This window comes from Eulemur rufifrons, chromosome 21, assembly GCF_041146395.1.
Source record: "Eulemur rufifrons isolate Redbay chromosome 21, OSU_ERuf_1, whole genome shotgun sequence".
NCBI lineage: Eukaryota > Metazoa > Chordata > Mammalia > Primates > Lemuridae > Eulemur > Eulemur rufifrons.
Window position 1 is genome coordinate 5277407 of NC_091003.1, and position 67932 is coordinate 5345338.

The following is a 67932-nucleotide window of genomic DNA, read 5'->3' on the forward strand; positions in this document are numbered from 1 at the left end:
AACAAACCAAAGAAACATTTTTCTTTATTATTAAAAATATTTTTTATTGGCTGAAGCTCATCGATTCTCTTAGAAGGGGCACAGAGGCACATAGTAGTATATTCTTTAAAAAATTAAATTACAAATTAAAACAGAAGTGTTTTATTCTTTAATGATAAAATAAAATGCGTATAAAACTTGATCTTCCAGCAAGCTTTGTGTAAGTAGACGGGACTTCTACAGACCCAGATGAGGTGGGGCTCTGCTCAGCTTGGGACAAAAGGACCTCGATTGTCAATTTAAAGAGCTATTTTCCAGGTGGAAATATTTTATAGTATATCATTTCATGTTTATTTACACAGCAAAGTCCAGACCTAAAACCGTAAGAGAATACTATTATATTTTGAGCTGACTCTGATCAGCTATTGGTTATAATTTAAATGTATGCATAGATTTTTTTTTTAATCAGATAGTTAAAACAGCATTTGATAGGCAGGGGTTCTCTATTTGATGTTCACACCTTAAAAGAGCTTCTCTAGTGTTTAACTGTGGTCTGTACCTTTGAAGAGAAATCTTTGTCTTTCTTAACATAATTCCAAGTTTGTATATATATGATAAGGTCTAATTTCTTACACATGAAAATATTTCTTACACACAAAAATGGTTAATTTGAAAATAAAATATAGATGTTTAAAAAAAATTAACGTTCAGGTCCTGCTCCCCTTTGATGTTGAATGTGGCTCAGGGAGAATTACAATCCTCTTTTTGTTTTAGGGCTGAGTGTTTGGTATTGCTGTCTGCTTTCCGCCTTCCACTTAGATGAGAAATCTGCTTCTGGAGGAAGGAAAACAACAGAGTGGATAAAATAAAAATCAATTAGCATTGGACAGTGTGCTGTCAGCTCCCAGTGTCTGAGATATTAACTATGCATCCTGATTTTCATCAACAGCAGGTCATACAAAATATTACAGATATGACGACTCAGCAGAAAGAGGGAGAGAAGAAGAGAGAGGGAGGGAGGAGGGGGGGGCTTTGCTGCTTCCCCAGCGTCTTCCAAATGCTCTGTGCTTACCTTGGAACCCCCGGAAATGACCACACCCTTTACCTTATCAAACTAGATTCTGGGAAGGCTTTGCATATGACATGAAGGTTTGACAGACAGAAACATAAATCAAGAAAGTGCTTACTGGGTCAGTAAACCTTGCTATGAAACTTGGAACCCCATGTCCAGACTTCCTTCCCGCCAGACACCCAGGTGAAATGCTGAAAGGTGCATTTAGATCCTGACTGTTAAAGCCGTGTCTTTGTACTCACTTCCTTAGATTCAAAACTCTAGGTATTGAGAAGGAGAACTTTCGGATCTGCATTTCCACCTGCAGTTGACATTGTGCTCTGATTAAATTTAGAAGGTGTGTGTAAATAGGTCAGGCAAAAGAGAAAGTATTACAGGTCAAACAAACGCGTGCGTGGCCTTGACTCTGCATTATCAATGTCCCCAAGTTACTTATTAAATATCAATGGAGATATCAGGTGAGATAAGCAAAGGTGACCTACCCAGCATCGCGGCGAATGCTGAAGTTGACTTTTGTTTTCTTCAGTAACTGCCAAAGGTGTTTTTTTGAGCTGACTCTTCTGAGACTTCTGAGTTCTAGAAAACAACTCTCAAATTAGTACCTGGAGTAGAGACACTAGAAAATACTTAAGATTAGACACAGATATAGCAGAAGTGCCTTTAAAAGACCTCAGGCAAAGAGATAGCTGCATTCCTATGTTCACCGCGGCATTAGGACAGCCAAGATGCGGAGTATATGCTCAGTGGAACACTCTTTAGCCACAAAAACGAGTGAAATTCTGTCACTTGCAGCAACGTAGATGAACCTGGAGGACACTGTGCCGAGTGAACTAAGCCAGGCACAGGACAAATCCTGCACGAGCTCACTGATGTGTGGAATCTAAAAGGCTGAAGTCACAGACACAGAGAGTGGAAGGGTGGTCACGGGGGTTGGGGGGGTGGCTGGGGAACGGGGAGTTGTTGGTCAAAGGGGCCGTTTCAGTTACGCAGGAGGAACGTGTTTTACTGATCAACCGCGCAGCATGGTGACTGCAGTTAATAATAATGTTTTGTATGTTTCAAAATTGCCACAAGGCAATACAAAAAGATTCTAAATCTTTTTACCGCAAAGAAATGGTAAGTATGTGAGGTGATAGATATGTTAATTAGCTTGATTTAATTATTCCACAATGTTATACACATGTCAAAACATTACATTGTACCCTATAAACATATACAATTATTATTCAATTCTTGTCCATTTTAAAAAGACCTTAGAGAATTAACAAAATACAACAAAGTGATTCCATCAACTACCATCCATGCATCCCACAAAGATTTCTTTTCTTTTCTTTTTTGAGAGACAGGGTCTTCTTCTTCTTCTTTTTTTTTGTTTTGAGGCAGAGTTTTGCAATGTCGCCCTGCAGAGAGTGCAGTGGGGTCACCAGTCCCAAAGTCCTGGGCTCTTGCCTCAGCCTCCCAAGTAGCTGGGACTACAGGTGCATGCTACCACGCCCGGCTTATTTTCCTATGTTTAGTAGAGACGGGGTCTCTCTCTTGCTCAGGGTGGCCTCGAACTCCTGACCTCAAGCCATCCTCCTGCCTCAGCCTCCCAGAGTGCTAGGACTGCAGGTGTGAGCCACCATACCCGGGCAAGAGACAGCGTCTTGCTCTGTCGCCCAGGCTGGAGTACAGTGGTGCAATCATAGCTCACTGCAGCCTTAAACTCCTGGGCTTAAGTGATCCTCTTGCTTCAGCCTCCCAGAGTGCTGGGATCACTGAGCCCGGCCAAGATTTCTTGATTTCCCATTCATGTGTGGGGCCCCTTGTTTCTGATCTCCTGGTAGGGCTGTTCTGTTTGCTTCACTTTATGTGTTAGGGCCAAACTCTGGCAGCCAGCGAATGCCCACATACAACTGGCTCAGCCTCAGCCTCAAGACAGACTGCGTGGTGAGCCCTTAATGAAGACAATGGTCAGGAACAGGCATCAACCACTCTAAGTGCTCTAAGTGCCTGCTGAGCACTTGGTTCGCCTTGGTGGGCGTTTTGGTAGGGGGTGCGGGACGGGGGAGGGGAGGAGGGGAAGGAAGGGGAGGATGACACCTGGAAAGACCACAGCACATGTGGGTGGTGAACTCCAGCTTGCAGGCAGGCTGGGTCCTCAGCCTCCCCCTCCTCCCCATGGGGCCTGCATTCCAGTCACCCGGGACCACACGCAGCTCCTCAGGGCACCCAGGAAGCTTCCAGCCCTCTGTGCTTTCACTCATGCTGCTCCCCTCTGCTCAACTGCCTGCCTCTGCATTTTACAACCCATTGTATTTTATCGCTGCCCTTTACAAACTTCATTCTAAAAGAGATCCACAAGAAAGGGTAAGAACCAATCGGAACGCGGAATGCCCCGGCCAGTGTACTGGCCACAACTCCAAGCTCAGTTTAAGGTTGAGTCCAGGCGCCATTCCCAGCCCTGAAGCCAGCAGGAAGCCACGTGGGCAAGGTGATGCGCTGCATTTGTCTTCCCTTTTTCCTCCTTTATCTACTTTTCAATTATTGGGGCTTGGGGGGGAATCATTTGCAAATCACAATAACACAAACAGGTATAAATGGAGAAGTCGTGCACCTCCTACTGGTAACAATGCACCTCATCCTTCCACTGTGTCCTTGTGCACGTGTAGATTCTTATTCCAGTCGCGCTCTTACGTAGGCACAAGGCATAGGAACTTTCCAGTGTCTGCATGTTTTCACTTGACAATGTATCTGGGAACAGTTCCACACCCAGAGCCCCTCGATCTGTCTGTGGCCGGGAAGGACTCCGCCGTGGGGACGCACCGGGGTTTGCTCATTCGGCTCCCTCGTGCTGGACGCGTGGATCGACGACTCTGCTGCTGCTGTAACGCAGCAATGCTGCGATGAAAGCCTCGTGCGGTGCCATTTCATAGCGTCTCTAGGCGAGGTGCCCAAAGCCACACTGCTGCGTCTCCTCGGGGATTTCGAGAAGACGTTGCCATTTCCCACCGGAAGGACCGAACCCTTGTGTGCTCCCCGGCAACGCGGTGGAGTGCCTGTCCCGCAGTCTCTGAACTACCGTCCTCGTCCCTAGCAACAGACGGCAAAGCCCTGGCCAGGCAGACAGGCTGCTCAGAACTCCACCCTACCTCCTTGTTACCGAAATTCAGAATTTTGCACAAAATTATGTGCTTTTCCCGCATCTAGCTGTACTCAGTATGAAGGCTCGAGGGGAGGATTTGTGAGTCTAAAGCACGTTGCCAAGTAGATTTGATGATGAATCAGCTCATCGGTCTGCTGGAAAATATGCTGTATCTGGAGCCAATAGTTTTCCAATTAAATGATTTTCTGCTTCTAGCTGTGCGATGTGGAGCAAGAGATTCAGTCATTGTTCCTCCCTTGTGAAATGAAAGGCTCTTCTGGTTCTTTCTGGCTCAAAAGCTCTCTTAAACCAAGTCTTCTCCGTCCTCAAGCAGCTTTCCCATTTTTTCAGGTGACACCTGAGCTCACAGTTTAGCCTTTTTCTCCTGCGCTTTTCTTACCAGTTCCAGTCAAGAGGGGTCCCGAGCACTCCGTGTAGCAGGGGCTGTTGTGCCACAGCCAGGGCGCCGCGATGACCACGGCTCCTAAGGCCCCTGCGGTGCCGTGGGAGGACGTGTAATCAGAGACAGCAGCCGGGGATGTGCGCGCTGATGGAGGTGAAGTCACACACACACACACACACACACACACACACAGAGCCACACTAGGAGGACAGAAATGAAGGTTGCAGTGAGCTACGAGGACGGCACTCCACCCTAGCCCAGGAAACAGAGGCAGAGCCCGTCCTGATAATAAATAAGTAAATAAATAATAAAATAAAAAGCTTCCTCTGCCCCAATGTAAATGAACTGCTTCACTAATGCTTCAGAGAGAATTTGTGAAGAAGAAATCTTCCTAGGAAACACCAAAGTCCATCACAGTTCCTAGTTCGAAAAGCTTATATGACACGCGTAGTACAACACATGGCATGCTCTAAAAAATTGCTATTTGGGGAGCCTATTATTTTATTTTATTTTTTTTTAAAGACACAGGGTCTTGCTCTGTTGGCCCAGGCTGGAGTGATCACAGCTCACTGCAGCTGCGAACTCCTGGGCTCAAGCGATCCTCCTGCCTCGGCCTCCCCAATAGCTGGGACTACGGGCACGTGCCACCATGCCTGGCTAATCTTTTTTAGAGATGGGGTCTTGCTTTGTTGCCCAGGCTGACTCCTGCCTCAGTCTCCCAAAATGTTGGGATCACAGGCATGAGCCACTGCGCCCAGCCGTGGAGCCTCTTCTTCCAGGTAATCTTTGCAACTTCTTATTAAGGCTCGTGGCAATGATCGATTGCTTGAGAACACTGATTCTAAAATAGCTAATGTTCTAGTTTTGGGTCATCTGTGTCACATGGAAACTTGCTCCATGGAACTCCGAATCTCACAAAATACGAATGTGAAGAATAACCAAGCAAGAAATCTCACTAGGGAGCGTTTCTTGGAACGAGGAGAGGATATCAGTTCTCACTGTTTCTACTCAACACTGATCTGGACGTCCCAGCCAGAACAATGTGGGGAAAAAAATAAATAAAACTGTCTTTACTCACAAATGACACGACTGTGTAAAAAATCCTAAGGAAGTTACAGAAAACCTACTAGAATAGGTGAATTCCACGAAGTTGCAATTTACAAAAACCAGTTGTAGTTATTTGTATCAATAGACAATTTTAGAATGAAATGTAAAATATCATGTATAATGGTATCAAGAGCATACAGGTTAGTATCCCTAGTCCAAAAATCTGAAATCCACAATGTTTCAAAATCTGAAACTTTTTGAGTGCCAACATGATCCTAAAAGGAAATGCTTATTGGAACATTTTAGATTTCAGATTTTCGGATTTGGGATGATCAAGGGGTAAGTATATAATCAATAACAATTCAAATATTCAAAAATCTGAAATCCAAAACATTTCTTCTCCCAAGCATTTCAGATATGGGATACTCAACCTGTATTAGGGATAAATTTAAGAAAAGATGTTCAAGATCTCTACAATGATGAAAACTACAAAATATGCTTAAAAGAAATGAAGAGAGACCTAAACAGATGGAGATATACTCTGTTCATGGTTGCCAATCCTCCCTAAAGTGATCTGTAGATTCAAGGAAACCACAATACTAAAGTGCATTTTTGTAAAAATTGACGAGTTGATTCTAAAATTGATATGGCCTGCAAAGGACCTAGAATACTCAAAGCAATTTTGAAAAAGAAGAACAAAGTGGAGAACTAATACTTGATTTCAAGACTTTTTACGGAGCTATCGTAATCAATACAGTGTGCTATTGGTGTAAGGAGAGACAAACAGATCAATGGAATGACCAGCAAGTCCAGAAGTAGATACTTCCTTGTGAGGTCAGCCAATAGTCAACAAAGGTGCCAGAACTAATTCAATGGGAAAGAACGGTCTTTTCAATAAATCGTGTTGGGACTAAATATGTGTAGAGGAAAAAAATGAACCTTGAGGAAGTTTGGAGGCAGTGACATTTGAGCATGACTGTTTCCTCCTTAAAACCAGCATGCTCCCTCCCTCCCTCCGAGACACAGACACGTCCATTCCAACCGCTCCACTGGCCGCCCTCCCAGTGATATGTGCAGTTCAGCTGTGTATTCAGACGCTGCAAACGCAGTCGGGATGAAGCGGAACACGTACGTTTTTGGCGCTGCTGTTGACATTCTCGCAGGTGATGGGCAGCAGCGTGCTCAGTTCCAGGTCTGTCACCATCTGACGAGACTCGGCCAGCAGGCGCTGGAGCTTACTCGTGGGGGAAAAGTCATCCTGCAGAGACAACACATTTGAGCATTCGTGAAATTAACAAGCATTTTTTACATGTTTATGTTTACAAACACGTTACAAACGCAAGTGTTAACTACCTGCTAATATTGCCTCCACTTTAGGTATTACAAAGCAAAGCACGACATCAGACAGCAGAACAACCAAATTAGTTTTATTTCTTAGAGCTGCCTCAGTTAAATAATTTGACTTACGCAGAACTTATGACAACTAATTAAGTAACATCCGTATGACAAAACAATCCCAAGGCACTGTTTAGCTCTCCTAAGTCAACTTTTCAAGGCCATACCTAGCACGGCAAAATACTTGCCACGTGGAGCTTTAACACTAAAGGGTTGTGAGCTTATAGTTAATCTTCAACTGGGGATCGAATTTTTAGCATGAAAATGAGTCAGTGCCTAGACTAAGTTTTTTGTTAAGCGAAGTTAATTTCTAATTTTCCACAAACAAGATCACTACTGACCTGGCATGTCGGAAGATGTCTAACAAACGTGCTAAGTGAATATGTCTGTGTATATACATGGATAATATAGGCATGCAATGTTATGTACTGTTTGAGAAAAAATAGGTACAAACATTGAAAAAGGATCTCTAAGAGCTAAAAAAAAAAAAGTTATAGCTAATATTTTCTCTCATATTTATTGCTTTAACAAATTAATGGCTTTAATGTGGTATAACTGACATACAACTACCTGTACAATTAAAGTCTACAATCTGATGAGTTTCTACACAAGTATGTACCCATGAAACCACGCCCACAAAGAACATTGAATCCATTCATCGAACCCAAGGCCCTGTGTTCTTCCTCCATTCCCAGACAACCCCCGACCTGCTTTCTATAACTAGAGATTAGTTTGCACTTTCTAGAATTTTCTATGAATGCATTGACACTTTTATCCATTTGGCTTCTTTCACTTGGTGTAATTATTTTGAGAGATCCACCCATAATGTTGTTCGTGTAAATAATTAATTCTTTTTCATTGCTGAGTATTTCATTTATGGATGTATCATAGTTGTCTGTCCATTCACTTGTTAATGGACATTTGGGCTGTTTCCGGTTTTTCTGCTACTATAAATAAAGCTGCTTGAATATTCGTGTGTACACATATGTTTTCATTTCTTTAGGAATAGAGTGGCTAGGAAGGTGTATTTTTAACTTTTTAAGAAACTGCCAAAGTATTTTCCAAAGTGGTTGTACCAGTCCCAGTCTAGTCAACACTTGGTATGGTCAATTTTTATTTATTTATTTTTAAATTTTTTTTTTTTTTTTTTTTTGAGACAGAGTCTCACTCTGTTGCCTGGGCTAGAGTGCCATGGCATCAGCCTAGCTCACAGCAACCTCAAACTCCTGGACTCAAACAATCCTCCTGCCTCAGCCTCCCAAGTAGCTGAGACTACCAGTGTGCACCACCACGCCGGGCTAATTTTTTCTACTTTTAGTAGAGACGGGGTCTCACTCTTGCTCAGGCTGGCCTTGAACTCCTGACCTCAAGTGATCCTCCTGCCTCGGCCTCCCAGAGTGCTAGGATTACAGGTGTGAGCCACCGCACCCGGCCTGGTCAATTTTTAAATTTCAGACTGGAACTTGTTTTGTTTGTAAAAGAGCTGCAACAAAGATCCTACTTATGATGCAGACACTGGCTGTCGGAGACTGCCTCAGAGAAACCCTCGTCTGTAAGGACAGTGCTCACGGAAGCCCCAGTGCGGAAACACCTTCCTGCCCCGCAGCAGGGCTTGGATAAACCGTGTTTTATTCCTCCAACAGACCACACATCGGTCAACAATAAAACCAACAGGCTGGGTCTACTATGTCTACAAGTGCCAGCACGGATAAATGTCACTAAATATCGACAGAGTTGGAAAAACCATATTGCAAAAGGATATATACAATATTTTACCATTTATGTACATTTAAAAAAATTTTTTTTTATTTCAGCATATTACAGGGGTACAAATGTTTAGGTTACGTATATTGCCTTTGCCCCACCTGAGTCAGAGCTTCAAGTGTGTCCATCCCCCAGATGGTGCACACCGCACCCACTAGGTGTGAATGTACCCATCCCCTCCTCCCCCCCAGCTGCCTGACAGCCGATGAATGTTATTACTATATGTACACTTAAGTGTTGATCAGTTAATACCAATTTGATGGTGAGTACATGTGGTGCTTGTTTTTCCATTCTTGTGATCATTCACTTAGTAGAATGGGCTCCAGCTCTATCCAGGATAATACAAGAGGTGTTGGATCAACATTGTTTTTTGTGGCTGAGTAGAACTCCATGGTGTACATATACCACATTTTAGTAATCCACTGGGCCCTTGGGCTGTTTCCACCACTTTGCAATTGTGAATTGTGCTGCTATAAACATTCGAGTGCAGGTATCTTTTTTATAGAATCTCTTTTGTTCTTTTGTGTAGATGCCCAGTAATGGGATTGCTGGATCAAATGGTAATTCTACCTGTAGCTCTTTGAGGTATCTCCATATTACTTTCCACAGAGGCTGGACATTTTAAAAACACACAAAAACACTATGTAAAGTTTACGTATATACGTTTATGTGCTAGAAGCATAAAAACAAGCATGGAACCAACTTCAGGACGGTGGTTAAGTGGTGGAGGGGGGCTGGGCAGGGGGAGAAGGCTTGTGGGCCTTAGACTTCATCTCCAACAATGTATTTCTTTAAAAAGAAAAATAAAGCATATATGACCAAATGTAAACATCTGTTAAATCTGAATGTAGGTACACAATTGCTTGTTATATTACTCTTTTTTTGTATCCTTAAAACATTTATTAATTGAAAATAAATATACCAATCACCTGGAAGGCCTAAGGGACGCCCCCCTAGCGCTGGCCAGCAGGGTACTGAGAGGAACAGAAGGGGCAACTCGGACTCCGGTTATAACAGAGTCCAGAGGACAAAGCCCGGCCCCCCATGGAGCGGGCACTGCACAAATGACTGAGCGTGAAGACTGGGTCACAATCCTCCCAGTGTGTACACCAGGGGCTGGGACGTCGCTGACCGAGCTCAGGCCTCCTTTCCCCAACCCGAGCATGCATCCGAATCCCCTGGCGGGATCGGGCAAACACGGACTGGGCCCCTCTCCCAGCTTCTGATTCAAGAGGGCCTGGGTGGGCCTGGGCAACTGCGTTTCTAGCAAGTTCCCAGGTGACGCTGCTGCAGCTGGTCCCCAGAACACACTGTGGGAGAGAACCCTGCTCTGAACACTTCCGTCCTCCTTGTCTTTCCTTCCTCCAGGCTGTCAGTGAAAAACCATAATACGGAAATGAGACTTTTTTAAAAAATTAAATTGGTTGAATTCAAGCTCATTCCTCCCATGCCTCACTTGAAATCAGATGGTACGCCCATTTTAATTTCTCTTTTAAAAAAGGAAGGAAGAAAAGATTTTTTACTTAAAGCCTTTAATTGAGGAAAAAACACCTGCTCCTGCTGTAGTTTCTGAAGGTTTACAGAAAAGACGCCGGGGGACAATCTACACTTAAGGGGCAGTGTCCGAGAGGCCTCGTTCCTGGGCGCTGGCACAGCCCACAGCCTGGCACTAGCTCTCTCACTGGCAGCGTGAAGATTTAAATTTGCTATCCTGGCAGATCATAAATGTTAGACGTTTTCTTATATAATAAAATTCCATTTATCATGCATCCACCAGCATGCACCTCTCCGCACAGAGGTGTCTGTAAGCCAACTCCCCAGCACGCCAGCTGGGACTGGCTGCAGACTCAGCTGTCGCCAGGGCGTGTGTTTGGACGAAGGGGTGGCTGAGCCCAGGCAATTGGGAGACATCTTCTGGGTATACATTTCTGGGGTTTTTTTTTTTTTTTTTTTTACAATGAACATATATCAAATTGCAAAAAACAAAAAATACAGTTTTTCTTGGAAGAAAAAAAATAAGAGGACTGCTTACAGAGCACGTGAAAGTCCTATACTTTAAAAGAACTGGCTGTGCATGGTGGCTCACGCCTGTAATCCTAGCAGTCTGAGAAGCCAAGGCGGGAGGATCACTTGAGCTCAGAAGTTCGAGACCAGCCTGAGCAAGAGTGAGACCCCCGTCTCTACTAAAAATAGAAAAAACAATTAGCCTCTACTAAAAATAGAAAAATATTAGCCAGGTGTGGTGGTGCGTGCCTGTTGTCCCAGCTACTCAGGAGGCTGAGGCAGGAGGATCACCTGAGGCCAAGAGTTGGAGGCTCTAGTGAGCTAGGCTGATGCCACTGCACTCTAGCCCAGGTGACAGAGTGAGACTGTCTCAAAAAAAAAGAAAAAGAAAAATTAGCTGGACATGGCAATGCACACCTGTAGCCCCAGCTACTCAGGAGGCTGAGGCAGGAGGATCGCCTGAGCCCTGGAGTTGGAGGCTGCAGTGTGCGATGATCGCACCACCTCCTCCAGCCTGGGAGACAGAGCGAGACCCTGGACCCTGTCTCTAGAAACAAACATACACACACCCGAGGAACGGCCAAAACGAAGCAAGCAAACCACAGTGCCAGAGAGGCATTGAAAGCACGCTGGTGAGAGGTCCCGCTTGAATCGGTGGCGGATTTCTAAGCAAAATACGAACCTTTTCACTGGACGTCGCTTCATCTTTGCTGACTAACAAACTCCTAGGTGAGTTCTTTTTATCAGAAAACGACTCTGTCTCATCCTCTCTTAAGGCAGATTTTGAAGAACCCAAACAGTGGGAATGCTGGACGGCAATTAGTTCACTACGAACAATAAAACCAAACAAAAACATGTCTAAAAACAACATCAGATATATATATCACTAATACTCATACTTAAACATATCTAAAGAAGACAAAAACATAAGTGTTTTTGTTAATGAAGCAGCTTGGGTTTGAGTAGCATATTATGGACTGGGGTATAGAACATTATAAATTAATGCATACCTTTTGCAAATAAGAATTAAAATTCTTAGTTAAGGGTAACTATAGAATAGGGAAGTTCCATCTCCCAAAAAATACAGAGAGAAGAAGGTTCTAGGGACAGGATCATCCAAAAGGGAGGAAAAAAAAATTAACATAGAATAAATTTACACTTTTGAAAATTTCAGGGTTTTGGTTTGTGAGACTGATTTCTGTTAACGGTTTTTAAAGTCCTTTTATAAAAGTATTATGGCCCCACGGAGCCTCCCTCACTGATCCTCCTACAGGCAGACAGTGCTGGGAACAAACATGGAGCTAAGCTTCTAAGTATGTTATTAAGGTTTGGGCTCAACGCAGAGTTTAACAGCAAAAGCCATTCTGGAACAGACCAGAAGCAACGGAACCTACAGCTAGGTGGGAACAGGCTGCCCGGGGTTCCTCCCTCGACAGGGAAACCCCGGTTTGTCAACTGGAACGGTGGCACACACGCGAACATTTTAGTTAGATAATGAGGTAGGCACACCGGTTCTTATAATCTAAGGAAAAATACGATTATCTTTCTACTTAAGCACATGTTTGTCATGTGATGCCTTGGCATGCCTCCCTGCTGGCAGAACAAGCCGTCACTTCAATTATTTCAAGTCAGCGAGGTCAAGGGGGCCTTGAAAGAAACTCTGAATGTAAATTTGAATTTATTTCACACGTTAAATTTAATCCATTATGCTCTTCAAACTATCTGACATAAGCTTTTCCCTTAATATATAAGTGCTCTTGTTTACTGGTGAAAAATGGGCAGCTGCACCCTGCTGACGCTTGCAATTATCCAGAGATCTTTAAAAACCAAATAAGAATGTATGACATTTAGTGTCACAACCGACTTTAAAAAAAATTTTTTTAATTGGCAGAATAGCTATCTGTATGACTTTTAAATGACTCAAGCCTTTAAAGGGGCCAAAGGGGAAAAAAAAAAAATGAACAAATAAATTAAAATAATCACATAAATATAAGGGCCTGGAATACTCCAAATAATGAAGTACTAGAAAGAAATTTTAATCATCAAGTCCTGTGAAAGTCAATGTAAGGATTGAAATACGGCTCTCAATATAGAAACCTCGTCTTTTCTGTAGTGTAAGATTGAAGAGCTTTGCTTTATTTAAAAATAGCAGACACCATCACAGTGCTACTCAACCGTGGGACTCAGCAGTCCCGACAATAAGACAGGCCTGGAGGATGAAGGACAGGCTAATGCCTAATCCATTTTCTTCTCAAAAAAAAAAAAAAAAAAAAAAAACAAAACCCAGTAACTTTTACCAGTTTGTTAAATACAAATATGCTTTCTCTCAAGTCTCTCCAGTGAAAGTTGGGGAAATGTAAAGTCCAAAACAGACGAGAACCAAACTCAAAGGCTGATGCGGCTGGGTATGGAACTATCCCAAGGGACCCTGGACAAGGGCCAAGAGAAATTTTTCTGTGGGGTCCAGGCCATGCACCCTGGCCCCGGAAGGGTCAGCCTGCCAACTCAGAGTGGCTCACGGGGCGAGGAATGCTCTGGAACAGCATTCCACTCTGCATGGGGACCCACCCGTTTGTTTTTTAATAAAACATATTTGCCCAACTCATAATAACTGGTTTTGTTTTTAAACAAAACCTTTGCCTCAGAAGCCATCGTTGGGACAAACTCTGCACTGGAATCTAATGCGGGCTCTGGACGAAGGCTGGGCGGTCTACGCCGCGATGGAAAGAGTGAACAGTTTGTCTTAAGCAAGGTTTCTGTTTGCAAACCCCGCTTGCTGGGTATCAGTGGGCATGAGGTGGCTGCTGCCGCCCTCTGCACACGTCGGGACGGACACTCCCTGGGTGTCTACGGTGGTGAACGTCACTAACCTTGCCGAGGAGCTGTATTTTGTCCTGCTGAGGCCTTCTGAACAAGTGCACGCAGACTGGTGGCGAACGAGTCTTTGCAATTTGGAAGGCTTGAAAATACTCATCCACTCCCCGTCGGACACGTGGCCGGGGGCCTCGACGAGGACGTTCCCCGGGTGGCAGCACCCGGAACATTCACACTCATTTTCACCCAGGCAGGCTTCGCTTTTCCGGCAACGGGAGGTTTCAGACCTTTCCATCTGATCTCGACATTCCACATCCAGCTTTTCCGGTTGTTTTGAACCTAGACAGTTGGCCAGGCCCAGGTAAACACTGACGTCGTGCCACTGCTTGTCGTCGGATAAAGCTGATATTTCTGAGAGTTGTTTCTCCTCATTCTCAACCCCAACTCCATTACTTTTCGGTGATTTTCCATGGATCTTGCACAATGTAATTTTGTTTTCAGGTTCGACCTGGATTTTTGCTCCCAGAGACCAAGCTTTTTGTTTCTCTGTTAAGTCTTTTGTAAATACAGATGACAGGGCAATGACACTTTTGTCCCCAAATGCAGAGTTGATCTGTAGTTTCTTCTCTTTGCATACGTCACAAGAGCTCTTGTCTGATCTATTTTGCTGAACCAACGTGGCCTCAAATTTTTGGTCCTTAACCAGTGACTTCTGATTTTTTTCCCGCTTAACATTGACTTTTGGGTGATTATTTTCAAGGTCTGATAAACACATGTCTCTGCTAAGGTGGCATTACAAAAAATGGAGGTTATGAGATATACTTGATGCTCTCACTCTAAGTATTTCACCCAAACTTCACTAGCGGAGCTGAAGTGCAGTAAGACCCACTTGTCTGACCTTCAGAGCCCAGTTCCAGCCTGGCCTCCCACTGGAAGCCTCTAACCACCAAGCCCACATTCACCTCCCTTCCCACCCTTAGCTCCTGTTGTACTTACTGTCTATATAACAACGACAACAACAACAAAAATCAAGAATACTACATAAATGTAACAAAACCTTTACAGTGTTTCATGTCACATGTATTTGGGTACTTCAGGTATTCTAATTGTATCATTGTGATATTGCGATAGCTTAGAAAACACAACTCTCTCCTATAATGGCATAAACCATTGCATGCTTTTTTTTTTTTTTTTTTTTTAAAGAAATGAGGGCTCGATCTGTCACCCAGGCTGCAGTGGCCGGATAATAGTTCACTGCAGCCTCCAACTCCTAGGCTATATGTGTGAGCCACCACACCTGGCTAATTTTAGGCTTTTAAGGAATAACTTCAAGTCATCTAGTGCCTCCCAGTGGCAATGAAATTCAAAAAGGAAAAAGAGCTGATATGTCGAGGGCTTTTGCCTGCAAGAGAAGCGGCTGGGATACACAGCGACAGGGTGCGACCCCACCTGAAGCCTCGGTGACACCCCTGGAGTCACAATGCTCCCTGCTCCCTACACCCCATTCCTGCTGCCAACTACCACCACTCTGAACTGCCCTCTCCCAGGGGAAGGACCCCATGCCAACCCCGCCCAGCCTGTGGGCATGCTCAGCCCTGGGGAACTGCCCTGATCCCTCTGCCTTTTAACCATGCCTTGTAACATTCCTGCTTGCAAAACTAGACTAAATTTAACTGTGGTACAGATATATGCCTGTTAAATGAAACCACACTTTATACATTTATATTTTAATTTGACAGAAACCAATTTAATTCCTACACTGATTATAGGTAAGGGAAGATGTTTCCTATTACCAAGGAAAACAGGAAAATCGAGTTGAGAGCACAGATCGCCCTCAGCTAGCCGAGCATCAGCTGCAGCTGCCAATGCCGTCCTTTGGCGTTATTTCTTTCAGACAAGTACTACGTCCAACGCGGCTTTACATTCCGCATTCCTAACCCTGCGAGTGCTGAGCGAATGAATGATTCATCTCTGCGGTTTCCACTCTGGCCAAAGCCTCCCACCCAACAGACGCAAGTCAGGCTTAATGAAGTTACTTTTATCAAGTGGCTACAGTAGGATCATGCCCAAAATTCTTAGATCAGGTCTTCCTGTAATCCAGGATTACAATGATAATTATTCACTCCCTGACATTTATTTCCTACTATATGGTGAACAGTACTACGGGCAGGCCCACGGTGAGTAAGCAAGAAATACTGATCAAATGACGGGATAAAATACAAGATCATATTGATGGCATCGTGCTAAGATTACCTGGATTCCAGGGCCTTTGATTCCTCCATCTTTGAGTCATATATTTGTATGAATTCCTGAGAGTTTTCCATATTGAAATTAAGAAACTGCAGATCACTCTGTTGTTTTACATAAATCTGCCGTGGATATTGATAAATTAGTATGAAATGTCGTAACAAAACTAAACTGAACCAACAATTGGGCGCTTTCAAACCCTACAACAGATCAGATAGTTACAAGGGAAATATGCCAAATATGTCTGCTTTTATTTTTCCTATGTCAGCACAAAGATTTATGTGGATAGCCAGTCTCCTAACCTTGAACTACCATGAGCAAGACCCTACCTGGTATGCTAAATATGACATACGTCTAATGCAGTTAGGATTCCAAAAGCACCATAGAAAGAATCAACTGGCATACATTTTTCCTAATTTGTTATTTGTTTATAAATATCTCCCACCTGAAAGAAGGATAAGTGAGGACATACCTGTCTCAGGTTATGCAGTTCTGAATTTGTACGTGCTTGCTTTGACTTTGCAATATCAAGCAGCTCATCTTTCCTCCTTTCTCTCTCTACTATTTGAGAACAAATATTATTAAAACATTCTTCATCAGCCAGATCAACACAAACCTCTCCCTTTCCAACAATTTAATGCTCAACTAACAGGTTTTTGTTGTTGTTGTTGTTCCTGAACTTAAAAATAGCAGCATGGCTTACTGGGAAGAGTTTTAACCTGTGATTCTGACTAGATCCTTCACCAAATGGGAAAATGCTCACAATATAAAGCTAAGTCAAAAAAGGATCCAAAATTACATGTGCATCTGTATGTACATATGCCGCACAGAAAAAATCTGAGAACGAGTATCCCAACATATTAAGAAGTTATTTTTAGATGGGACGATTAAAGACAATTATTTATCTTTCTTTTTTGGGAGACAGAATGAGGGTGATTTCTAAATCTCTATACATAATCATATAGTACTTTAGTTTTTAACTCTTTTCATGACACAAGTATATTCTGAATGCATTTTCACTGTTAAAAATCCAAACAACATATTATCTTTATCGACAGGGAAAAAATTAACATTATAAGGGGGGAACTATTTTTATCATTATGCAAATCAATCTGATATAATGTCAATAATCAAGCCCTTCCTACAGAGTCTCACTGACTAAAGATATTCGTACCTATGTGGTAGCCCCACAGGTGGACAAACTACCTATTTTACTAAAAGCCCCGTACTCCTTTAAGGACTTTCTTGAAAACTCTTTCTGTCTGCTAGGGAGGTACGATTCAGAATGCCCTTTAACATGTATGGTAGTACACTCAATTTCTTTGTGCAGAAAGACTAAGAGAGGTATTACAGTTGTTTAAAATCTTCATTCTTTTACAAAGACCATAAATACTTTGCTGAAACACAGACATTTCTGTATTATCAGAGTTGGGGTATGGTAAATCAGTATTTTAAAAATAGCTTCAGAGCTTGGTAAATGTGAACCCATAGAAAGGAAAGACTCTAAGGTACTGTACCAGAAAAAAATATTAATATTATGCTTCAGGAGAAATAATTTGACTCATATAGAACTGAGGAATCAACAATAAATGTTTGGCTGGATGAGGTGGCTCATGCCTGTCATCCCAGCACTCTGGGAGGCCGAGGCAGGAGGATCACTTGGGGTCTGGAGCTCGGGACCAGCAGGAGTGAGACCTCGTCTCTACTAAAAATAAAAAAAATTAGCCCGGCAACTAAAAAAACTAGAAAAAATTAGCTGGCCACGGCACTCTGGCCTAGGCGACAGAGAGAGACTCTGTCTCAAAAAAATAAAAATAAATAAAATAAATAAAATTAAAAAAACACCAAAAAAACCCCTATAACGGTTTCTCTTAAAAAAAAAAAACTTTCCTAAGCACTGAGTTCAAACTAAATGTATAAAATGACCACCTTAAAACCAATTACATGAATTAGTTTTAAATAAATCTGATGAAATCTAAATAAAAGCTGGCAACTCATATTTATGGTTCTTTCATAAAACACCTTTTCCACATTACTTTTTTTGTGGATGAAACAGAATAAAAATATTTATAATCCCTGTACATTTGGAGCATCGCAAGAACTGCTAACGGCAAGGCGTGTGCTTGGCTGTGGACGTCAGCTCCACCCGGACAGCCACTCCGTGGCGTGTGCCGGCTGGCAGGACGCCCGGGCACGGCAAGAGTGAGACGCGATCCGTGCGAACCCGCCCCCAACACGCTCCGTGCTCAGGCCTTCCCTGGGCGGGTCTGCAGCATCATCTTACTGTTAAAGATAACCCTTGCGCACAAAATTGAGAACCTTAAGAAAAGCACAGGGAATGCCACCGTGCCAGGTTTAAACTATTAGTGTGTTTTCTCTACTCAATTCTTAATTGATTTTTTGGCGTTAGGCAGGTCAACACTTTAAGAAAAGCACATAAATAATGGTAGACCTGCACAATTTAGGTAGAGTTGCATTTAGTTTATGTGAATTCAATTATATGCACAAAGAAACAAACAAAAAAGGAAGCCCCGACCTTTTAACATGGGACATGGGACGTGGTGCCCCTGGGACATCTGACCCTCAGCTGGTCTCAGTTCCACAGGCCCCTCACGGTGGCAGCATCTTCACATGCTGGGTGTACGCCTGACGTTTCAAGACACTTGTTTTGGATACAAAAGCCAACTGCTTTATGTGGCCCTCAAAGTAATTTTAAAGACATGTGAATGTTGCCGTAGCCTCGGATTTGAGGACAGCCGCCTGCTGCAGAAGAGGCAACCCCACTGCACACGCTTCCCCGCTGCAGACGTTTGTGCCGCTGGGATCGGCTGGGGGATCGCGGTGGAGTCTGCCTGTTTTCACAAGCTGGTCGCAGAACACACAGAGGCAAGGGACTCTGCCGATATCTGCCTGCGGAAGCAGCCTACCTGAGACAGAGCCGCAGAAAGGGCACTGGGAGCCTGGAACCTGCGGAATTCTGGTCAAGGCTCTGCCCTTTGCTGCCCAGAAGACCTGAGTGAGACAAGACACTCAGCGGCAGGAGGCCTCACCATTGTTCTGTTTGCAAACTCCTTATAAGCAATATGGACAAACAAACCTAACGTGTCTCTCAGCCTATGTGAAGAACTTCGTCTTCACAAGAAGAAAAAAGTTTTGAATCTAAAACAAAAATAAACTTTTTTTTTTTTTTTTTGAGACAGAGTCTCGCTCTGTTGCCCGGGCTAGAGTGAGTGCCATGGCGTCAGCCTAGCTCACAGCAACCTCAAACTCCTGGGCTTAAGCGATCCTCCTGCCTCAGCCTCCTGGGTAGCTGGGACTACAGGCATGTGCCACCATGCCCGGCTAATTTTTTCTATATATATTTTATTTGGCCAGATGATTTCTTTCTATTTTTAGTAGAGACGGGGTCTCGCTCTTGTTCAGGCTGGTCTCGAACTCCTGACCTTGAGCGATCCACCCGCTTCAGCCTCCCAGAGTGCTAGGATTACAGGTGTGAGCCACCGCACCCAGCCTAAAAATAAACTTTAAGACGTCTTCTAACTTTAAATAAAATGTGTTCGCTTTTAGCCATAGCACCTGATAGCATATTATCATGTTAAGCCTTTAAAATTCTCTTTTGTAGACTGAATTCCTTTTATAATTATTAATAACACATACAAAAGCTGTCTTCAGACAATGGCATGAGATTGTCTTCAGTAGAAAAGATGTTTAAGAATCAGCTTAGGAAATGATATAAAAAGTATTTCACAAAATGGAATTTATTACAGTACTAGCTAACAAATTCTATGTACTTTACCTAGTTATAAATAAGAGGATGCATGAATAAAAATCGATAAATCGAAAAGAAAGGAGATTTAAAATATCCTGTAAACCTGATGCTTTCCTCCAACTTCCCAAGGCGTAATTCACAGCATTTGCACAATACGACACTCTCTGCAGGCCTGCAAGCTTCTGGACAAGTAGCAGGATGCCTGGCACACAAATGCCTATCCGAAGCTTGTTGTTTGAATTCAAATGTAAAGCTACAAATACATCTTTAGGAATATAAGAGGTACCATTACTTGGAGATGCAGCCATCCTAGAAATAATGAAAATAGTGCCCTCTAGTGGTAGAAAACCACAGTCTCCCAGGCTTCAATCGTAGGAGATTTAAATTAAGAATTCCGTTTTATTTTAAAACATTGAAATGTAATGCTATGGTTTTTCTTTAACTTATAGAAATATATATTCTCTTCTTGGCCAGGCATGGTGGCTGATGCCTGTAATCCCAGCACTTTGGGAGGCCAAGGCAGGAGGATTGCTTGAGGCCAGGAGTTGGAGACCAGCCTGGGCAACTCATTGAGACCCCATCACTACAAAAAATAAAAAGTTAGCCGGGTGTGGAGGGGCGTGCCTGTGGTCCCAGCTACTCAGGAGGCTGAGGCAGGAGGATGCTTGAGCCCTGGGACTCGAGGCTGCAGTGAGCTATGATCAAGCCACTAAACTTCAGCCTGGGCGACAAAGTGGGAACCTTTCTCAAAAAAAAAAAAAAAAAAAAAAAAAAAAAAATTCTCTTCTTAGAAGGAAGAGAATTGAGGGTAGGTATGAGTAGACCACAAAAGTGTTAACTTCTATTTGGAGCTTTACCTGCAAATCTATGATTTTCCTAACACAAACTACCAAAATGAAAGCCCAATAAAACCTTGCCTGGCAGGATACAAATAAACTATATACGTCAGTAATTCTCAAACTGGGATGGAGAAAGGAGAGGGCTTCCCCAGTGGAAACTCTGAGATACAGGGCGTGGGCAGGGGCTCTGTCTATGGGGCCATGGTAGGGAACAGAACGTGATTCTTATGTTTATCAGAAGGGGGCATAGGTTAAACACTGGGAAATTGCTTTCAATTAAAAAAATCCATCGCCAGCATTCTTATTTTAGGGTCATACTGATTATAAGAAAACACATGAGTATTTTTCCAACTGCAATAATTACAGGTAATTTATTTGCAAAACTGGGAAAATGTTGAATTCCTAATTTTTATCTGGCATTTACAAAATTATAAACATCTTCCCTTCATTAATCCGTCAGATGCTTTCTTAATGAATTTCAAAGCAGGAGCACAGATGGTGTCCTACGTACAATGGTTCACGATTTTTCGGCTTTACAATGGTACCAGCGTGACATGCATTCAGTGGAAACCGTGCTTTGAGTACCCAAATGACTAGTCTGTTTTTCACTTTTGGTAAAGTATTCAATACATTACATAAGACATTCAACATTTCATTATAGAACAGCCTTTGTGTTGCCTGATCTTGCCCAACTCTGGGCTAATGTGAGTGTTCTGGGCACGGTGAAGGCAGGGTAGGCTGAGCTGTGATGTTTGGTGAGGGAGGCTCATTAAATGCATTTTCGACTTACGACGGGCTTGCTGGGATATGACCCCGTCGTAAGCTGAGGAGCATCTCAGCTCCCTTCCGTGCTCAGGCTGGAAGGGAGTGTAGCTCCTCATTTTTCCAAAGAGGAAATAGTTCCAACATGCACATTCCCTGCCCGGCAACTCGCAGATCCCTTAAAGGGTGTTAAAAACAACACCAAAAAGCTATTTTGAGAAAGGTACAATTCCTGTAGCCTGTCATAGAGGTATCATAGCAAGTTTAGGTGACAAACACATAATTCAATCACTTAATTTGATCATCTATTTTTACCAGTGAAAACCAATTCATCGTGGAGGCAGCTTTTCTCCTGCTTGAGGCGAATGATCTCTTCTCGCTGTTCGTTGTTCTCTGTTGTCTTTTCGCTGAGGTCCTCTTCACAACAGAAGGGAAAAAAAAGGCCTCAAATGAACAGCAGTTCGTGGGAAAATACACACCATGACTAACCCTCGTGTCCCCAGCACTCCCTTCCAATTAATCTGAAAGTCCTGTTGGATCTGTGGACCAAGTGGACCACATCCAGCATCTTGCTGAGTCCCTGGCAATGACCCTGGTCCGAGGCTTCACTTTCCCTTCCCTCGTCTGACTGGTTTCCCTGCACTGGCCTGGCCTCGCCTGTGACAGCCCAGTGTGCACAGAGCAGTCTTTTCAAAATAAAAACACGCTCGTGTCATTTCTCGGTTAAAAGCCCCCCTACTGCACTTGGGATGAAATCCAAACTCATCCCCGTAACTGCAAAGCCCAGCGCGACCCGGGCCACCTCCCTCCCTCCCTCTCTCCCCTTCTCTCCTTCTGTTCCTTGAACATGTCTGTGGCATAAGAAACACACTTGTTCTGTCCTCTGTTCCTGGAACAGAATTCCTAAAACCCGTGGAATTTCCTAAGCGATGAGTGTCCTTTGTGATTAGAGGGCTGGAACTTACCAGCCCCACTCACCGCCTCCAGGAAGGAGAGGGAGGGCAGGACACTGAGCTCTGACAAAATTCTTGGACAAGGAGATTTGACGTTTGAGAGCTTCCAAGTTGGTGAACACACCGAGATATTTGGTGGCATGACCCAGGGAGGGCACAGAAGCTCCGAGCTCAACACCCTCATACCTTGCCCTATAGGGACTCGTGGGACTGAGCCTTTTAAGTTGCGGGATCAACACTAACTCCAGGTGGTAGAGCTCGCCCAATTGGACTGAAGTTTTGGACACCCTGTTGGTGTCAGAGAACTGAAAGATTGGTTGGTATCAGAGAAGATATCCCAGAACGTCCCAACCTCAAAACTCACGCTGGGGCTTTTGCATTTGCTCCCTCTCCTGCCCAAGAGGTACCTGGCCCAGGTCTTCACAAGGCTGGGTCTCCCCTCGTTCAAGTTCCAGCTCAAATGCTAACTCTTCAAAGAAGCCTTCCCAGTCTAACCAAATCAAATGAGTCTGTCTGTCTCACTCTCCATTCCACCACCCATTACCCCACTTTTTAAAAAAAATGTTTTCAATAAATATGAATGTATAAAATATTTATAATACATAAATATTGACACAACAGACTTATTACCTGAATATCTTATGGAGGTATATATAAACATTCAATAAACACCGAATACCTACCACGCGTCCCAGGTGCTGTGTTATTAACTGTGCATCCAAAAAAGAAAAGACAGGAGTCTGTCGCTGCTACCGAGGGCTGACACCATGATCACGTTTTAGCCAAAGCTACGCATGGGGGTGAGGCCTGTGACTGACCGGAAGTCACACACCATAAGGACGGGACTTTAGAATGCTGAGTCTCTTAAATCAGCCCAGATAAAATTTCATAATTTCACAATCTTTTCGTTGCAAGAAATGTAAAAGGTCATTTAGTTCGGGAACATGCAGGAATCCTTCCCATGCCGGTCCCTTGCTTGAATACGTCCAGGAGAGCAGCTCACGGCCCCAGGAGGGGTCCCCTGCTGCACAGAGGCGAGACACCTTCCCGAGACTGTGGCTCTGTCACAGCTTCTAAGGTGGCTTGTTCCACAGCGGGAGTCAGGCCTCTTGTCCAACGCCGTGACCATTTATAAAATGTGACACTATGGCGCAGGTTTAAGACTACAACGACAGCTCCTCAGTCCAGCAGTTGCTGCTGCCCCCTAGTGGGGAAAGGTCAGAGAGAGGGGGCCGCCGCCAGACCCTTCGTAGACTGTTTAAAATCTTTATGCCATTACCTGTATCTCTATTCACATACACAGCACTGACTTATTTGGGATTCCTTGCCTTCCTTTCATTACAAACCTTCAAGATTTCTATTACTCAGAAAGACGTGAATCGCGGAGTTACCGTGTGAACAAAAATAGAAAAGAAAACCTGAAAGGAATTTGCAAAAACAAAACACGCACCAAAAAGCCACTCTGGTAGGCTGCGTTGTTGGTAGCAATTCCTCGGCTCTCTGCACGCGGTTGTGCGATTCCCCCCACAAAGGAGCAGAGCGTGTTTCCCCACCGCTAGACCCAAGTGGCTGGTTTGGCCGCATGACTCGCTCCAGCCACAGACCGGGCAGCAGTGAAGGTGCCAGGCCCGGGCCCAAACCGTAGAGCGCGCACGCGTCCTTGCTTAAGCTTCCGCCCTCCCACGGGCAGAGAAGCCCAGGCCAGCCCGCTGGGGAGGGGAGGGGAGACCCGCGAGCCAGAGCTGGGCCCAGAGATCAGCCGGCTTCCCCTTGGCCTCGAGATGCGGGCGTCTAGCAAGTGCCACGGCGGCGCGCCACTCAGATGCTGCTGCTGTCTCTCACAGAGCTTGTATTGGCAATAAGTAACAGCACAGTTACCAAAACTAGGGCAGGAGTATTTTATTTATTTTTAATTTTTTTTTTTTGAGACAGAGTCTCACTTTGTTGCCCCAGCTAGAGTGCCACGGAGTCAGCCTAGCTCACAGCAACCTCAAACTCCTGGGCTCAAGCGATCCTCCTGCCTCAGCCTCCCGAGTAGCTGGGACTACAGGCGTGAGCCACCGTGCCTGGCTAACTTTTTTTCTCTCTCTATATATTTTTAGCTGTCCACATAATTTCTTTCTATCTTTAGTAGAGACGGGGTCTCGCTCTTGCTCAGGCTGGTCTCGAACTCCTGAGCTCAAACAATCCACCCGCCTCAGCCTCCCAGAGTGCCAGGATTACAGGCGTGAGCCACCTCGCCCGGCCAGGAGTATTTTAAAATAGGATGTATTATGCAGTTTTCCCCAATTCTGTTATTACCTTGTAACCCCAAAATTGCAGCATAATTCTATAGAAATGAAATGGAAATTTCATGTTAGGGCCTTAGGCAGGAACAGACCTGTTGACTCTCAAGCAAAGCATAAAGTTAAGTGAACCCAAATAAAGAAATATTATATATTCCCAAGATAATATATTATTATCTTAAAAGTATGTCTCTTCCTTACCTTTCAGTTTATTGACTTCAATCTTAAGTGCCTTCAACTTCTGCTTATAATCTTGCTTTTCTTTCACAATACACGTCTCCACCATCTTGGCGTCGCGTAAAGCGTGCTCTAGCAGTTTAAACTTCCCCGAGCAGTCTGAAATGTGATTGACTGCCTCGATAATATCCTTGTCCTAAAAACCAATTTGAAAACGGTTATCCTAGATTTTAAAATTCCAACTAATCAGTAAGAAACGATTACACCTAAGATCTTGTGTGCCAGGTTTCATTCCAAGCACTTCTCACGTGTTGACTTGTTTAATCTTCACAGTAACCCCATGAAGTAGGTACTGTTATTATCTCCAAATGACAGATGAGTCCACAGACACAGAGAGGTGACGTTACTTGCACACGGTTACACAACTAGATAGTGATGGAGCCGCCATTTGACCCCAGCTGGCCTCAGAAACTATGCACTGAACCGCGATACCTTACTGTCTCTCGGAAACTTTAGCACCAGACAATCTGATTACCTAAGAAACCAGGAGCCAAAGGAGAGTTGGAGGTCGTTCTCTGGATCCCAGGTAAACCCCAGGGCTCACCACTTCCTCCCTCCTTTCGGTCTGTTACCGTGACAGACTCCGAGACCTCACCCCAAACTTACCACATTAGACTCTCTTAATTGTTGAGGTTGTTTTAATTACAAAAAGGTATTTGCTTGTTGTAAAGCAATTCAAACAATACCTAAAACTATAAAAGTAATAAGTAAAAGTTCTAGCCCCCTCCCACTCACCTGGAATAACTGTTAACAGGTTTTCCCCCTGCTGAGTGAAGTATAAGCGTTTCTGCTACAGCATTGTATATGCATTTTTTTTTAACAGAGTTCTGCTCCGTTGCCCTAGGCTGGACTGCAGTGGTGCAATCATAGTTCACTGCAGCCTTGAGGCTCACATGATCCTCCTGCCTCAGCCTCCCAAATATCGGGGACTACAGGTGTATGCCACTATACCTGGCTAATTTTTCTACTTTTTGTAGAGATGGGGGTCTCACTATGTTGCCCAGGGTGGTCTCTAACTCCTGGTCTCAAGCAATTCTCCCACTTTGGCCTCCCAAAGTGCTGAGATTACAGGTGTAAGCCACTGCACCCAGCCTCATATATGCATTCTTGAAAAACTTCATCATCTGCACATGTCACGCTAGGAAGCTTACAGAATAATAGGGTGGGGACAGGCCATTCAAAAACCAATGGAACTCTGTGCCCAGGCCAGTAGCAAAAAGTAACGGTGCTAATAAGTACAGGAGCACCCAAGCCAATGCCAGGAGAAGCACATCACAGTCAAGCCCTCTCAGCCTTAAACCTGGGGCTCTACTTCCTCCTTTGGTGAGTATATCCCGGAAAGCACTTGCTGCAAATAGAAGCCATTTGCATCAAAATAAAAACTCCAATTCTGTGAGCACAGCCTTCTTCACGAATCCACTGTTTTTATGCGGGGAAAATGCTTTTGTGGCATTTTCATTAGTGCCCACAGCTTTGCCAGACTTTGCTCTCAGGGAAACCACAGCAGTTGCTGAACTGGCTACCGCTTTGCTAAAGAAAATACTGTATATTTTAATATTTTCTCTTTAATTTTAAGAACGGTTGCCCCTGATCACTTCAAAACATTATGTCCTAGGGAAAAAAAATCACATATGAATTAGCGTGACTGTCCCATTATACCAACATCATTCCCCTAGTTACCAACTGTCACAGACATGTGTTACAGCCCAAGAGACCGTATATTACAGCACAGCACATGTTAGTGACTACATCAACCACTTGACTAACAGGTTTTCTCTCCCTTAAAAAAAAATATTTCCCAAAACTTCTAGTGGTTAGGAACAATTTTTTTTTTAATTTTAAAAAAAGGAAAAAAAAATGTTAACAATGAATCTAATTGCCAATAACTTTAAGAGACCTAATAATGGACACCCGGCCCAAAAAACAAGGTAATTTGTTAATTCCATGCTAATTCCGTGGCACGCCAGGCCCTGGGATGGGCTTTGGAGACAGAAGACCCGAAGTGGAGACCTGCCTCTTCTTTTGATGCCTTGGGAACATCATTTTAAATCTGTGTCCCTCCTTTCTGAAATGAGTATTATAGAATACTCATAGAAGAGCATTTTCTATGTACTGTGTACATTGGTAGCTTTACGTTTCCGGGATGCTATGGGACTTAGGTGAAATAATGTATGTGACTTTATTAACTACAAAGTGCTCTGGCAAAGGGAGGTATTGTTTTTAGTTACCTTTAGCTTTATCATTGTAGTGAGAGCTTGTTCTCGAGCTTGCAATTGTCCTACCTGAGCAGAAAGTTCCACTAATGTGTTGCTCAGGGTTTGGTTTCTAGCCTGCAAGGGAATGACACACACAGCACGACTTGAGTCCTTTTAAAGCCACAATCTGTCCTCACTCTTCTATTTTGTTTTTTCCTTGTTTAACTTTCTTTAGTAACAAAGTAGGCTAAAAAAGCAATCGTCAAAAAGGAATACAATTCCTTCCCTTCTGTCAAAAAAAATATATATATAAATACAAATATCTATTTCTATATGATTTCTAGCATCTTTTCAATACTTATATTTGCTCTACTGAATTATATTGGTTATGTTCATAAACGTGTCTATTTCCCAGGATCTTTTATGTATAATTTTAGGTTGGGAAGAAGGAAGAAAATGAATGAACGAGAACTGGGTTAGTAAGAGACTTCCTTTGCTGAAATACGGTGGCATTGATGAATTCTGTGAATTTTTAAAAAACTCTGTGTTGAAAGAACTTCACACTGAGGTATTCCCACTTATTGGTTGCTGTTTTTGTTAAAACCAAAGCACTGTATCTGATACAATTACTGTGTACATGATGTGTTTGCTAGCTGGAAAAAAATAATAATCAGACTTTTTAAAAGAGACCTTCAGGAGGAAACTTAAATGCATATTACTAAGTGAAAAAAGTCCATGTGCAAAGGCTACATACTCGTGACTCCACCTACGTGACAGTGTGGAAAAGGCAAAAAACTATGGAGACGGTAAAAAGATCAGCGCTATCAGGGGTGAGCGGGGAGGAAGGGACGAATAAGAGGAGCACAGAGGATTTTTAGGACAGTGAAACTATTTTGTATATACTACGATAGTGGATACGTGTCATTATTTGTTGAAAACTCATAGAATATAAAACTGAAAGAGTGAACCCAATGTAAACTGTAAACATCAGGTGATAATGACATGTCCGTGAAGATCATCAGTTATAGCAAACGTCCCACCCTGGTGCAGGACGTGGACAGTGGGGAGGGCTGCGCGCGTGTGTGTGTGTGTGTGTGTGTGTGTACATGGGGTATGTGGGGACTCTCTGCTCAATTTTGCTGTGAACCTAAAACTGTTCTAAAAGATCAAGTTTATTACTTATAAAGATACCTTCCATTTTTCATCCAACATATCAACGGATTCTATAATGGTTTTTACTTATTTTATAGCTACAAACTATCCACAATAGTATTAAAAAAAAACCCTAAAATAGAATCTATAATCTTATTATGAATTATTAAGACTCATTACCTTACCAAGACCTATACTGAATATCATTATGTAACAAGAATACGAACGATATAACAAAAAAATAAGCTGGCTTCCGCTCTGTGCCTCTCATAAGGCACAAACTAAAAAATACGTGATAACCGACTGGTTAGAAGAGAAAACTGAAAAAAAATCAGTCTTACAGACTTTATACCCAATATGCCATCAACACGGTGTAGATATGATTATCATCTAAGACACAATAATTTAGGAAACATAATTGGAAACTACCAAAATTTGATGATACTCATCTCAGCCTTTGAGAAAGGCTTTCTAAAATAACCCTTTGTTGACTACATGGTAGATGCTACTAACCCAAGGGCATCATAGTTACAAAGGGTTGAATTGTGGCTGGATCTCCAAGACAGCAAAGTGCTGTGCAGCGAGCCACAACTGCAGGATGAATACGAAACTGTCATTGTGGATGGATGGATGTACTTTCATACATATACCATGTGCATTTTTCATGAAACACTTAAGTCTAATTTTTCAATAATTGAAACACAAACAGCATTTGGACTAGGGAAGCTGATGAAAAAATAAACCCAACCTCCAGGTCTTCGGCGAGGAGAGAAGAATGTGTTGCCTTCTGAACCATTTCCTGAAGCTGTAGTTGAGTCTTTTGAAGAGAAGTTTGGCATTCAATCTGGTTGGATTCAAGGGTTTTTACCTTCTTCATGAGGGACCTGATTATTTCTGTTCTTTTATGTAGTTCGCCTGAGGGAAATTTCATCAATAACTTATTTGTGGTCAGATTTGGAGCTTAAAATGCATTACTTTCAAAATTGGTGGTTAAAAAGTAAAAGTGTGCTAAAGACTTTTTTAAAGGAGAATTCTTTTTTTTGTGTGTGTGTGAAGTGCATAACAGATGTTGCTGAATGTATTTCTGACCTTCTAATTTGCTGCAACGTTCTTCCAAAGTCAACACTTTCTGCCGATCGTCTTCCCACGAAAGAAGTTGTCTCTGGTGCACTGTGACCATATCATTGAGCTCTTTATCTCGGTCTTTCAATTCTGTAATGAGCAACTGCAGCTCCTTCCGTTGTTTCTCAACAGTGGAAATCTCAACTTCTGACCCGATGTTCTAAACACAGAAAGTGGTTTTACATCGGAACAAAACTAATCAATAACATAAATCAGCCAAGGTATATTTTCCAAATAATTATATCTTCCTTCACTGCCAATTCTTAGTTAAATTAAGTTTTATTGTTAATATTATTTACAAGTTTTATTATTAAAAACATGGCATCAAAATTATGTGTACTTGGCCGGGCGCGGTGGCTCATGCCTGTAATCCTAGCACTCTGGGAGGCCGAGGCCGGAGGATCGCTCAAGGTCAGGAGTTTGAGACCAGCCTGAGCAAGAGCAAGACCCTGTCTCTACTAAAAATAGAAAGAAATTATCTGAACAACTAAAAAATATATATAGAAAACATTAGCCAGGCATGGTGGCGCATGCCTGTAGTCCCAGCTACTCTGGAGGCTGAGGCAGGAGGATTGCTTGACCCCAGGAGTTTGAGGTTGTTGTGAGCTAGGCTGATGCCACGGCACTCTAGCCCGGGCAACAGAGTGAGACTCTGTCTCAAAAAAAAAAAAAAAATTATGGGTACTTAAAAAGCAAGTTCAAGTTCAAACCTGCCATGCACTCTGCCTATTATTTTCTGTTATGCCCCACACACCACGCTGAAAAAGTGTGACTATTGTTAAAACCCACTGGCTCACCACAAATAAACCCATTTCTGCATTTTTTTCCCCTTTGCTGTCATTCCTTTCCTGGAATCCTCGAGGAGAATCCTTTCCTCCACCAATCAGCGATGTTACCCCCACCTGGCCCAGCAATTACGGAGTAACCAAGTAAAGGGAAACATGAAATGGTTATATTTTAAATATCAATTCTTACTAACAAATGGGAATTTTAATCTACAAAAAGAGAATGAAGTTCCACAGTGTTAAATATTTATTATAACCACAACATCTGAGACATCTATAGTCACTCAATCTACCAAGGACAATTTAATATTGTTGCTGGTCCAAACTCAACATACCTAATTAAAAACGAAGTTTTCTAAGGAAATTTTGCACACCTACACAAAAGATAATAGTACAATAAACTCCCATATACTCAATACCTAGGTTCTACCATTATCAAGAGTTTGTAACATCTGCTTCAATTTTCCTTTTGTTATTGATAAAAAAATTTCATTTCACCCTTACACACTTCAGTAAGCATCTCCAAAATGAACATTTATTCTATAACCATAATGCCATGTTCATTCCTAACAACATCATCTACCATAATCCCCTTTAAGCACGCATCATTTTAAAGTCTAGTGCACTGAATTTGGTCTGACCCAAGTGGCTATATAAATAACCCTTGGGCAAGTTATTTTTCTAAGCCTTGGTTTCCTCACCTGTCAAACAGTAACAACAGCACTGTAAAGTCTTAGAGTCACGAAGATAAAGCAAAATAAACTCTATGTTAAGCACAAAGCCTGGCACATTGCAAGCACTCAAGAAACACTAGCTATTACTAAGACTGTAAACCACGTTTCGAATTATGGTACCGTCCCTGTCCGTGAAATAAAGAACTAAAAGTTTTGCTTTAAGAGTTCCACCTTGGAGACAGTAATTAAAAGTTCTCTAGGGGCTCACGTACAGCATTACAGCTTTTGAAAAACGAGATTTCTAAACAAGAATGATGAATGAATTACAGTTACTAGTAACTAAACACAGAAAATGGAATTTGGAGTCAAGGGGTTCCAAGTCACAAGACTTAATTAAATTCCAGTCTTTGGTTATTCATTCATTCATTTATTCAACAAATATTATTTATTGGGCGCCAGTGGCTGGGGACACAGTTATGAGCACACCAGGGAGGAGCATATATTCCTTCTACTACAGGAAAACAGGCAGTAAGCCAAGGATACAAAGAGTTCATCTTGTTATATGCTGATGAGTGCAAACCCTGGGCAAGCTCACTTTAAAGATTTGCTGGTAAAACAGAGTTGTAGGAGTGTCCCTCCACTCGCCAGGCTAAGTAAACTCAGGACGTCAGACCGGGTGTACAGAAAAGCAGCTCTACAAACGCCAATCGCCGTCCTAAGTGAGCACCCTTTGGCCTGGGCTGAATAACCAGTTTTTGTTAGGTTAAGGAAACGGACGTGACGCTCCGTTTTTACTCTGTGTCCTGCGTGTTGTTGTTAATTTTAAGCAGAAACCGTTCTTTCAAAGCAACCTAGATTCCGGCCACCATGCGCCGTCCTTCCAGCCGCGCCGGGCAGGAGCGGCGGGCGGGCCCGGCGGCCGCTCACCTGGCGCCCGGCGAGGAAGGTCGCCGGAGGGTTCATAGGTGTTTCCTCCGCCCCGAGAGTCGGTGCGGGCAGCGTCACCCGAGAAACGCCATAGGCGCGCCTGCCCGAGCGGCGGGGGCGAGCCCGGAGCCCGGCGCTCCGCGCGCCCCCAAACCGCCTGCCCGGTGCGAAGGCGCCGAGCGCCGGCCTCGCGACACTTGGCGACACTTGGCGACACCGCGCGCCGGCGCCGAGGCTCCGGGGTCCCGCCCGCTTCAGTCTGGGAATGGAAAGTCCATCACCCTCGCTAGAAGCTCCGGCGCCAGGGCCCTTAAGAGCCGGGTCTCCACCACCGCCCGGGGAACGCATAAACGAATTAAAGGCTGTTCGTCCCTGTCACCCTCTTGCTCGCTCCTGTGCACGCCTGGCACTGAGAACAGGGCTCGACACGCCAACGCACAAATGAGTGGAGGCGGACGCCCAGCCCTCCTGGTCAGACCGCGGCCAGCCTAGCAGACCCTCTAAACCAGCATACACAGATGAAGAGAGGGGGGAATTTTTTTGCTCTTGAATAGTAATGAGAATCGTGGCACTTTGTCATGACAACATTTACCATACGCTGGGTTGAATCTAAGCTCTTTCACGTGTTATCCCATAGTAACCTCTTCATGCCCTTTCACCTCCACCAGACGTTATGTAGGAACCGGACCATGGAAAGATAATGCTTATCACACTTTGAGCCCATCTCCTAATGCTTAACCCGTTAGACAGCACTACTGGAAAGACAAGTTACCAAGGACAGTCTTATTTCAACTTTGTTGGTAGAATATAAATTAGCAAATTATGCCACTGTGTTCAAAAAAGACAATCTGAAGATGGAAAAACAAAATTAAGATTTCTTGCTTTGAAGCTTTACTGATAGGCTCATGTTCAGAAGACAATGTCTTAGAATTTATCAAGAAAGCAAATTCTGACTAGTTATTAGAGAGCCCATCAGTAGATGACTATGCAGTAAGTCTTGGTGGTGGAGCGAGAAGGATGAAAAGGAAGGTGGGTTGAATGTCAACTTTCGAATATAAGAGCATTTTAATTCACATGCTTCTCAGATTTCACCACCGTAAGATTCGGTATTTTTCCAGGAAGCCCTAACGTACCATTGTTCACCAGGCAACCACATGCCTTTAAAAGGATGTGTATGAGATTAAGAAATGAGGCTAATCTTCTGACTATGGTGTGTAAATAGTTATTGAATGTGGTAAGAGGATTACAATAACCAGGTGCCAATCAAAAATCCCAATATTTTATGTTCACTCCCCCCACAGGTTTTCTTTAAAACAAAAAATCTTTAAAGATGTAATTTTTTAAAAATGACATAAATGAAAGCTACAAGAATTACACTGCATCTGATTTTATACTTACACACGATCTAATTCAAACTAAAGTCCTGAATGGATTTATTCCAGCCTCCTTACTTGATTTCCTAAGTAAGGGAATTTCGTAAATAACAAAGACAGGACCTAAAAGGTAGAATTCATTCTTAAAATAGTAACTTGACAAATTTAAAGTAAGAGAAAGATACCACAGATTATATATTAAGCAACAGCTGACTTACTGAGGCTTTTAACTAAAAGGGAGTTTAAAATCACATATTGTCAGCATCTATTTTTTAAAAATGAATGAAACACTCAAAACTGTATGTGCATTTGAAGTTGCAAGCTTAATCATGAAAAATCTCTTACATGTAATATAAGGCTGCTTAAAGGTTCATATTCTTCTTGCTAAAAATGATAAGACTGTGAGAATGTATAAAGTCAATCCTTGAACTATTAGTACATTTTAATCAAAGATTATAAACCATGTTGCATTTTAAATTTCAGGTCAAAGAAAAGGATTCACACGTATGTTATCACAAGGACAATTTTAATCCTGCATTTTCCTGCAGTAACATCCATTGCCAGTTATCTATGGATTGAAACTGCATTCTAAGAACTGTGAACATTAAGAAACGTTACATGAAGTCACATGTTTTGATACAGGCATCTCCCAGCACCAATGGAATACATACATTAACATACACCAAATGGTCTTGATGGATAAATGTGTTTCACCAGATAATCCTATTTAGAATTCACAGTTAATGCAGAATTTTTAAATTTTGTATCTTTATTACACATTTTTCCAAGACTTTATTTAAAAAACATTCTTCAAGATTGTAATTTGCATGGCAATAAACAATGGTTTCATACATTCTAAGTTTCTTAAAGGTGTCTATAGCAATTTAAAATACCGCAAGTCGTCTTTTCAATTTGCAGCACCTGACAAAGTTTAAATTTATTTAATGCATCCACTAAAGTTGTCAGTTAATCTCTTGTGAGAAACATATGTTTCAATTGTTACTTTCCAGACCATACAGTGATCATGGGTTTATATTATTTTTAATTGGTTAGCAGAATTTTACTCACATTACTTATAGCTAGAACAAGAACTCCCAGCCCCTCTGAATGGCCTTCCACTCAGAATAATGATAATGACTATCTAAAATGGATTTGGGTCTGTCCCCATTTAACATTACCAAACATGTTTCCATGTTTCCATTACCAAACATATTCTTAGAAAATATGAATTTTAAACATATACATAATATTCTATCACATGATGCACCATCACCTCTTTAACCATTTCCCAATTGTTCATTTATATCATTTGCAATTTTGATATTAAAAATAACATTGTGATGAACACCTTCATTCATTAAGTTTTAAGCAAGATTGACTATTTCTTTAGGATAACGTCAAAGAAGTGGCTTACTGGGTCATACAGTGCACATGGTTTTAAGGCTTTTAATATACTTTACCAAAGACTCTCCAGAACAGCTTGAACAACTCCTAGCAAGAGTATGTTGTTATGCCCACAAAGTGGACCTGGTAACAAGGAAGCAACTTCAACCATAAATCTGTTAGATTCTCACCCAGCTCAAAACTATCACACCAAAGAAGCAAGGAGACATATTACTGGTGAGGAAGCCAAATTTTAAAAAAATCACTTAGCTTTAATCAGTAAAATAATCAACAGAAATGCTTCCCACAAAAACTCTACAGGGTTTTCCAAAAATAAAAAGTTAAAAAGAGAGAAGGATAAAAGTCAGTACCAAATGACCAAAATTTTTTATTTGACTAAATTCTATCTCATGCATAAGCATGACAGTCTCCCCTGTTTATTAGACTTTGGCAATAAAAAAACAAGCAGCCTTGTACAGAACAGTGAAAACGCCAAGGATGAGGGTGCTCTACAGTTTTACTGTAGGATAAATATATATATATATTTAAAAGGCCTCTCCCCCTTTGGCCGTATCAACTTTCAGTTCAGGTCATTAAATACAAACAAAGTTTCAAAATCACTTCTTTACTTCTCCAAGATCTTCAATGCTGTCATCATCTACCTATAAAACACAAATAATTACATTTCATGAGTTGTGGTAGCAAATAAGAAAAAATGGAATAATCTGCCTTAAAAACTTATTTCTATGTATACATGTGTTCCATGTACTTACCTCTGGCCACTTTTCCTGAATGACATCAATTATGTCATCTGTAAAGTCTCCCTGAATGATAATTTCATCCTCCCCTGTTACTGAGGCACCACAGGAGAATTTCTGAGCAAAAAATCTTTGTGCTTCTTTAAGATCAATTTCTGTTTTTTTAAAAAAAGAAAGAGCAAGACTATAATTGGAAATGTGCATCAAAGATAAATTTCCATTTTGAAATTTAATCTGCATTTTAAATTCATAAAACAGACTGTGTTAAGGGGTTTTGTATTTCTTTCAGAATAATTACAAGTCATCATAGGCAGAGATCCTAACAAGCCTTAATAGTTATAATGAGGTCCACTAATTGCTTTTCAATCTGCGCTGTCACATGAGGGGACCATGGTTTAACTTTCACCCCAGTTTTAGTTTCATTCAAGGTCTGCAGGAACTAAAGGGGCTCTAAAAGCAGGACATTCTGCCGCTACCCACCTTCCCTCACCCTCCACTGTCATTCCCAGAGGGAACAAAACATTCTGCAACCCTTTGCCACCACGCCTGCATAGGATAGAGCAGCAGCACTGGACGGCTTCAAAGGGAATCCTTTCCAGCCTTCCTCATCCTACATAAAATGTGCCCAAGCACGAATTCTGGGAAGGAAAAAATAATACCAGTTCCTTCTACAAAAGATTTTCAATTTCTCCAAAATTTGATTTTGAAGCTATAGTTAGAAACGCAAAACCTCATTTTGCATCATAGCAAAAAACAGACCTGTGAAGTTTCCATGATCCAGAGAGAGAGACAGAGAATACAGTTCATACATTTTAAACATATTTAAGCCTGAACTCACCGAAAGTTGCAAGGCCACATACTCTCGTCACGTATTTCTTCTTTGCTCTGGGGATTTTGGCTATGGTAACCTTCTGTGGGACAGTCTTCTTTTTTTGTTTTATTTGACCCCTTCCACCTTTATTTATTAAGAAAGAGCTTAGCATTAATTGTTTTTTGATATAATTATGGAATACTAAGTCTTTAAATTTGTTAATTTTCAAAAGGTTTAAGTTTCTCTAATACAAAATTAATAAACACATGAATGTATTCACCTAATAAACATTTATTAAGTATCTACTATGTTCCCAACAGTGGGCTAAGAGCTGAGGACACAAAGATGGACAGAACATAGTCCCTGCCCTCCAGGGACTCACAGTCTAGTGAAGGGAGTAAAAAAGAGTTAACAATTACAGTAATCTGATACTTACCAAAATAGGACCTATGACTAAGGCACTACCATAACTCTGCAGAGGGATGACTGACTCAGCTTCCAGAGGACAGAAAAGGTTTCCTAGATGAAGTGACATCTAGGTTGGGTTTTGAAGAATAAGGAAGTGTCCAGGTGAAGGGGAAAGGGCCGGAGAGGTATAAGAAAGGACATTCTAGGGAAAGAGAACAAGTACAGAGATAAGACAATGCATCTGGAACTTTGGGAACTACACCTGTCTTGACTGAAAGATGCTAAAGAATATGTAGCAGATGAAGCCAGGAAAGCCAAAGATTACGTATCAGCCATTAAAGGACTGGTACATCAAGCTCTGGTATTTGATTTGATATTGTGGAAGAGGAGAAGCCGCTGAAAAACTATGCAAGACTGAAATAACCAGATTCACACTTTGTCAAGGTCACTCAATGGTGGATCTGTACTTAGGCAGAGCTGTGAAGAGTAAGACTGACAGGCCACTAAGGAGGCTCCTGCATGATTAGCCCAGGCAGAAATTATCAAAATCTAAACCAAAGCTGTGGCAACAATAGTGGCAACCAGGCACAGGATAAGAGGAAGAAGGAGGAGAAAAAACAGAATTTAGAATTGATTAAAGCAGGCAAAGAGAGAAAATCTAAGACGGTTCTCAAGTTTCTGGCTCAGATGATTGGAGAAACTGTGCTGTCACTACCCAAAGTTGAGAAAATGAAAGACATTGATTTGGGACTTAATAAGTTTAACTTTGGAAGTGCTGTGTTTGAGGTGCCTGTGGGACCGTGCGCACTTCCAATCTAGAGACACGGGCCAGATTTTGGGAATTTTAAGCGTATAGTGGTGGCAGAAGTTAGGGACGTAGCAGAATCATCCCGAAAAAACATGCAGAATGAGAAGGTAAGAGGGCCTACAACAGCATCCTGAAAAACGCCAACTTTTAAGAGACAGAAGGAAGAAAAGTATGCACAGAAGACTAAGGAGAGTGATAGGAGAACTAGGAAGGAAGAATGCCACAGAAACCAAGGAAGTACAACACTTCAGGGAGGGAATTCTCAAATGCTCTTATTCAGTGATTACCAAGCCACCGGTGAGCCTGGCTAGAAGAGTTTCCGTGGCATGAAAGCCGAGTTAGGACAGACTGAGGAATGAATAGTGAATGACAGAGCAGGAAGGGGTAATAGCAAGTCTAGTCTTAGTAGGTCTGGCTAAGAGGGGAAGGGGAGGGATAAGATTGAAAAAAAAAAGACACAGGCTTTAGGCTCTTGGGATATTGTTTTTTTAAAGATGCAAAGTCCTGAAAATATTTATAAGCTAATTTTAGCCATAGGGGAGAATAATTAAAGAAGAAATAGGCAGGGACAGGATCCACAGCACAAGGAATTAGTTTTAGAAGGAATACAGAGTCGGGCCGGGCGTGGTGGCTCACGCCTGTAATCCTAGCACTCTGGGAGGCCAAGGCAGGTGGATCACTCGAGGCCAGGAGTTCGAGACCAGACTGAGCAAGAGCGAGACCCCCGTCTCTACTAAAAATAGAAAGAAATTATCTGGCCAACTAAAATATATATGTATAAAAAAAAATTAGCCGGGCACGGTGGCGCCTGCCTGTAGTCCCAGCTACTTGGGAGGCTGAGGCAGCAGGATTGCTTAAGCCCAGGAGTTTGAGGTTGCTGTGAGCTAGGCTGATGCCACGACACTCACTCTAGCCCGGGCAACAAAGCAAGACTCTGTCTCAAAAAAAAAAAAAAAAAAAAAAAAAAAAAGAAGGAATACAGAGTCAAGTATACAAGTATACACAACAGCTGTAAAACAAAATTTTCAGCTGAGCTATCAGAAAGTAACGCAAAGATGAAATCTTTTATAAATGTCCTCGCTCCACTTAAATAGAATACATAGGAATTTTAACTGGCTGCCTGCTTTTTATATATATACAGGGCAAATAAGCATGTTTTGTTAAGTCCAATTTACTGATAAAGCCCAAATCATATCACATCTGATCATGATCCTGAGAATACGGTTTTGTACCCCTCTGCATGATACACACATGGCTATTCACAGGCGCCATCATAGCCCGCTACAGCCCCTACAGCCTGGAACTCCTGGGCTCAAGCGATCCCCAGCTGGAACTACAGGCATGCGCCACTGCACCTGGGGAACCCTGTTAATTACTTCTAACTTCTATCAGAGGGAAGGTATGTTTGTACAATTCCAACCGTGAATTAAGATCTTACCTCTCTTTTGTTTTTTCTTCTCCTCCTCTTCCCCTGCTGTTCCTTGACCCTCACTAATTCCAGTTTCTTGTTTGGGTGAATTTTCTGGACATAAACATGAAATCCAAAAGCATTAACACCCATCACATAATCATTTCATACTAATGTTAAAAAAAGAAATCACCTTGAGCAACCTCACACTCAAATAAGACGTTTTACCAATAACAGAGCACAACATCTGTTGAGCAAATGATTATATTGCTAGACTCCTATTCAAGTCTAAATCTAAAGTCATTATGGTAAGTGTGTAGTAACAGGAGAGAAAACAGAGTCTTTGATATGTGCAGATTAGGATTTCTTTAGCCACATGAAAGGAGCATAAAACACTCAGATATTGCAGGAGTGTTCTAGCATCTAAACATACTAATCTTTCTTTCTTTTTTTAAGAGACAGGGTCTCACTCTGCATCCCAGGCTGGAGTACAATGGTAATTACAGCTTATAGTAACCTCAAATTCCTGGGCTCAAGTGATCCTCCTGCCTCAGCCTCCTGAGCAGCTGAGACTACAGGCGTATGCCACCACACCCAGCTAATTTTTTTTTTTTTTTTGGTAGAGATGGGGTCTCTCTATGTTGCCCAGGCTGGTCTCAATTCCTGGCCTCAAGTGATCCTCCTGCCTCTGCCTCCTGAATCCCTGAAATTATAGGCATAAGCCACCACACCTGGCTTCAATATATAATGTGGGAAACTCTATAGCAGCAGTCCCCATCCTTTTTGGCACCAAGGGAGCGCAGATGGTGATGCGAACAATGGGGAACAGCTGTAAATACAGAGGAAGCTTTGCTGCCAGCCACCCCCCCCCCCAATTCCTAACTTTCACAGAAGACAATTTTTCCACGGATGGGAGAGGGCTAGGGAGGAGTGCAGAGCTTTGCAGCTCAGTTCCTAACAGGCCACGGACCAGTACCACAGCTCTACAGGACAAAGGAGCCAGTTTCTTTTCTTTTCTTTTTGTTTATTTATTTATTATTTTTTGAGAGACTTGCTCTGTTGTCTGGGCTAGACAGTGCAGTGGCATCATCATAGCTCACTGTAGCCTCAAACTTCTGGGCTCAAGCAATTCTCCTGCCTCAGGCTCCCGAGTAGCTGGCCCTACTTGGCTCACACCACCACGCCCAGCTAAGCTTTCTATTTTTTGTAGAGATGAGGTCTTGCTATGTTACCCAGGCTGGTATCAAGCTCCTGGTCTCAAGCCATCCTCTCACCTTGGCCCCTCAAGTAGCTGATATTACTGGCATGAGCTGCTACTTTAAAATAATGCCATATGTGCATTTGTTTCAGGTATACAAGTCTGATGAAAGAAAAAAAATATTCATACCTACAGTAAGTTTTGCAAACTCTTTTGGAAAATTCTTCTCTAACCATTGTCTACATTTAGCAACATCAGGCATATATTCACAGTACTGGGAGAAAAAGAAAAGAACAAACTGAGTCACAACAAAACATTTTCAGTCAACCAAAACATTTTAATTAAAAACCATTCCCTATGGTTGCTATACAAAGAATGATAAAAACTAACTACTCCCACCTGAATTCTTATCCACAGGAAATCTGTATTCAACCATGAAATGCCCCATGAGAAATCAGAAATTAAAAAGAACTAGGCACCTCCTCACTAAAGCAATTTATTTCCTCTCCACCTAACAGAAGGGCCATTAGAAAAAGGAGCAACAAACAAAAATGTCTATTTCTTGCTTTGGGCACATAAGTGCCTCATTTTTATGACCTGCCCATAGAGCCTGACTTAGAAAGTCTTATATACAATTTATATTGCTTTCTTTCCTCTGTCAGACATGTAAATTTTGGCTTTAAGGTTACTCTTATTTTATTAGTTATTCACAAGTTCTATGTAGAAACCCAAAATGTATAGCAAACTGCAAAAGATATACACATATGACTCAAGGTCTAAACGAAAGAATTTTTAAGACTTTATAAAACCATAAAATTATTCTAAATCAAAGTACTCTATAAAAGGTTGAAATTTTACTATCAAATGATAGAAAATTAAAAATAAAAAAATAAAGTTCTAAAGGTAGCTCTAAAATCAAGAGTGACTTTAAATGCCGAAATTAAAACACAGAAAAGTATTTTAAAAGGACTTACCTCTGTTGGTAAGGAACACACTACAGAAATGGAAAGAAAAAAGATTGGAAATGTCAAACATATATGTACATACACACACAGGGCTGATCATTACTTTTGTATTTGTCAAAACACTTCATTTCTACTTTTTTATTATAATTTTCTTGTATCACTTTTCCAATGCTACTTTTTTTGAGGTAACAGACATGGTTATTTGAGATGATACTATCTTGATTTTTCGATTTAAAGAGTGTCTCATTCAGTTGCCGGAACATCAAACTATGCTATCTTGCACAGAGTAAAGTCTTCCCATAACCATGGGTCCAGTGGGCCTGAAAACTAAGCTAAGACGGGAACAATTCCCCCTACAACAAAGCTTAAGTGGAGCCGATTATTTCTTTTGGTAGCTTTTTCAAAACAGGCGTTAATTTTCATGCTTACTGACACTTTTATAAACTTCAGTAGCACTTTTGCTACCATTTCTTTGCAATATGCTTTTCCTTTTCTTCTTTATATTATGCTACAGAAGATCATGAAACTATAAAGCTAGAAGGAACTTTGGTTGTCATGCACTGTACAGCCTGCACCGGCTAAAGGACTAAGGGAACTAAAAGAGCTTCCCAATTTTAACCATGATTCTACCCCTAGGTCAATTGCTTATTTTGTTTTTATTTATTTTTTATTTTTTGACACAGGGTCTTGCCATCACCCAGGTTGGAGTGCAGTGGCATCATCATAGCTCACTGCAACCTCAAACTCCTGGGCTCAAGAAATCCTCTTGGTTCAGACTCCCAAGGAGCTAGGACTATAGGACTACGGGTGCACACCACCACGCCCAGCTAATTTTTCTTTCTTTTTTTCTTTTGTAGAGATGGGGGAGGGGAGGCTGTCTCACTATGTTTCCCAGGCTGGTCTCAAACTCCCAGCCTCATGCAATCCTCCTGCCTTGGCCTCCCAGAGTGTTAGGATTACAGGCATGAGCTACTGCATGAGGCCCTGTTTTTATTTTTAAGGTTTAAAATGGAGTAGTTCACTGGGCCCAGTATCTTGAGACTTCCAAGGGAGAAAAGGGGTGGTACACCATGAAATAACAGCAATTACCATATATTGGGCATCTACCATGTGCCAGGCACTTTACTATGATTTATATATTTTTTTTTAATTTTTTATTTGTTTTGAGACAGAGTCTTACTCTGTTGCCCAGGATAGAGTGCCATGTCATCAGCCTAGCTCACAGCAACCTCAAACACTTGGGCTCAAGAGATCCTCCTACCTCAGCCTCGCAAGTAGTTGGGACTACAGGCATGCGCCACCATGCCCGGCTAATTTTTTCTATATATATTTTTAGTTGTCCATATAATTTCCTTCTATTTTTATGTTTATTTTATTTATTTATTTTTTTTTTTTCTGAGACAGAGTCTCACTCTGTTGCCCAGGCTAGAGTGAGTGCCGTGGCGTCAGCCTAGCTCACAGCAACCTCAAACTCCTGAGCTCAAGGGATCCTCCTGCCTCAGCTCCCGAGTAGCTGGGACTACAGGCATGCACCACCATGCCCGGCTAATTTTTTCTATATATATTTTTAGCTGTCCATATAATTTCTTTCTATTTTTAGTAGACATGGGGTCTCGCTCTTGCTCAGGCTGGTCTCAAACTCCTGAGCTCAAACAATCCGCCCACCTCGGTCTCCCAGAGTGCTAGGATTACAGGCGTGAGCCACTGTACCCAGCCTGCTATGCTTTATATTCATTATTATATTTAATCATCACAACTTTATAAGGTAAGAATTAATATATCTGTATATAGATGAGGAAAACGAGGGTTAGACTAAGTAGCCCACTTGTATCTGGATAACAGGAATTGAACCCTGGTCTGTTTTTGAAGCTCATGCTCTTAACCACTAAATTAGATTGCACAAAGTAAGCAAGTGACTTAGCTGTGACAGCCAAGTGAAAATGATCTGCCTTCCCCTCACCTGACTAATGTACCACCACACTACCACCCATCACTATTTTATATGTGGGGCCCTAAGCAAGTTAAATAGTTCATCCAGTAACAAAGGTGGAAGTGCAGGTTTAATTCGCAGGAACACACCATAAGGAACAGACTAATCCGGTATAAATGGGACACTGTATAAGGCACTGGCTTGGACTCTTCAAAAATTATCATTTTTTAAAAAAACGGGAATGGGGATAGGGAGTTCTAGATTAAAAGAGTAAAGAGATATATCCATCAAATGCAGTCTGCAAAGCCTGACTAAATCCTAGTTAAAAGCTGGGCGTGGTGGCTCATGTCTGTAATCCCAGCTACTCAGAAGGTTGAGGCAGGAGGATTGCTTGAGGCCAGGAGTTCAAGACTCTGTCACTAAAAAAAATTTTTTTTAAATTAGCCAGGTATGGTGGCACACTCCTGTAGTCCCAGCTACTTGGAAGGCTGAGGCAGGAGGAAAACTTGAGCCCAGGAGTTCAAGGTTACAGTGAGCTATGATTGTACCACTGCACTCCAGCCTGGACAACAGAGAAAGATCCAGGCTCTTAAAAAAAAAAAAAAAAATTTTCAGACTAGGTCTCTATTGCACTCACAGAATGTTATGTCCACAAGAACAAAAACCTTTTTGACTTATTCACTACTCAGTCCCTAGCACCTAAAAAAACATTGCTAGGGTCATAGTAAGTGCTCAAAAATATTTACTAAAAAAATTAATATTTACCCTTTTACTGTCCTGTATCTTCAAATTTTTCTGAAATTTTCCAAGATGCTAATAAAATAGAGCATTTCAAATTCACAAACATTTCTGTACTGAAAAATGAGGAAAAGCACTCAAAGGGAAAAAGATCTTGATTAAACCTAATACACGGAATATTGCTCAAACCAAGAAGACTTTCCCAACTGTCCTAATACCTATCACTCCAACCTCATTTCCCACTCCTTAACTGGTACCCTCCCTACTCTGTACACTATAGTAATTCAAAGCTGCTCGTCTGTCCAGACATGCATCAAGCTTTTTCCTGCATAATTGTTCACTTAGTCTGGGATTCCCTTCCCCACTTTCTCATCCAGTTCTTGTCATCCCTAAAAACTCAATACCTTCCAAGAAGTCCTCCTCTAATAGCCAGACTAGCACATAACATCAGGCTGAAATAATCTATTTGCACATCTCTATTCCAAATGGACTGTAAGCTTTTCCAGGCCAAATTACACAGGTTGGGAAGATCTGTTAACCTACGTCTCCTCCTCACCAGACCCCAGCCACTCCCCAGCTGAGGATTCACCAAATGACAAAGACAGATGGGGGAGAGGGAGGGAGCTTAATAGGACCAAATGTGAAACTATTACCACAATGCATAAAAATAGAGTAAGAGTCATTTTCTGCCTTCCAACACTTGCCTCCACAATAAAGGACTCGAAGTGGGTAATCGGCATCTAACTTGGCACTGTTCCTTGGGTCGCCTTTGGAATCAGCCCCACTGGATTCAGAAATGTCAGCAGCCATTTCATAAACCTGTACACAAGCAAAGTAGCACATTTTCACTATTGTGGACTAAGACCCCAGAAGAGCAGGAGTCACGTGCTGTCTTGCTGCCTCTCACTAGAAATCCCCCCCCCCAAAAGCTGTTTCAATTCTCTGTTAAGTGAGGGATACAAGCTGCACTACATCCATAAAATATGAGCAACTGCAGTACATCATCTCTCTGGTCCTCAGGTCTGCAGGGAAGCCAGCAGCAAATGGACCATGGAGGATGGGAAAGGTGGTGGTGGGGGGGACACTAGGGAAAAAGATGAAGCAACAAGGAGAAAAGGATGGGGTGGGTGACCTCGGTAGACACGGAGCAAAAGGTGTGAGGGTGATCCGGGAGGGATGCAAACTGCAGTGCGAGAGAAAGGCTACAAAGCAGTTGGCGAAGAAAACCTGAAGAGCCTAGGAAGAAGGGGTGGGTCACCGGAGGTGCCCCGAGTGCAGGGCGTGGGGGCAGCTAAACGGCAAGGGAGGGGCATGAAGAGTCGGGAAAGGGCATGGGATGGGGCGGGGTGTCCAGAGCCCGAAGAGGATGAGCAGAAAAAGTGGGGACAGAAGAACCAGGAAGGGGTAGAATGTAACAGTACTGAGGGGACAAGGGCCACAAGGTCTGAGGCGAAGGGGCGATCCCAAGGGACCCCAGAAGGGGCCCATGTGGGCGGGGGTGTGGAGACGCCCGGCTCGGCCCCCTTCCGCCAGGCAGCACCTCAGCTTCCAGCACGCTCTCTACGAGCTTCTCGCAAACGAGAGAAGCACGAGGGGTCGTTACCCAGGCGGTCGCACAAGTCCCGCCGCCTCCGCTCCCGCCGCTATCCCCAGCTGAAGCGACACATGCAACTCCTCTTCCCCGGCCAGGGCCGCCCGAGAGCGCCTCGGCCAGCCGCGTTCCCGCGAGACAATGAGCCTTTATCGCGAGATTCAGGCTGCCGCTGGGAGGATGTCGCGAGAAGCCTGAAGGCGGGGGCGGGGCGGAATTAGTGAGCATGCGCCTTCCGGTCCGGGGGCGGGGCCCAGCGCCGAGAGGCGGGATAGCAGGCGGTGCTCGTTACCTGTTGCATAGGACGAGTCGTGGGAGATGTCCGCGTGGAAGGGGACGTGCTCCTGAGTCAGAAATGACTCCCGATTAATGAGCCTGGGGAACATCGCCGCAGTGTCTGGGATGCATCCTGGGTCCTGACTAACCTCCTGCCTACTGGATAAGTCACTCCTCTGCAGGGAGAATGCAGCTGGACAGGGCGCTTGGTTTCTTTTCGATACCGTGCCCTAAATTGGAGGGATTCTTCTTGAAAAGATACTATCAACGCTATTTAAGTTTTTTTCGTCGTCCGCAGTCTCGCCACCTTAACAGCTGTGTTTGTCACCTTCTTCACGTTTATCTGTCCTTATATGTGTTCTAACTTGGAATGACTCTGTCCCATCTCAGACTTTCTCAGGAGGCTGAACGCCTGGTGGACAAAACCACATACGGTGTGTCTTGTTGCCCTTGGGGGAAAATCCATGTCCTCACTCAGCCTGAATCCCATCTGTGAGATGGGAGTGATAACACTGCAACGCTTGCAGAGATAGGAGGGGTAGGGCAATGATGACCCAAAACAGTGCTTTGTAGATGGTGAAGTTTGTTCTTTCCTGTTGTGCTTAATCCTCCACTCACACCTACCTTATTCTCCTCCTTCCCTGCCAACTTCATTCACCATTGCTACTACCACTCATTTAATTTTCTGTTTACAACTCATATGTTGTGTGTGCACTCGGACATCTGGCACCATCTTTTCCATCAGTCGTGGGTCTTCCACCCTGACATCTTTCTTAAATAAAAAAGGAGTTCCCCTCCTCCCTCACAAAAGGGTCAATTCTACATGACACTAGTGAAAGAAGAAAAGATCTTGTTCCCACCAAAGCATGTTTGTTTTTTTTTGGTTTTTTTTGAGACAGAGTCTCACTTTGTTGCCCAGGCTAGAGTGAGTGCTGTGGCGTCAGCCTAGCTCACAGCAACCTCAAACTCCTGGGCTCAAGCGATCCTCCTGCCTCAACCTCCCGAGTAGCTGGGACTACAGGCATGCGCCACTATGCCCGGCTAATTTTTTTCTATACATATATTTTTAGTTGTCCATATAATTTCTTTCTATTTTTAGTAGAGATGGGGTCTCGCTCTTGCTCAGGCTGGTCTCGAACTCCTGACCTTGAGCGATCCACCTGCCTCGGCCTCCCAGAGTGCTAGGATTACAGGCGTGAGCCACCTCGCCCGGCCCAAAGCATGTTTGATTCCAATAATAGTATCTTCCACGCATTGACACCCACACACCCCCACTGTGTGCCAGGAACCCTTCATTCCACAAAATTTTCTTAGGTTCCTACTTTGCACCAGCCACTGTGCTAGGCACTGCGAATACGACAGTGAACAGAAGAGCTAAATCCCTATTCTCACTAAATGTTTCAGTCTTAGACATGTTTGCTGATTTAATCGTTACAAAACCCCTGTGAAGTAGGTATTAATATTATTGTCCCTAATTTCCAGATGGTAAAATCAAGGCTCAGAGGTGGAAATGAATTAAGTTCACATATGCTTAAGATCACACACAACAAATAGCCTATTTTATTGATCTTAAGCTGCACACTGGTGTTCACAGCCGCCGTCGCTTTCGCTTCTAGCTCGCCGAGCTCCAGCGGAAGGAGAAGAGAGGTAAATAAGGAGGTCTTTATACCACCGCTTGGACAGCACAGACTGCCCCAAAACTGACCCAGGTAAAGCACCCAGGAAGTAACTGGCTACAAGAGCCTTTCGCAGGAGTGCGCCCTCTACTGGAGGGGCGAAGAACCCTCACCGCTACAGGCTGGTACCTTGGCACTCAGTGAAATCAGACGTTGTCAGAAGTCCCCTGAACTTCTGACTCGCAACCTTCCTTTCCAGCGTCTGATGCGAGAAATTTGCTCAGGACTGCAAAGCAGACCTGCGATTCCAGAGCACAGCTATTGGTGCTTTGCAGGAGGCAAACACCTGGTTGGCCTGTTTTGAAGACAATCTGTGTCCTATCCGTGCCAAGCGTGTAACGATTATGCCAAAAGACATCCAGCTAGTTTCAGCAGTTCAACTTTTATAATTAAATCTGTTAAATTTTTCTGGACAATCCCAGCATTTGAATTTTTTTTTTTCAACCCGCATTTGGATCCTTTTAGAAAAACAAGTAAATTTCTTATTGACGGCAACTCAATGGTGTTTGTACAATTTTTATCATACGATAGATTCCATCCATTCGCTATACTTTTCTTTTCTTTTTTTTTTTTTCGCTATACTTTTCTAACTGAGTTGTCCTCCATGCGAGTACATGTTTGTAATGTTGTCTGTCTTCTGTGCTGTTCCTGTAAGTTTGCTATTCAAATACATTAACCTATAAAAAATGCACATTTGTCACATGTCAACATCTCTCATATCAAGATGCATTGCAATGGGCAGAATCTTAGCCTTATGTCATAATAGTTCAGTTGGCAGCATTTTTCTTTCTTAGTGGTGCACAAAATAATGATGCATCTTACAAGTAATGGCATCTTAGACATGATGAAATATGGACAGGTGACCAGTGCTGCATAATAGACCGGTGTCTTCAGTTTCATTCCTCACACTTTTCCTGCTCTACTCTGTATGGAAGAGGGTTCTGCTCCTGTAGCCTGTTGGCCCAGGCTTCCTTGTTCCCTGGCTTCCAGCTGGGATCAGCCAGTGGGAGGCGGCCGTGCCGTCAACTCACGTCACCCCTGGAGCAGTATCTCTGGCAGTGGCTGGCTCTCCCTCTGCATTGTTAGGGGGTCGCAGCCCCCGGACTCCTATAACATACAACCCTGCCTGGATCTAGTCTCCAGCCTAGGAGTGGTGACGGCTTCCTGCTCTGCATTGTCTCACAGTTCCATTCCACACATAATCAAGTCTCTGAATTAAATTCTTCTTTGCTTGGCCGGGCGCGGTGGCTCACGCCTGTAATCCTAGCACTCTGGGAGGCCGAGGCGGGTGGATTGCTCAAGGTCAGGAGTTCGAGACCAGCCTGAGCGAGACCCCGTTTCTACTAAAAATAGAAAGACATTATATGGACAACTAAAAATCTATATAGAAAAAATTAGCCGGGCATAGTGGCGCATGCCTGTAGTCCCAGCTACTCGGGAGGCTGAGGCAGTAGGATCGCTTAAGCCCAGGAGTCTGAGGTTGCTGTGAGCTAAGCTGACGCCACGGCACTCACTCTAGCCTGGGCAACAAAGTGAGACTCTGTCTCAACAAAAAAAAAAAAAAAAAAAAATTCTTCTTTGCTTTACATACTTATATGGTGTTCTTTTTTCTGGGTTAATTCTGGATAATACAATTGGCATTTAAACCTAGACCTGTACTTCCTGTCACACCCCACAGTCTTTCAGCTTTTAGTTACTAAAAGATGGCATGATATAACAAATAAAGAAAAATCCCAGTGTTTTCTCACTGGGAAGCCACAGACTCTTTGAGAGGCAGTGGAGTTATTGCAAAGGATACAGGAATCCACTTGTGCACCAAGCATTGTCAGTAAATAGATTAAATATCTTTTAGACATAAGTGTTCCTATTTTCTAGTATACGTCACAGTTTTGTTCCAATGAAAGTCCAAAAGTTGAATCTGACTGGCCTGGTTCAAGTTATATCCATTCCTAAATCAATCATCATCACTAATCAAGTCCCAAATCAAGTGTCTGTCTTTGGAGCTGCATCTGGAGAATGGAAAGAGGGCACATCCCAAAAGAAAACTGAGTCACTATTACAAGATAGAGTGATGCTAACGTAAAAAAAACAGCAGATGTCCACTATAGGCAGTCTCGTACCCACACACACTAAATACTATTCAATAATCTAGCACCAGTAACACATCAAGTGTCTAGATGAGGCAGACTTCCTTACTAAGAGAATCCCATTTTACTTGAGATAGTGTGTCTAACTAAAGATACTCAATGTCCCAGCCTTCCTTGCAATGAAAGGGGCTATGTGACACAGTCTGCTCAATGAAATGTAGGTTTTGTAGAAGTCCCTAAGGAGGGCAGGAAGCTTCTGGCAGGAAACATTGTGGAAGATTTCGAAATGGGCAAACAGGAATCCGGGGTATTCTGTCCAACACACCCTGGGGTGCCGTCTCCATCCTTCACTGTTAAGCTATCTTACACTTTTGCAAGTTGTAGAAACCTGATAGTAATGCACATGGTCTCGTCTCTAGAAATGCAAATGAATTTCCGCTGGAGGAGCTGCAATCGATTAATTCTCTGTTGATATTGACTTGTTTTCCATCTATTTGGAAATTCATCTCAGCAATCCTGATCGCCTATGTATATGTATGTATGTAAGTATGATTGCATACGTGTGTTGTTAAAAATTCTTCTTTGAACTGGTTTCGACATCTTATTGACCCCCTTATTAATTAATGAGTGAAATAAAATCTTGGCTGGGTACAGTGGGTGACACCTGTAATCTCAGCACTTTGGGAGGCTGAGGCTGGAGAATCACTTGAGGCCAGGAGTTTGAGACCAGCCTGAGCAACAGGGTGAGACCTCATCTCTACAAAGAAGTTTAAAAATTAGCCGGGCGTGGTGGTGCATACCTGTAGTCCCAGCTACTTGGGAGGCTGGGGTGGGAGGCTGAGGCAGTAGGATTGTTTGAGACCAGGAGTTCAAGTTGGCAGTGAGTTATGATCACACCACTGTACTCCAGCCTGGGCAACAGAGCAAGACCCTTGTCTCTAAAAAAAAAAAAACAACTTACACAAGTTACATGTTTATTCATAGTTGAATAAGAGTCATGCTTTTATCCTTTTAAAAGTGTATCATTTTGCACTTCCCAAATAAAAAGGCAATGACTTACATAAAAAGCCTTGCGCTTTCTCCTCCTTTGTGGCCAGACTGTGAACATAATAAGGCAGGAGGCACCACAGCCATCTTGCAACCGTGCCAGGCAAGTCTGAGAATGAATGTCTGCATCCTGCATGCTAAGGACGATGGGCTGGACACATAGAAGCAGCCTGGGTTCCCAATAGCATTGTTGAGTCACCATAACAGCTCTTGACTTTCTCTGTTCTGGGGTGCCTACTGTGAAAAACAGGTGCTCCCCTATCTCTTGAAACCCATGTAGCAAGGCTTTCTATTGTACTACAGAATGCATTCCTAGCTGATGTTATGAGGAAGTGGGGTATTTCCTTTAACACAGGAGGGAAACCCGTGGGCAAGCAAAGCATGCCTGAAGTCAGGAGATGAAGGTGAGACCAGGCTAAAGGATGACGGGGAAGTGATGTTGCAAGACTGCCCATTCCGACCAAGTGTGGAACAAGGGGCAATTTTGACACTCACTTTCTGAGAAGTCTTCTAGTGAAGAAAACAAAAGGGTTTGCCCTGGGCTACCTGAATTAGAAGTGACTTCTTAAGCATGTGATGCCTTGTCATAACATAGTCTAGATTGTCAAGAATCACGTGTTTGATTTTCCCACTCTCAGGGCCGGATGGGTCCTGAGCCAGACATCTTCTTTCATCTGGTTCTTTCTGGGCATCTTTAAGATGGTCACTTGGGGTGAAGTGGATATTCGTTGATTGTCTTTGTAGCATCCACTCTCAATAACAGGTCCATTTTGGTTCTGCTCACCTCTCCCCCAAACTCTACCCATGTGGTCTTTTTGGGCCTCCACCACTCCCATCCGGAGGTGGAACACGTGATCCAGGTCTAAGCCAATCAGCATATCGTGTTCTGCTGGTAACAGTGACTGGTTCAAGAGTAGATCAACCAGAGTGAATCCCAGCAGATTTTTGAGGGAGCTCTACAAAAGAGACTCTCTCTTTCCTGCTGGATGTGAGTCTCAGAGGATGCACCAGTAGAGTGCCTGGCAGCCATCGTGTCACCATGTGGCCTGAGGACAAAGTTAATATGGAAGAGAGCAGAGCCGAGAGATGGAGAACACCTGACCCTGGATGCAGCCACACCTGAAATCGACTCTAACCCTGGATCTTTCAGTTATGAAAGTCAACAAGTTCTCATTTTTGCTTAAGCCAGTTTGAATTAGAGGATTTTCCCCTCAAATTAGTCCTGATGAACACACAGGGTTAGGGCCAGAGCAGCAACCGCTACTACAAAAAAACAAACAAACACACACAAAAAAACCCCAGCCTTTCCCGGGGTTTATTAAGTTTTATTCTAGCCCAGTGTTTCCAAACAATTTTCTCCCCCCTATGACACACGATGCTTGCTATGCCCTTGCAGAGCACAATCTCATAAACAAATCGACATTTTCCCGAAATTCTAAAATAGTTACAGGGATGCAAAGCTAGAATAATATGTAATTTTCAGATTTTACAATTTTGTAATTTGTAATTTTCACAACTTCTCACACTACGTCTGTAAGGTAGCTCACCGTGAAATATACGATGTCACCTGCTTCCTTTCTTTCCTACTCAGGAAGGCACTTTGGGTTACTAGGAACAAGGCTCGGCCCAAAGAGAGTCATCAAGCGGCTAATGTTCAATCTATCTAATTTGTTTAAGTAATTAAAACTTCAGAGTCTAGTACTTTAATATAAGCAAGAAATATCCAGCCACACGCCATACATACAACTGAATTCCACACGCCAAAGGACTGTTGAACTCAATCCCCACGGGTGAGAACTGCTATGTGAACTGGGCTCAATTCATTCTCAGGCTATCTGAATTTACCTTCCAAACTGATAAAGTTTTCATCTGTTAGCTCTCATCTCAACCGAAAATATTTATTCTTTTTCTGAAAAGAGAGTTTTTATGTGTCACCTTTCTCCCTTATGAATTTCTGTCAAGAATTGCTATCTCAGCAAGATGGTACCTTCTCCTTGGGTCTCTGATGTTCACTGTGGTTTAAAAATTTTTTTAATGAAAAAAAATTTTAAGAGTGCAAGAGTAGATCTCAGTTTCAGGAATAGTCGAGTCCTACAGATAAAGTAATGTATTCGAGAATTCAAGAACATATCCAAGGGTATGTTGCTGCCTTCAAGAATCTCTCAGAGAATTATAAAGCAAATTTGAAAAGTGAATGTTTGGTGACTCTGGGTAAATATATGGAAGTTACTTTGCTCTGTCCTAGTAGCTTTTCTGTAAATTTGAAATTATTTCAAATTTAAAAGTTTGGTTTTTAAGGGAAACTATGTCTTTTCATGTCTTAGCTCCTTCCCTATGTTTTCTTCATATTCCCTAGATACTTAGGTTATTTTCTACTAGCTTAGCAATCTCAGATAAAGAGAGATGATTCTAGCAAATCAGCTTATTGTCTCATTGGCCTTTTGAGTCATGTGCCCATCCCTGGGCCAATCACAGTGGCCGCAGGATGGAATGATTTTTTTTTTTTTTTATTGGCCAGACCTGGTCACATGCCCATTCCTGGAGCCAAGACAGGGAACCATATCCTCCCAAACCTCCGAGGTGGAGAGGGAGGGAGGGATGGGTGGCCAAGGGAAAATCAAGGTGCTACTGCTGAAAGGAGGGATGCGTGGATGCTGGGAAGACAAAACCACCATGTAAATATGCCAGCAGCTGAGCTCTTGATCCCAGAAGCCCTGCTCAAAGGGAGAAGGGTTAGGGGACCGAGACCGATGGGGAAGAACCAGGCATGACAGAGGTTAATGAAAACCTGTTCTGCTTCTCCAAAAATTAAATGTTTAATAAGGTCATTTACTCTTCTTGCAGCACAGGACTGACAAGGGACACAACCAGTTCTGCCACAAGAGGCCTATAAATATTCAATGGAGAGGAGGATTAATTTCAAAAGATGATACAATGTTGTCAGGATGAGATGGGCATTTTGTTAAGTCAGGCGGTAAAACCTGTCTTTGCTTAGTAAAACTGAGAACCCCCTCATATAAGGAGCCCAAAGCCCCTCGACACTCGAGAGTCTTACTACAAATATATCTTAGTCTGTCTTTTATTATAAAAATATCACATGCTTCTAGCAAAAATTTCAAACAATACGGAAGTGTACACAAGAGAAGATAAAACGTTCTCCCTCTCGAGAGTGCTGTTGAGAGTGTGCTGCATATAATGATAATACTAATAGTAACACTAGCTAGAACTTACAACCTACTCTGCGCTGTACACTGTTATGAGCACTTTACACAGATTAACTCATTTTGCCTTCACAATAGAATGAGGTAAGTAACATTGTTTCCATTTGACACAGGAGGAAATGGGTAAAACAGCTCACGTAAGATCTCACAGCCAATAAGTGAGAGAATTAACTTGAAATCCAGGAAGCCTAACTCCAGAGCACATATTCTTATATTTCAGATTTTAAATTGCAATACATATCTATAATTATTTAATTGTCATGCAATTTACCTAACATCAAATTAACCGTTTAAAATGAACAATTCATTCAACCTGAGAAAGCTGCTGAAAGAGAAAAATAAAATAAAATGAACAATTCAGTGGCATTTAGGACATCCACCACGGTGTGCAAACACTACCTCTATCTAGTTCCAAAATATTTCCGTCGCCCCCAAGAGAAACCCATCAAGCAGTCACTCCTCATTCTCCCCTGGCAAACACTCATCTGCATTCTTGTCTCTGTGATTTATCTATTCTGGATATTTCATATAAATGGAATCAACACTATGTGACGTTTTGTGTCTGGCTTCTTTCACTTAGAATGATGATTTTGAGGTTTGTACACTTTGTAGCATGAATCAGTATTCAGCCCTTTTAATGGCTGAATCATATCCCATTGCACGTATATGGTACAATTTCCTCATCCATTCATCCATTGGTGACCATATGGGTTGTTTCCACGTGTATTAGTCAGGGTTCTCCGGAGGAAAAAAACAATAGAATGTGCATATAGAGAGAGAAATCTATTTTGAGGAATTTCTCACATGATTGTGGAGGCCGGCACATCCAAAATCCGCAGGCGAGGCAGAAGGTTGGAGACCCAGGGAAGGGCTGATGTTGCAGTTCACGTCTTCAGGCTGTCTGCTGGCAGAATCCCTTCTTGCCTGGGGGAGACCAGGCTTTGTTTCACGAAGGCCTTCAACTGATTGGATGAGGCCCACCCACACCATGGAGAGCAGTCTACTTTACTCCACGTCCACAAATTTAAACGCCAATCTCATCCAAAAAACACTCTCACAGAAACATCCAGGATAATGTCTGACCAAAGGTCTGGGCACCAAGACCCATCACCACCTTTGGCAATTGTGAATAGTGCTGCTATGAACATTTGAGCTCAAGTATTTGTTTCAGTCTCTGTTTCCAATTCTCTTGGGTATATTCCCAGGAGCGGAATTGCTGAGTCGTATGACACTCCTATGTTGAACTTTTTTTTTTTTTTTTTTTTTTTGAGACAGAGTCTCACTCTGTTGCCCAGGCTAGAGTGAGTGCCGTGGCGTTAGCCTAGCTCACAGCAACCTCAAACTCCTGAGCTCAAGCGATCCTCCTGTCTCAGCCTCCCGAGTAGCTGGGACTACAGGCATGCACCACCATGCCCGGCTAATTTTTTCTATATATATTTTTAGCTGTCCATATAATTTCTTTCTATTTTTAGTAGAGATGGGGTCTCGCTCTTGCTCAGGCTGGTCTCGAACTCCTGAGCTCAAACAATCCGCCCACCTCGGCCTCCCAGAGTGCTAGGATTACAGGCGTGAGCCACCGCGCCCGGCCTATGTTGAACTTTTGAGGAAGTGCCAAACTGTTTTCCATAGCAAATGAACCTTGTACATTCCCACTAGTGATGGAGAAGGAAATACATATTTTAATTTACAAAAATTGAGTCATATCACACAAATTGCAATGTGGTTGTTTTTTTTCCACTGAACAATGTATCTTGGACATCTTTCTGGGTTAACTCTGCATCTTATAGCAGAAATGCTTAGAACAGGGCCTGGTCCAAAAGGAGTGTTATACAAGTGAATGCTATTCTACTTTGTAAAGATTATATATTTAATTTAACAAGTATAAGTATTTTATTGAATGAAGTCATTGTAATTTATTTATCTCATTCCCCACTGGTAAATATTTAAGTTGCTCTCACTTTAATTTTTTTTTAATGGTATTACAAGCCTTTTTATTTTTTTTAAATAGAGATAGAGTCTTGCTATGTTGCCCAGACTGTATTCAAACTCTTGGGCCTGAGCTGTGTTGCTCAGGCTGGTCTCAAACTCCTGGCCTCAAGCAATCCTCCCGCCTCGGCCTCCCAGAGTGCTAGGATTACAGGCGTGAGCCACCATGCCTGGCCTATTTAACTGTACATTATGGAAAATATATACAAGCAGAGAGAAAAGGACAATGAATGTCCATGTTCCCGTCATGCAGCTACAACAATCAAAAACTTGTAACCTCTCTTATCCTATTTATATTTCTCCCCTCTGCCAGACTACTTCGAAACAAGTCCTAAATGTTATGTAATTTTGTCTACACATATTCAGTAGTTATTATTAAAAGACAAGGACTCTTTCTTTAAACATAAGCAAAATCTCATTATTACACCTAACATAATTAGCAATAATTTCTTAATATCCTCAATTAGCCAATGTTCAGATTTCCGGAAGCATCTCAGAGATTTTACCAGCTGGAGTTGCTTGACTCAGAGTACAAACACTTGGTTGATATATGTCTTAAATATCTTTGATTTCTATAGTTCCCCCCTTTCTAATTTTTCTTGCACTTTATACGTAGAAGAAACCATTGTTTGCAATTTTAAAACTCATTTTGAAATAGCAGGAACTTCCTCGTCAAAGCCCGTGTCAGGTCAGCATGACACCCGGGTGACACTGTGAGGCAATCCTCATCTCTCCCCTTTAACCTTTAGGCCCAGCCTTCTTCTGGGCTGCCGCTCCTCCAGGAAGAAACAAACAAACAAAAAACTCCCCAAAATATGATGAATCAATTAAACCTTAAATTTGGTCAAAAATTCCTCCACCCTTCCACAGAAGACATGTTGAAATATTTGGCCGGAGAGGAACTCTAGGACTCAACGGCTGACGTTGCAAGATTACTGTAAGGCCAGGTGCGGTGGCTGGCGCCTGTCGTCCTATCACTTTGGGAGGCCGAGGCAGGAGGGTCACCTGAGGCCAGGATTTCGAGACCAGCCTGAGCAGGAGCGAGACCTCATCTCTACAAAAAATAGAAAAATTAGCTGGGCATGGTGGTGTATCTGTAGTCCCAGCTACTGGGGAGGCTGAGGCAGGAGGATCGCTTGAGTCCAGGAGTTGGAGGTTGCTGTGAGCTGTGATGATGCCACTGTACTCTAGCCTGGGCAAGAGAGCGTGACCCTGTCAAAAGAAGAAGAAAAGGAAAGAAAGAAAAGAAAGAAAGAAAGAAAGTCACTGTAGAGCATTGAGTGGTGCCCCCGCAAAATATGTTTGTGTCCTGACCCCCAGAAACTGTGAATTGAATATGACCTTATTTGGGAAAAGAGTATTTGCCGATGCAATTAAATTAAGGATCAGTAGAGGAGATCATCCCGGATTATCTGGGCCCTAAATCCGATGACAAGTGTCCTTCTAAGAGACACACGGAGGAGAAGGCCACGTGACCATGCAGACAGAGATTGGGGGGATGCGCCCGCGAGCCAAGGGAAGAGACAAGAGGGTCTTCCCTGGAGCCTCTGCAGGGAGCGCGGGCCTGCCGACAGCTTGACGGCAGACTGCCGGCCTCCAGACTGCGAGAGAATAATTTAGAGAATAATCACGTCTGTGGCAATTTCAGGAAGCTCAGACAGTCCCACACTCAGGCCCCTGGATGGGGAAGGAGTTTTAAGGAAACAGAGCCCCTGAATTGCTACCACACAGACAGTTTCTCCTCCCACCACCTGTTGGGTGGCCCCCGCAGGACTGTTCACTTCCTGCTCTTGTCATGTTTCGAGGGAAATACTGTCTTGTAAAGCATCAGAGTAGGTGGCACAAGGGGTCCCAGTAGCCTCAAGCTCGTGCCAGGTGGGCCTAACAGGTGTGTCCCCAAGTTCTTTCAATCCGCCCCTCCCATTCAGCAGCGTCTCCTCACAGCCAGGAGACATGAACCGCACAGGCCGAGACTCCTTTGCTGACTGGTGCGTTTATTTATTCAACTGACTTAACTGACTGTCCCCTTGATGCCAGGCATCGGGCTGCCTGCTGGAGAGACACGTGTGGATCATTACACGACTGCGTGGTATGTGTGTCGATGGCAGAGATGGCACAGATAAGAGGGCCTGACCCAGACTAGAGGGGAAGAGACACTGGAGGCTTGGAGGTTGGGGGTAGCCACAAATCACATGTGACTTTTAAATTTTAAATTAATTAAAAGTAGATAATACTAAAAACTCACTTCCTATCACCCCATTTCAAGAGCTCAATAGCTATACTTATTACAGAACATTTCCATCATTATAGAAAGTTCTGGCCAGGCACGGTGGCTCACGTCTATAATCCCAGCACTTAGGGAAGGAGAGGCGGGAAGATTGCTTGAGGCCAGGAGTTTGAAACCAGCCTGGGCAACCTCGAACTGCTGGGCTCAAGTGATCCTCCCTCCTGAGCCTCCCAAAGTGCTAGGATTACAGGCGTGAGCCAGCAAGCCCAGCCTCATCTTCCAGACTAAAACTGTCCTCATGAAACACTCACTTCCCATCCACCTCTCTTCCCAGCCCCTGGTAACCACGTCTTAGACACGTTCTGTCTCTAAGAATTTGACTCCTTCTAGCTACTCTAGATCAGTGGAATCACATAGTTTTGGTTTTTTGTGACCAATTTTACTTGGTATAATGTCTTCAAGGTTCATTCATGTTGTCGCATGTGTCAAACTGCCCTTTCTTTCTAAGGCTGAATAATATTCCATTGTGTGTCTATGCCACATTCTGTTTATCCACTCGCCAACTGGTGGACACTTAGGTTGCTTCCACCTTTTGGCTGTTGTGAATGACACTGCTATGAACACGGGTGTACAAATACCTGATCTGAGTCCCTGCTTTCAATACTTTCGGCCATATACCCAGAAATGGAATTGCTGGATCATATGATAATTCTACGTTTAATCTTTTTTAGGAACTGCCAGACTGTTCTTCAGTGGGTGTACCACTTTGCATTCCTACCAGCAACGCACAGGATTCTAATTTCTCCACAATCTAGCCAACACTTGTTATTTTCTTCTGTTTTTGTTTTTTATAATAGCCATCCTAATGTGTGTGAAGTGGTACCTTGTGCTTCTGATTTGAATTTCCCTAGCGATTAGTAATGTTGACTATCTTAATGGCAAATGTTCTTATTGGTCATTTGCATATCTTCTTTGGAGAAATGTCTGTTCAAGTCTTTTCCCCATTTTTTAATTGGGTTGGTTTGTTGTTGTTGAGTTGTAGGAACTCTTTATATAGCCTAGATATTAATCCTTAAGACATACATATGGTTGCAAATATTTTCTTCCATTCCATGGGTTGCCTTTTCACTCTTTTGATAGCAAGTATCCTTTGATGCACAAAAGTTTTTAATTTTGATGAAGTCTAATTTATCTATTTTTTTCCCCTTTGTGCTTTTGACATCATATCCAAGAAATCATTGGCAAATTCAACATCCTGAAGCTTTCCCCCTATGTTTTCTTCTAAGAGTTTTATAGTTTTAGCTCTTACATTTAGGTCTTGGGTCCTTTTTGAGTTGATTTTTAGATAGATTTTAATCTGATGCACAATGAAATAGCGCAGCAGAGCCCGGTCCTGAGTGTGTGGTGGGCTGAGAGAGAGATGCCCTCTTCTTGAACCTCTGGGGCAGAATAAGATCAGATTGTACATGAAAAACCAGTAGACTTCACAGAAAATCAAACCAAGTTTTTCTTCCTTAATCCCCTGCCTTCCAGCTAATTCTGCAGTCAAATGAAAGAGAGAGAGGAAGAGGATTGGACAAGACACTCGAGATGTAGCAAAGAAAGGCAGGTGTTCGTCACAGGGAGAAAAGGGAAGTAATGGTGTTTACACGAATCCTGACGGTATCTTGTAATACAGAAGGAAGAATATTTTCCATCTGCTGAAAAATCCAGCCTGGGCATGTGAAGCTATTCGGAGTTACCCCTCTGGCCTCATCTTGGGGTGTCTCAGCTGACCGTGGTTACCTCTGTTAGTTAACACCTTCTGGAAGAATCGCGAAGGCCCACAGAATGAAAGCGGTTGCTACGAGCGCTCGAGAAAAGTAGGAGTGAATCATCCAGATCTTTATTCTATGCCAAGAATGCGGACTTTGTCTTCAAGGACCTCCTAGATTATTGGGGTAACTAAGTGTAGATGTTTGAAGAACACACTTATCTGTTAGAAGTTATGAGACTAGCAATTAGGGTGTGAGGCAGAAAGTGGCAGGAACATGATATTGCAAAGGGTGCTTGGGAACCACCTGTGAAGGACCTTGTATGTCAATCCAAGGAATGTGAGCTTTAACCTAGAGCAGAGCTGACAAACTCAAAATCCCACAGAGACCAGGCATGTCAATAAGGAAAGCTGACCAGAGGTGAGGTAGTAGGGAATGGTGGGGACTGTGGCCAAGTGCAGCACTCATGCTCCGTCTAAAGGGCCAGCTACTCTTAGCTCCAGCTGATTGTTACCACATGGGATTATTGGTCCAATGCAGCTACATCTTCCAGTTTTCTAAGAGAAGACAGAAATCCAGGACAGCTCCAGGTTTTTAAAAACATACAGGCCAAACCAAACTGTTTTTTAAGATTGATATGGCCCACCGGATGTCGGTCTGCCACCTTGGCCGGTTGAAGGGAGCTAGTGAAGGTGTGTAGGTGAAAAAAGGTGTATGATCCTATCTGTGCTTTAGAAAAATCAAATTGCTTTGTGGGAGATGAATTACAGGGAATAGATTAGATGAAAGAAAACCAGTGAGGAACCAGTTTCCACAGTCCAGGTGCGAGGTGACAGTGGTCTGTGCTAGGACAGGGCAGCGGGGAATGTTGGTGAACTGACTTGGATGGAGTCCAGCATTCAGTGGGAAGAATTTAGCTTTAATGCGCATCTAGACGAAGGCAAATGCACTCTTTCAATGCACCCTCCCCACACACCCAGTCCTAAACCGGGAGCTGAAAGGCACTGGGCAAATAGAAAATCCTTAAAGCCAAAGGGCAGGAAATTTCAGCAAAGACTTCAGTTCTGCGTGCAGTCTAATTTTACTCGCGATTATTTTAGAGATAGACTCCCTAACCAACTCCTCCAATCCTCATCCACTCCCATGGGATAATTCTAATTTATGGGCTCAGCACACAATTCAAATTAAAAACTTGTATATCACGCTGTTGAGCTCCCTTGAGCAGCCAATGGGAAACGCAGCACCAACTCCTCTGCAAGAGCGCTGGGCTCTGCTTCCCAGCAGAGAGGGGACTTGGCTCCCAAAGAGGCCGTTTCATGGAGACAGACATATGAGAAGTGGGTTTCAGATCCATTTCATGGTCCCCGGGTCCCCGGGATCCAGGCAGAGGGTAAGGAAGTGGGAATGCAAGGGAGGAAGGGCGACTTCCTTCCAAGAATGTTTCTGGCACCCAACAAGTGTCGTGCTAGCACTTTTTTTCTCTGCAGACCCTTCCAGTTTTTGAGGGCTGTGCTCTTGGATGTGGGCACAGGAGACGGCCCTAAGACGCTGCAGAGCCAAGCCTCCCCTCGCTGGCACCGCGAGGGAGCAGGCGCCCCGTGGGACGAGGGAGAGGACGGGGCAGTCAGGCAAAGGTTAGGGGAGGGAAGCAGAGGCCGGGGCCCAGAACAGCTCCAGGAAATGTTTGTATTTCTCCACCAGGAGGGAGGACAAACACGCTTTTTTCGTGCCTTCTGGGCAGCTTTGCACGGTCTCCAACACAGAATGAGTCCGAGGAGGAAAGAGCGAAGCTGAAAACAAAAATTATCCTGGGGCTGGACCCAGCAACTCCTCTACAGCATGAACCTCATCGGACCCACCGGCCGCCTCCCAGAAACGACCACTTACGTGAAACTGCATGCCTTTCCCAGCCTTGCCTGGCGACAGGCTTTGCCTCTTGGGGAGACAGGCGGCTTGTGACCTGCTCCAGGAAAGGAAGGACCTCACCGGGACTCTCGTTTCCTGGCTGGAGTTTCTCTTCTCGGTGCGCTGCAGCATCCACCCACTCGGGCGGGCCCTGCATCCCGGGCGATGCAGCTGGGTGAGTGGTAGCGGTCAGATAAGCATCTGTGCCTCTGCGGGGACTCCGGGGCCGCTAGGCACCCAGGACACTTGTCCTCTCTCCGCCATGTACAACGGGTCATGCTGCCTCATTGAGGGGGACCCCATCTCCCGGGTGATGCCGCCACTGCTCATTCTGGCCTTCGTGCTGGGCGCCCTGGGCAACGGGCTGGCCCTGTGTGGCTTTTGCTTTCACATGAAGACCTGGAAGCCGAGCACGATCTACCTTTTCAACTTGGCTGTGGCCGATTTCCTGCTCATAGTCTGCCTGCCCTTTCGGACGGACTACTACCGCAGACAGCGACACTGGGCCTTTGAGGACATTCCCTGCCGGGTGGTGCTGTTCATGATGGCCATGAACAGGGCTGGGAGCATCGTCTTCCTCACGGTGGTGGCTGTGGACAGGTATTTCAAGGTGGTGCACCCCCACCACATGGTGAACGCCATCTCCAACCGCACGGCGGCCGGCATCGTCTGTGTCCTTTGGACCGTAGTCATCCTGGGGACTCTGTACCTTTTGACGGAGAACCACCTGTGTGTGCAAGAGAAGTCGGCATCTTGTGAGAGCTTCATCATGGAGTCTGCCAACGGCTGGCACGACATCATGTTCCAGCTGGAGTTCTTTTTGCCTCTTGGCATCATCTTGTTTTGCTCCTGCAAGATTGTCTGGAGCCTGAAGCAGAGGCAGCAGCTGTCCAGACAGACTCGGATGAAGAAGGCCATCCGGTTCATCATGGTGGTGACTGCTGTGTTCGTCACGTGCTACCTGCCCAGCGTGTCAGCCAGACTGTATTTCCTCTGGACGGTGTCCTCGAGCGCCTGCGACCCCTCCGTCCACCTAGCCCTCCACGTCACCCTCAGTTTCACCTACATGAACAGCATGCTCGACCCCTTGGTGTATTATTTTTCAAGTCCCTCGTTCCCCAAATTCTACACCAAGCTCAAAATCCGCAATTTGAGACCCAGGCAGCCAGGACTCCCAAAGGCACCGAGGCTGGAAGAGATGCCAATTTCAGACCTCTGTCGCAAGAGTTGCGTCAGTGTGGCAAACAGTTTCCAAAGCCGGTCCGATGTTCAGTGGGATCTCCAAATGTGTTGAATGGCACTAAGCAAACTGACCAACCACATCTAGGAGGACACATCGAGGAGGACAGACTGGTGACTTTAGAATGAATTCACGCTAAGGGGTTGGGGGGCCTTGGAAACGCCACCATCCTTTCTGAGCTCTATCCTCACGCTGTTGGAAATGAAATGCACATGACTATATCTTTTTGGAAGGTTCCAGTTGATCCAAGTGAGTTGGTTGAATTTATATGATCTGATTACAAGGGTAAGGCACCCTACGGGCTGCTGGGAGGGGGTAGGAATTACACAGCCCCTGTGCACTTTAAATGGCTGAGTAAGTAGGAATGAGTGTAAATGGCGCATGTTCTCTTTTCTGGGGTGTGGGGAGTAGTTAATGAACTTAAAGAGCTATCAGTATTTCCTATCCTCTGACCTTAAATCATTACTTCTCTTGCAAAACAGAAACTGGGCTAAGTTGGTACTTTTATTTCAGGCTGAGTGAGGCTGTTTTGACTGGGTTGCCTTGGTCCTGATGGTTTCGTCTTCACAGGGACCCCTGTATACATTTCTTTGTCATTGTTTTGACTTCCTGGCAGCCCAAGAACAACAGCCAAACAGTCCGCTGTGACCTTCTTCAAGCTCCACATTTTTCTGCAAACCTTTGCTTTTCTAAGAAGGTGCTGAGAGAGATGTTTACCTGCCCTGGTTTCTCCAGTGGGATGTGCTGAGTCTGGCGTAACTGCTTTTGACTGCTTGTTATGTGACTGTGAGTTGAAATTGTCCATTCATTTATCTGCCAAGTGTGTATTGCATTCGTATTTGCTGTCAGGCACGATGCTTGTGTCCTTTTTATCAGGAGAGTCATTAATCAACTCTCGTGTGACAGCAAAGTTTTCCAAGTGGCAAACAGACAAGTTAAGGACTTTCATCCTTCCATGGAATATAGTTTCTAGACCTGTTCTGTGCAAACATCAGGGTTATCCTCTTATTGAAGACTGCCTTGTGCACAAGTTTCCCAGATATACACCTGGAGCCCTCAGAACTAGGTGACTTTATGAAATGACGGGCGTCCCCTGAATTTCCAAGCCAATCTTAGCTCCTGTCTCCAGCTACGAAGTGGTGAAAGTAGTTCTTGACTCCTGTATCTACACTCCCTCAAAATTCCCAGGGCCCTCTGCCTACCTTAGGACCTGGCCATCTTCTAGTCTTTGGCCTCAAAGGCTGTGTCTATTATTTCTTTTTTCAGAGGCACTGAACAGCCCAGTGACAAAACGTACAGGCTAGAGAGAGTCAGATAAACCTTAAGTTTGAATCCCTCTGCCACTTACTGGGTGTGTGACCTCCAGGCAGATCTTATGGAACCACTGTTAGCTTCAACCTCCTCATCTGTCAAACAGGGGTAACATCAATGCTGACTTCAAAGGGTCATTGGGTGGATTCAGTGAATGGTCACCCCTGAAGTGAAAGGACTTTGTTCACTGTTATATCCCGGGTACCTAGAAGGACACCTGCACACAGTAGGTGCTTAATAAATATTTGTTGAATGAATGAATAAGTGCATGGAAAGCATTACGCCCTATGCCTGGCAGTAAATGCTCAATATTATGACTTATTATTATATTAGCACATTTTACAGATATAGAAACTGAGGCACAGAAGCAATTTCCTTTGGGGTTCAGAGCCCCTAAGTAGCTGCTCCATCACCATGCCTGAATTCCCCTCCTCCCCAGCTCCCTGGGCAGGAGTGAAAGCAAAGAGTGTAATCAGCACCAAAGACCATATCTCCTCCCAATAGAAATCTGTGAAAATTCACACTTCTGCTTTTAATTCTATTCTTAGTTATGATTCTTTCCTGGGGTGTTCCTTTCTTGCTTCATTGTAATAAAAATGGATTCTTAAAGAAAGTCTGTGTCCTGCGTGTGACTCTAGGTTAAAGGACTCCTAGGACTTTGCCCTCTAAGGGAAAAAGGCTGTGCACATGGCAGGGAGGTAAACAGAGGTTCTCACTAAAAAATGGCAAGAACGAACAAAAACAAAGAAAAATCACACCAGGCCGGGATCCCAGCACTTTGAGAGGCTGAGGCAGGAGGATCGCTTGAGGTCAGGAGCTTGAGACCAGCCTGAGAAACAGCAAGACCCCATCTCTACAAAAACTAAAAAAATTAGCAGGATGTGGAGATGTGCACCTATAGTCCCAGTTACTCAGGAGGCTGAGGCAGGAGGATCGCTTGAGCCCAGGAGTTTGAGGTTGCTGTGAGCTATGATGACACCACTGCACTCTGTCTGGGGCGACAGAGCGAGACCCTGTCTCAGAAAACAAAAAGAATAAAAAGAAGAGAAAAATCAAAGCAAACCTTCAACCTAGTTCTCTTTTTTTTTTTAGAGACAGGGTTTTGCTCTGGCCCAGGCTGGAGTGCTGCCTCCCGAGTAGCTGGGACTACAGGTGCGAAAGATGGGGTCTCACTCACTACGTTGCCCAGGCTGGTCTCGAACTCCTGAGCTCAAGCGATCCTCCCGCCTCAGCTCCCCAGAGTGCTGGGATTACAGGCGTGAGCCACCGTGCCCGGCCCCAAACCCAGACCTGATTCTACATTTGCTTCCCCTTTTAAGTTCGCAGAATGTGATGAAAAATAAATCACATCAAGAAGTTTTTTCAGAAATTGTAAGGAAGAGGAGTGTACCTTTGGTGACAAAGCTTTGTTTAAACCACCCTTACTAGGAAAACAATCAATTAATTTAGAGGAAAACATTTTCTCCTTTTAGGGTCTTTCAGAACAGGTCACATAAAAGCTAGAAGAGGTATTCGACCAGATAGTCTATAGGGATTATGTGGGAAAAAAATAAGAGGTTCCTTTTAAGGTGAAGATGATAACGCTTTAAGTTTTGGTCTGTTCTGAGACTGGGTTTCCCTACACTTTGTTACAACCAGAATGTTAAGATGGCGTCTGAGCTCACCAGGGTACAGGGGCTGCGTGGAGGGGACAGAACCCTGGGCGCAAGGGGTTAAGCCAGTTGTTAAACATTCTACAGCGAGGAGGGGACTCGGCCTCTCTGTGATGCGTGGTCCCCACTTGCTGGCCGCAAGACACCATCACCACAGTGAGCGCCTAAAGGGCTTCCCGACCAGCTACATGCTTTGCGGGTCCTGGTGAAAAATGGAAATGGAAGGTCCCTTGTTCAAAAAGCATTACAGTTTCAAGACGGTAACAGCAGAGCATTAAACCGAGCCCAGGGCCCTTCTCAGCTCATCCATAAAGCCAGGGCTCTAAGAGAGACAGACAGACAGACAGACAGAGAAAGACAGAGATACGGGGCAGAATAAACAGATGGGCTCACACACAAGGGCCTCATCTATGTGTGAGTCCCAGTGTACCAGAACATAAAACGATATCGCGGGCAGAGGTCAATACTTTATCCCTTGTAAGGGCTCATTCACTCATTCATTCATTCGCTAATTAAGCACCAGCTCTGTACCAGGCACAGTAGAAGAGACGCAAATGAAAAACAGTCCCTGACCCCACGGGTTCCACTGAGCAACCAAGGGGAAAAAACAAAACGGTAAATCAGGGTAACTGTGGTGACAGTGGTGACCACGGGGTTCCACAGGAGAATCCAGGGGCCCTTCCTCCTGTTTTAGGGGACGAGGAGAGTCTTCTCAGAGGCAGTGGCTTGCAAACTTGGCCCTGAAGGATGCATAGGAAGCGGCCGGGGAGTCCGTGGGGAAGGCTGTTCCAGGCAGAGCTGGAGAGGTGAGGAGGAGCACACGAACTGGGAGGGACAGGACGACAGCGGGGCAGGCTGCAGCTGGGACCACCTGGAGTAAAGCGTCCGTTCACAACCCTTCGTGTGACAGAAGACTCATGAAAAGCCTTTAAGTTTCCCTTATTTTTTTTAAAAATCATGTTTATTTGCAGAAGGCATATTTTTTTTTTGTTCAAAATTCAAAGAATACACAGATATATAAAGTAAGGCGTAAACGTCTTCTTTTGGTTCCTCTTAATCTTATTTCCAGGAAATGACAACTTCAGCATTCGGGGTATATACGCATTTTGCACACAGATAGTCTTCTGCATTATTTTACAAAAGCAAGATCATACCCCATACATCCATGTCAGTTTAGATCTAGATACTGTTTTGCAAAGTAGTTGCAAAGTAGTTTCATCACAAATAACTTCTCACATCACAATATAGAAATTGAGCTCATTCTTTTTAACTATAGTTCATTGTATAAATCAGTGGTCCCCAACTTTTTTGGCACCAGGGACTAGTTTCATGGAAGACAATTTTTCCATGGGGCGGGTGGTGGCAGATCTCTGTGGCCCAGAGGTTGGGGACCACAGGTATAAATGATCCATATATAGTTTACTTAACCAATGGCCTTTTATTTTTTTTTTATTTTTTTTTTCTTGTATAAAACTGCATTTTCTTTATTCGGCATACTTTAATTTCGAACAAAATAAACAAAAACACAATGCACAACATCCAAATCCCCTTGTCAAATTAGGAAGGGAATGGGGCTATGAGGCCCTTCTTTCCTGCCTTAGGTACAAGGACAGGGCCAATGGCCTTTTAATAGACATTTTAGCTGTTTTCAAATTTCTTCTATTGCAACCATGCTATGGTGAATATTCCGAAGGATACATCTTTGGGCACATGTGTCAGGGTTTGGGGAGATTCTGGATGATTCTTAGATGTGGTGTTGTTGGGTCAAAAGACAGCTATACCTTGGAGAGGTGTAGCCCACAGGGCCTAAGAGCCCTGGAGCCAGACTGGGTTCAAATCCCATCTCTTTAGTAGCTGTGTCCCCTAAGGCAAGTTAGTTGACATCCCAATGCTTCACTTCCCATGTTTGTAAAGTGGAGAACACAGGGTCGTTGTGAATACTAAATGAGTTTAGATGTATAAAGCACCTAGAATGGTGCCCGACATAGAGTAGGCACCATTTCTGGATTGGCTTTTGTTATAATCTTGACAGACACCACCAAATTGTCTAACAAAGAGGCTGAACCAATTTATACTCCCACCAAGAGTGTATGAAAAATTCTTCTGTTCCACACTCTCGCACACAAGATTCTTGTTTGTTTTGTTTAATAAGCATTTTTTCTTCTTTAAAAAAGAATTTCACCCCTTTAAAGTGATGACGTCCAATGTATCAATTTATTCTGTTGCTGCAGGTGCTGTTGGTGCTGTACCTATAGGACAGACCTTGTCTAACTCAAGGTCATGAAGACTTACTCTTATGTTTCTTCTAAGAGTTTAATAGTTTCAGCTCTCACATTTAGGTCTGGGATGCATGTCGAGTTAATTTCCGTGCACAGTGTGAGGAGGGGAGTCCAGTTCTTTGGCTTGTGGCTGTCTAGTTGTCCCAGCGTCATTTATCAAGAAGACTCCTCTTTCCCCATTGAATTGTCTCGGCGCCCTCGTCGAACATCGGCTGACCGCAAACGTGAGGGTTTATTTCCGCACTCTCAGCGCTGCTCCCTCGATCGCTAATGTCTGTCCCTACGCCAGAATCACACTGTCTGGATTAATGCAGTTTTGCAGGAAGTTTTTAAATTGGGAAGTAAAAGTTC

The 67932-nt window shown here is 43.4% G+C and overlaps 3 protein-coding genes across 4 annotated transcripts; 1 reads left to right on the forward strand and 2 right to left on the reverse strand.

Moving 5' to 3' along the window:
• Positions 1–747: 747 nt before the first annotated feature.
• On the reverse strand, positions 748–31700 carry CCDC62 (coiled-coil domain containing 62). 2 transcript variants are annotated; one of them, XM_069496840.1, is made up of 13 exons: positions 31550–31700; positions 29131–29323; positions 28790–28956; positions 26923–27024; positions 24659–24830; positions 21535–21636; positions 16322–16410; positions 15856–15971; positions 13659–14384; positions 11471–11615; positions 6758–6883; positions 1534–1627; positions 748–813 (listed from the first exon to the last, which is right to left on the reverse strand). In XM_069496840.1, exons 1-12 carry the CDS (start codon positions 31583–31585, stop codon positions 1574–1576), a joined length of 2028 nt encoding a protein of 675 aa, XP_069352941.1. In that variant the 5' UTR covers positions 31586–31700; the 3' UTR covers positions 748–813; positions 1534–1573. The 2 variants fall into 2 exon arrangements, with proteins under 2 accessions (XP_069352941.1, XP_069352940.1); XM_069496839.1 differs by having other exon boundaries at positions 11435–11615.
• Positions 31701–33768: 2068 nt separating this feature from the next.
• DENR (density regulated re-initiation and release factor) lies at positions 33769–45029 on the reverse strand. Its single transcript, XM_069496841.1, has 8 exons — positions 44933–45029; positions 44034–44148; positions 40671–40690; positions 39886–39970; positions 38529–38612; positions 35902–36018; positions 35079–35218; positions 33769–34967 (listed from the first exon to the last, which is right to left on the reverse strand). Exons 2-8 carry the CDS (start codon positions 44137–44139, stop codon positions 34923–34925), a joined length of 597 nt encoding a protein of 198 aa, XP_069352942.1. The 5' UTR covers positions 44140–44148; positions 44933–45029; the 3' UTR covers positions 33769–34922.
• Positions 45030–61361: 16332 nt separating this feature from the next.
• Positions 61362–62393, forward strand: HCAR1 (hydroxycarboxylic acid receptor 1). The gene has a single exon (XM_069497387.1). It carries the CDS (start codon positions 61362–61364, stop codon positions 62391–62393), a length of 1032 nt encoding a protein of 343 aa, XP_069353488.1.
• The last annotated feature ends 5539 nt before the right edge of the window (positions 62394–67932 follow it).

Excerpts from the sequence above, each read along its gene's own strand:
- CCDC62 (XM_069496839.1), bottom strand. The coding sequence starts at position 31,585 with ATGAACCCTCCGGCGACCTTCCTCGCCGGGCGCCAG. Across the intron at positions 24,831-26,922 it reads CTACAATGATAAAGCTAAAG|GACAAGGATATTATCGAGGC; the intron begins GTAACTAAAAAC and ends ATTGGTTTTTAG. Across the intron at positions 21,637-24,658 it reads TGAAGTCAATAAACTGAAAG|AGGACCTCAGCGAAAAGACA; the intron begins GTAAGGAAGAGA and ends TCTGTTGTGAAG.
- DENR (XM_069496841.1), bottom strand. The coding sequence starts at position 44,139 with ATGGCTGCTGACATTTCTGAATCCAGTGGGGCTGATTCCAAAGGCGAC. Across the intron at positions 39,971-40,670 it reads TGTGTTCCTTACCAACAGAG|TACTGTGAATATATGCCTGA; the intron begins GTAAGTCCTTTT and ends TTTTTCTCCCAG. Across the intron at positions 34,968-35,078 it reads TTCAGGAAAAGTGGCCAGAG|GTAGATGATGACAGCATTGA; the intron begins GTAAGTACATGG and ends TGTGTTTTATAG.
- HCAR1 (XM_069497387.1), top strand. The coding sequence starts at position 61,362 with ATGTACAACGGGTCATGCTGCCTCATTGAGGGGGACCCCATCTCCCGG.